Source organism: Lithobates pipiens, unplaced genomic scaffold, assembly GCF_037356315.1.
Source record: "Lithobates pipiens isolate NorthernLeopardFrog02 unplaced genomic scaffold, aLitPip1_a1.2 Scaffold_18, whole genome shotgun sequence".
NCBI classification, from domain to species: Eukaryota; Metazoa; Chordata; class Amphibia; order Anura; family Ranidae; genus Lithobates; species Lithobates pipiens.
The window spans coordinates 375,678,756-375,750,844 of record NW_027507758.1 but is presented as its reverse complement, the minus strand read 5'-3'; the positions used below and the strand labels follow the sequence as shown (position 1 = coordinate 375,750,844).

At 42.5% G+C, this 72,089-nt stretch overlaps 1 protein-coding gene across 1 annotated transcript; it reads left to right on the top strand.

Moving 5' to 3' along the window:
* The first annotated feature begins 17,410 nt into the window (after positions 1-17,410).
* LOC143988288 (uncharacterized) lies at positions 17,411-61,892 on the top strand. Its single transcript, XM_077487741.1, has 4 exons — positions 17,411-17,789; positions 42,084-42,208; positions 55,169-55,255; positions 61,202-61,892. Exons 1-4 carry the CDS (start codon positions 17,777-17,779, stop codon positions 61,520-61,522), a joined length of 546 nt encoding a protein of 181 aa, XP_077343867.1. The 5' UTR covers positions 17,411-17,776; the 3' UTR covers positions 61,523-61,892.
* The last annotated feature ends 10,197 nt before the right edge of the window (positions 61,893-72,089 follow it).

The following is a 72,089-nucleotide window of genomic DNA, read 5'->3' as shown; positions in this document are numbered from 1 at the left end:
ACCGCTATCATCAAATTACTTGCGGTGGATGGATCTTTTGAACTCACTGATCAACACCAGCAAACAATCAGTCTCAGTGTGTATTTTATTACGACCTTTGAGGTAGTAGAGTATTGTACCATGTTAGCCATCTATTAAAGAAGAAAAGGTTTTACTTTTTCTTCACAAACTTGTATAAAGCATGAAGAAGAGGCCCTGAAAGCTTGCATCTCTAATAACTTAGGTTAGCTAATAAAGGGTATCACTTAAACTCCTAACTTTCTGCACTAGGATCTTTGACATATAAATGTACAATGTACATCACTACTACTTGATGCCATCATGTGGTCATTTGGTATATAGCAGGACATAGCCAGTACATTTCTTGGCTTTCTGAATCCCTTTTGTGTGTATGTGTTAAAGAGGAGCTGCACCTAAAAAAAAAATATTAAAAGCCAGCAGCTACTAATATTGCAGCTGCTGACTTTTAATAATATCACACTTACCTGTCCCAGGATCCAGCGATGTCGGCGGCAGATGACGAGCGATCGCTCGTCTCGCTGCAGCCACCGCCACCATCCTCTGTCAGGGAATCGGGAAGTGAAGCATGAGGGCTTCACTGCCCGGTTCCCTACTGCGCATGCGCGAGTCGCGCTGCGCTGGTTCCCCGCTGTGTCTCTGGGAACTGTGTGTTTCCCAGAACACAACGGGGGGGGGGCGGAGCGATGCAGGGGTCTGCGGCGGTCTGGCCGGAAGTGGGTGCAGTTACCTGGATTATCCAGGTAACTGCACCCCCCTCCCCCCCGAAAGGTGCCGATTGTGGCACCGGAGGGGGGGAGGGATAATACTAGCGGAACTTCCCCTTTAGGGTGAAGAACCGCTTTAAGGTTGATTTACTAAAGGAGTCAAGAATAGTCTTTTTTATTAACCAATCCTGTGCACATGAAATAAGTACACACACAGGAAGTTGTTTTTCACATGTTTGGATAACTAAAGTGAATATTGACATAGTTTATTCAGTGCACATTTTCAACTTTTTTAGTTAAAGTGGAACTTCACTCTCTCAATCAACATTGACTATTTTTAATCTTACAAATGCAATTGTTTGGGAAAAAAACACAAAATAAGAAAACAGTAAAGAAAGCACATTTTTGTTTTTATATTGTGAAAGATAATGTTACCCCGAGTAATTTGCAGAGGCGTATCTAGTGAAAAGGGTGCCTATGGCAAGCACTGAAACTGCGCAACTGCGCCCCTGTCAAAACATTTGGAACCCATCTTTCAGATAACCTTAAAGTGGTTGTATACCCTTGTAGGTGGTTTTTACCTACAGGTAATCTGATAATAAGGCTTACAACCGCTTTAACAAAAAAAAAATCAACTAACAAAAGTACAAGTCAAGCTCTTTAATCTTTCAGTTAACAAATTATGGGTTGGCACTACATAAAAATTACAACTGCACATTCCTTGCTATCACTGATGCAAACATTATTTCTTAACTCACCTCAGCCTAGTTTGTGCACTGAATATTACTGTTACACAAATATTTTGTCTAAAGGCCAGTTCACACCAGAATTCCTTGCACATTTCCTGCACCCAGGCCTGTACTGGCCATCGGGACTACCGGGAGATTCCCGGTGGGCCGTTTGGCTCAGTGGGCCACTGGGCCGGTTGTCAGACAGTGTGCCTGACTCACTACACTTCTGTCTGCCGCGGCTGGACTCTCCATTTCTGTAGTAGTTTGTGTTTGTGTATAACGCCGGCCGTGGCTGCGGCTCTGCTCCAGCACCTGGGCCGCCACACAAGTACCACCCCCTCGTGACGCTGCCACTCACTCCCCCTAACATTACTGGCAGCCTCCTTGTCCCAGCGCCGTGACGTCACTCACGGCCGGAGGGCGGAGGCGGCCCGGGGACATGGGAGGAGTCGGAGCGTAGCAGCTGCTGCCCAGGCTTAGCTGCCTGGCCTTGGAGTGCGTTCAAGAGGAGAAAGTGCCGCCGAGGAGGGACCAGAACATTGCTTGGAGCAAGTCCAGGACTCCAGACAGCAGCACAGACAGTGTCAGGGACAAAGAAAAGTCCATCACCTCACTAGTGTCATTCGGGTAACAAGTAAGCACTAAATAAGCTAATCGAATGCAATACTGGATGCAGGCTGCTATTGTCAGTGTCTGTGATATATGTAATATGCAGCATGGCGGGGGGAGGGGGTAGGGGTAAATGTACTGCCCCTGTCCACAGTAATTGATTCATAATTTAATATCACTGGCCACAGTAATTGATTAATAATTTAATGTCACTGGTCACTGTAATTGATCAATAATTTAATGTCACTGCCCACGGTAATTGATTAATAATTTAATGTCACTGGCCACGGTAATTGATTGATAATTTATTTCACTGGTCACGGTAATTGATTAATAATTTAATGTCACTGTCCACTATAATGAATTAATAATTTATTGTCACGGTAATTGATTAATAATTTATTGTCACTGGTCACGGTAATTGATTAATAATTTAATGTCACTGTCCACGGTAATTAATTCATAATTTAATGTCACTGTCCACGGTAATTAATTCATAATTTATTGTCACTGTCCACGGTAATTGATTAATAATTTATTGTCACTGGTCACGGTAATTGATTAATAATTTAATCTCACTGGTCACGGTAATTGATTAATAATTTAATGTCACTGTCCACAGTAATTAATTCATAATTTATTGTCACTGTCCACGGTAGTTGATTAATAATTTATTGTCACTGGTCACGGTAATTGATTAATAATTTATTGTCACTGGTCATGGTAATTGATTAATAATTTAATGTCACTGTCCACGGTAATTAATTCATAATTTATTGTCACTGTCCACGGTAATTGATTAATAATTTATTGTCACTGGTCACGGTAATTGATTAATAATTTATTGTCACTGGTCATGGTAATTGATTAATAATTTAATGTCACTGTCCACGGTAATTAATTCATAATTTATTGTCACTGTCCACGGTAATTGATTAATAATTTATTGTCACTGGTCACGGTAATTGATGAATAATTTAATGCCACTGGTCACGGTAATTGATAAATAATTTTAATGCCACTGGTCACGGTAATTGATGAATAATTTTAATGCCACTGGTCACGGTAATTGATGAATAATTTAATGCCACTGCCACGGTAACTGATTAATAATTTAATGCCACTGGTCACATTAATTGATTATTTAATGCCACTGGTCATGGTAACTGATGAATAATTTAATGCCACTGGTCACGGTAATTGATGAATAATTTACTGCCACTGGTTATGGTCACTGATGAATGAATTTGTGGCCACTGGTCACGGTCACTGATGAATGAATGTACTTCCACTTGTAGTCATGGTCACTGATGAATTAATGTACTATCACTGCTGATCATGATCACTGATGATGAATGAATGTACTGCCACTGGTCACTGATGCATTAATGGCTGACCGCTGGTTACCACTTGACCATTTTTTTTTTTTTGCGCAATAGCGTATAGTTCATATACTGTTTTTGTGTGTGTTTGCAAAATTAAAGTGGGCCGGCCTGGATGAAGTCCAGGGCCAAATTTTTGTCCCAGTCCAGCCCTGCCTGCACCGGATTTAAAATGCACTGCACTTGCAGTCTACATTGGGTGTGAGTAATTACTTAACAACACCCAAATGCAGGTCACAATGCAGGTCCCAAATGCAGTGCATTTGCCTCCACAGGATTGCATGGTATGGTAGTACTATGCGTTCAGGTTGCTGTGCATTTTGTAAAGTACTGCATGCACTATTTTTGATATGGTCCAGCATGATTTCAGCCCAAAAATTCAATTCAATTCAAATTAATAGGCTGAAATTACACTGCACCCAGATCGCATGTGAATTGCCCAGGAATGCACAGAGCGTTCCTGTGTAATTCATGATGTGAACCGGTCCTAAAAGTCCCAGAAAAGTAGGCTATTCACATTCCATGCAAAGGGAAATGCAGTTTTACTTTCCCTCCCTAATCTCCTTATAGTATAAAGTGGGATTTCAGATACCAGCAGTTCCTTGTACAATCTCAAAACTAAAGGTTGCCACCATTTTTGAAAAATTGCCTCACCTGGTTTATAAAGTCACCATTTAATATGCTGCCTCCGCAAACCTCTGATGCTCATTTGTATTTTCAATTCTGCCATTTAACTGAAAAATACATCCATATCAGTTAATGGCGGAAACTGCACTGCGGAAAAAGAATACGTGACTCACTATACAACTTTCTAAGGGCAGATATTCAAAGTCTGAGTCCATCCCTAAACACTAGCCCTAGTGCCTGTCTAGAAATTGTACTTGAATGTGGCGTGTGCCACTTTTAGAATGCATGTGAGACACTTTTGTAAAATCTGTCTGCAACAGGGTCTCTCTGTACGCCAAAAGGGAGTTAGACCCAATTAGCTCTGCTTTCATAAGAACTGAACTTTCAGTATTTTTCTTTATTTCATTTGGTGCAGGCAGTGCACCACAACACAAAAGTGTTGTGTTTACCTGAATTTGCTGCACGAGTTTCTGTCAGAACCAAAAGCGTTGCAGGTTCTTCATATTTACATGAGGGATTAACTCCAGAAAAGTGGTGCAGCAGCTTTCCTAAATTCCCTCCATTTTTTATTTACCGTGACAAAGACGAATCCATCGCTCGCAATAACAAAGAGTGCTGTCACCTGGCCACTACAAATGGTGCTCACTACCAATGCTCTGAATAGGAAAGTGATGGTAAGGCTGCTACTTTCTTGGTAATAACTCTAGAAACAAAACAACAAAATTACACACATAGCACTGGGCCCAAAAATGTTCCAAAATTCATGAAAATGTCCCTGAAAGTAGCAGCTGGCCAATAAAGGTGGGTGGGGGGTGCCATGCACTGATCATATCACCATCCCCAGAATGGCAGAGTGACCACCTCTAGGTGTATTAGTGAATTAGGCGGCTGGCCTGATATCAGCACAATGTTTTCCTCCATGTACAGGGATGAGGGGGAATGGAGGTGAAGGCCAAAAATATTGCAACATACAAGGAGGCTTCCGGCATAACACTAACCCCCTGACTAATGCCTATGAAGCCAGGGGGTAAGAAGGATGGACATTGGGTGCACACACCCCCCCCCCCCCGCCCCCGGCTCTGACATGTGCCTGCTCCCCGGGACTGTGCTCTTAGGACTATGGAGGGGACACCAGAAGACAGCTCTGCCATGCGGCCTGGGACACCCCCTTGTCCCTGCACCTGATCTGAACACATTACCTGCAGAAGTCTCCTTTGCTCTTTTTCCCCATGGTGCCTAAAGCCATGCCTCTCATTAGATGACACAGGGAAAAGCCGACCCCCCCATCTGTACAAACAGTGGCTCACACTCTCATAATTCCTGCCGGGCAAGTTCGCACATGTACAGCACTGTTCGAAGTGTGGAGTTGTCGGAGATCCAGGACGGGTTGGATGATCCAGGAAGAGGAGGAGGAGGGATCAGGGGGTGTTAGGCGCAAGATAGTCTCCGATGTGTGCGCCACATAGGCTCCCCATACTCAGATGTTATGTAAAGGTGGAGAGCAATGAGTGATCCTCTGTATCAGTCCTTTGCTGTCCTCTGCACGCCGTCACACAGCGCTGGTGACAACCTCCACTATCTGTCACATGTTACAAGGCAGAGATGCTAGGACAAGCCTGGGGTGGGGGGCGCCCCATCTTCCCAGGGCCGGTCAGTCACCGGGACTCGGGAGGGAAGAAGAAACCCTGGTAAGTGCCTTGCTGCCTTGCCACTCACAAACGCCCCCTTCATATGACGCCCATGGCACTTGCCATATGTGCCATACCCTGGATACGCCACTGGCTGCTAGCATTAGAAAATAGATATGAAATTATATCATATTTACTTGTTTTAGTTCAATCTTATTTTATTGACAAGTAGGTATAACAAAATTACATAATTGCTTTTTTTTTTTTTTTTCGCTCTTTTCAAATATTTTATTGAATATAATGCAATAAAAAGAGTCATACAATAGATTTATAGTTAAAATAGAATGTATAAAAGTGTGAAATGAGGCTTCTCAGTATATTAACAGGAGGTGAATACTATAATAGCAGTCATGTAATTTGGGATATATTAGTTTAACACATTTTAGCTAAAGATAAACATGTATAACGTTTAATAACTGGATTAGATACATAGTAAAAATTGTAGTTTCAAAGTTTAGGTTTGGAGGAGATTTGGTATAATATAGGGTAAAAGAAAGGTTGTTACCAGGAAGGTATGGAGAGGTAAGTAGATAATTCAGGGCCAAGATCCAACCATGTGGCTTGGTTATTCCCTGAATAAAAGATACTTGATTAAACCATCCCTAAAATCTCCTATATAGTAATAACATTAGGAAATATATGATATACTGATTAATTCTGCTTGTACATCTATATATAGTAAAAGGAGAGGGTGTGGAGAAAGCAAGGGTGGGGGAAGCATATATAAGGGTTGTGGAGGGAGGAACATAATTGCTTTTTAACCACTTGCTTACTGGGCACTTAAACCCCCCTCAGTTCCAGACCAATTTTCAGCTTTCAGCGCTGATGCACTTTGAGTGACAATTACGCGGTCATACAACACTGTACCCAAATGAAATTTTTATCATTTTTTTCCCACAAATAGAGCTTTCTTTTGGTGGTATTTAGTTACAGCTCGGAGTTTTATTTTTTGCTAAACAAACAAAAAAAGATGCAAAAAAAAAAAAAAAAAAAAATCATGTTTTAATAGTTTGTTATAAAATTTTGCAAACGGGTCATTTTTCTCCTTCATTGAAGTGCGCTGATTAGGCGGCACTGATAGGCTGCATTGGTGGGCACTGATGGGCTGCATTGGTGGGCACTGATGGGCTGCATTGGTGGGCACTGATAGGCTGCACTGGTGGGCACTGATAGGCATAGTTAAGGCGGCACTAATAGGCACAGATAAGGCGGCACCGATGGGCACAGATAAGGCGGCACTGATGGGCAAAGATGGGCACAGATAAGATGGCACGGATGGGTGGCACGGATAAGTGGCACGGATGGGTGGCACGGATGGGCACTGATAGGTACCACAGATAGATGGGACTGATGGGCACTGATAGGTGGCATTGATAGGTGGCTCTGATAGGTGGCACTGCTGGGCACTGATGGGCGGCACTGCTGGGCACTGATGGGCGGCACTGCTGGGCACTGATGGGCGGCACTGGGGTGCAGCACCTTTGAGGCAGATTTTGGGTGGCACTGTGGGTGGCACTGCTGGGTGGCACTGTGGGTGGCACTGTGGGCACTGCTGGGTGGCACTGTGGGCACTGCTGGGTGGCACTGTGGGCACTGCTGGGTGGCACTGACAGGGGGGCACTTACTTTATTTCAGGATGGCACTGCGGGTGGCAGGTGGGCACTGGCAGGGGGCAGGTGTCCGTTTAAATTGCTGGCCGTGATCGGGACTGATGTCCCGAACACGGCCGCCGGCGATCGGCTTTTTTTTTTTCTCCTCGCGCTGTCAGCGCGAGGAGGAATACTAGCCGATTACCGGCTCCGTTTTATCACATGATCAGCTGTCATTGGCTGACAGCTGATCACGTGATAAGGGGTCGGGATCGACCCCTTACACGGATCGGTGATCAGGCGAGTCTCACGGACTCGCCGATCACAGAGCGCGCCGCGCAGGCCGCTCGTAACCGGGACCACGTCAATAGACGTAGTCCCGGAAATGTGGGTCCGCGCTGTTGCCGTCATTTTGCAATAGCGCGGATCCCAAGTGGTTAAATAAGTATTATAATAAACATATACGTTACAAAAGAAGAAAATTATTGCAGAAAGGTTGTGGTATTCCCAGGAGTTTGGATCTTAAATATAACTATTTAACTGAACAATAAGGTAACGTAGGACTGATACAAGAATATACAGCACCAACAACAACATCAAGGGTCGTGTATGAGCAAAAGGAAGATCGGTAAGGAATCATATACTGTGTTTATAAATTATTTTTTTCCCAGGAAAGGTGTGCAGTATGGATCACATACTATCATATTGGAGTGAAGAATCGCTACGTATTGATTGCTCGAAAAAGCAAATATAGATGCCTAAATGAGCAAGAAGGAAGGAAGGGAGAGCAGTAAGTACAGGGGACACTCCACCCAGGCTATGAGGTAGTGGTGGCCGAGTCACCTTCCGTCCACTAGAGAAACTCTGTGGAGTAACAGAGCATGGACCGCAAAGTCCAAGTGATAGAAAACTGCTCATCTTTTCCAGTTTCCTGGGCCAACAGACGTTCCAGATCTCCAATATGGTCCACTTCAGCAGCCCATTCCCCCAGGGAAGCCATGGTCGTCAACTTCCAGTGTCTGGGAATCACTGTCCTGGGAGCAGCTAAAACGTGTTGCAGTACATCTTTTTTTAACAATTTGAGAGGTCCTGGGAGCATAGACAAGAGAGTTACTTCAGCTGAGAGTAGGATAGATGTCGCCATCAGCCTGCAATACAGGTCAAAGATTGTTTGCCCAAATTTCCTCACTGGTGGGTCCCAAATGTGGAACACGATTCCTCTGGAAGACAGACATCGCCATCATGTGTCTGGCAATGACGGATCAATATGTTATATAGTCAAAGGGCATCTATACCATCTAGTCACCACCTTGAATCCTTTTTCTTGAGTATTAGAATGGCTAAAGATAGCTTATGTGTCAGAATGAAGCATTTTTGCCAATCTGTAAGTGAGATTGAGTGACGCAACTCTGATTCCCAGGTCTGCATGTACGAAAGAAGGTTGTAATTAAAGGCACTAAGCAGCAAGGAATATAGTTGGAAGACCACATGGGTAGGTTTGTAAGAGCATTTCCTAAAATTCCAATAAGCCGGAAAGAATATCTGACAGAGATGGAAAGGTGCAGACATAAGATATTACTTGCTGTCTCTGAAGCCACTGCGTTGGTTATCGGGATGGTATCTGTGGTTAAAGACAGGTCTGCACAAAGGACTTGAGCAAGTCGCCTATGAAAGTTTACTTGTTTTAAACTTTGTTTTACATTTGCATAAAATATGTGTGTGTGAACTAGAGGAGGAATAAAGCGCACCAATAAATATTATTAAAACAAACAAATCCAACAGAAATTGGGATTTTTTTTGGGTGCCAGTAACATACATACATACAAATCTATCTATTGAATCTATCTATTTTATCATATTCAATATACAGTGCAGATGTATTGTTTTAGCACCTAAAAAAATCCCAATTTCTGTTGGATTCTTTTGCGTTTTTTTTTTTTGGTTACATTTCTTCCATTAGTACCTAAAGATGTCACACATCCCAGAGGTCTTCATGGGTGGAGGGGGGGGGGGGGTTGCTGAGCTAAGCACACCCTCCTACCTACATGCCTGAGCTAAGGACAGATGGATTCCAGGAAGTAAATGCTACATGAATCATCTGCCCTTACTCAAGATGGCCAAGGTCAGAAATGCTATGGCGGGTTTTTCAAAGTGATTTTTCTACTAAATAAAGCCAAGATATTGATGGATAGGTGAGTTTGCTTTGAATATTAAACAAGTGAGTTAAATTGTGTTTTTGGTTTGTGGTGTTCAGATGCAGTATAGTTCCGCTTTAATCAGCCCAGTTATATCACCATGGTTATTTATCTGGGATCTCATCAGGATCAAGTAATGACCACAATGTATGCAGAACACAATTTCTATATGCATCCACGGCACTGCACTGAATTCAAAATCCCCTAACAAATACAGAATATACATAAAAGACAACATGTAGGGGTGATGGAACTGGGAATCAGTAATAAAAAAAAGAATATTCCATTTATTTTTTAGCCTATGGAAGAAAACGTAGCTCACCCAGAACACACTATTCTTTTGCAGATTCTAGATAACAAACTTTTTATTATTGCCTTTCAATCCTATATTATACTGTATGAAGTCAGAAAATATATGAAGTTATCTTTTTCCTTATCAAAAAGGTTTATTTGATTAACAAAAGCATTAACAGATATAATAATTAGATGAGTTATGACAAGAGGAATGAAGCGAAGTTATCTTTTTCATCCAGAAGAGGGCACCCACACCATATTCAAATTGCAATCCACTTTCTATCATTTAAAGCAGGGGCAGGCAACCTTTGAGAGGTGGAGAGATCTACCTGAAAAACATGAAAAAGATCAAAGATCACTGGGTTTGGCTCCCTCTTTTGTTTTTAAAGAAATGAACTAGAAAGGTCTAATTAAATAGTAAGGAAAACTTTGCCTACCTTCAATGTGGACAGTGTCAGTCAGTAGAGCAGTGGACAGTCAGTAGGGCAGAGGATGGGGTGTGGACAGTGTCATTAAAGCAGTGTATGGGGTCAGTAGGGCATAGTTTGATGTCAGTAGAGCAGAGGATGGTGTCAGCAGAGCAGTGGACAGTGTCAGTAGGGCAGTGGACTGTGTCAGTAGGGCAGAAGATGGTGTGTGGGCAGTGCACGGGGTGTGGACAGTGTCATTAGGGTAGTAGATGGTGTCAGTAGGGCAGAGTTTGATGTCAGTAGGGCACAGGATGGTGTCAGTAGTCCAGTGGACAGTGTCAGTAGGGTAGTGGACTGTGTCAGTAGGGTAGTGGACTGTGTCAGTAGGGAAGAAGTTTAGTATGTGGACAATGTCAGTAGGGCAGTGCATGGGGTTTGGACAGTGTCATTAGGGTAGCAGATGGTGTCAGTAGGGCAGAGTTTGATGTTAGTAGGGCAGAGAATGGTGTCAGCAGAGCAGTAGATGGTGTCAATAGGTCAAAGTTTGGTGTGAGTAGGGCAGGAGACAATGTCAGTAGAGCAATGGATGGTGTCAGTAGGTCAAATTTTGGTGTGAATAGGGCAGTAGACAATGTCAGTAGAGCATTGGATGGCGTCAGTAGGCCAAAGTTTGGTGTCAGTCGTTTTTAATTTGTATTATTTATTTATTTAATTGTATTTAATTTTTTTATTATTTTTTACAAATATATTTAATATTTTTAACAAATTTATTTACCAGCCCTATTGGGGAGCTTAGGTGAAATATGAGGGGTCTAAATCGATCCCTGATGTCTCACTTTTGAGACAGAGAAAGTGATTGAGGACACAGTCCTCAATCTTCATTTCTGAAGCCTCAGCTTCCCACAATGAACGAACAGGAAGAGCTCTGCACAATCTCCCTGTTCATTCACAAACTAAAGCTTAGTAAACACAGTTTACTATGCTTCAGTTATGAATGAACACATTGAGTGATTGGTATTGATCACTCACTGTGTTTATTCAGAAAAGGAACATATTGTCAGGGCTGGGCTTGGCCCTTCCTTCTCAGAGCCGGCTGCTCAGCTGTTGGTTTATTTCCAGCTCTAATCTTTACACAGTGACTCACCTGGTGATGATATCCTGCTCGTTATTCCTGCTGGTTCAGATCTTCTCTGCCTTCGCCTTGGTCCACATATCAAGAGACTCTCTCCTGTGTACCTTTTCTTGGTTGATGTCCCTTCTGGTTGCTGATCCTGCTTGCTGTTCCACTACGCTGATTCTCTGGTTTCTTGATTTCCTTGGCTGTTCTTAAGTATGCTAATCACTGGCTCCCTGATGTCCTAGCTTGTCTGACTATCCGTTCTGATTACCGAACTTTGGCTATATTTTGACTATGTTTGCTCTGTGTACCTTTTACTATTATTTTTATTATTATTATTATTATTATTAAACAAGTGTGATTTTTACTGCACTTCTGTCTCGGTCTGATTCATGGTTTCTGTCAGTAGGCGAAGGCCATGAATTCAGAAGACCCAGTTAATCCCCATGCTGGTAATATTTTTTCTAGATTGGATGAGCGGGATCACCGCATGAATCATTTTGCCATAGCATTACAGATGCTCCTGAGTCACACGGCTGACCTGGAAACTCTCACTGTGGCTACTCCAGTACAATCTATGTTGCAAGCCGCCCCTGCTGCTGCTCCAGTCTCTGTGCAGGTGCCCGCATCGAGTATTACCTCTATAAGAGGTATGTCTGTTTCCGCACCGCTTCCCCAGCGATCTGGGGGGCGATCCAGTTCAATGCAGAGGGTTTCTCAACCAGGTTAAGATATAGTTTGAGACGCTGCCCCAGGTATTTCCCACGGACAGAAGCAAAGTAGGTTTCATGATATCTTTGCTTTCTAAGAGAGCCTTAGCCTGGGCAAACCCTCTATGGGAGATGCAAAAACACATTGTCCTCAGTTACCCAGAGTTTGTGGCTTCCTTTAAAAGGGTACCACAAAGGACGGTAACCCACAGAGTTGGTCTCCGGACTCCATTAGGGCCTTTGAGAGTCTCAAGGCTGCCTTTGTTTCTGCTCCTGTGTTGGCACACTGTGATCCTACGTTACCCTTTATCCTTTAGGTTGATGCTTCTGAGACTGGAGTTGGCGCCCTTCTGTCTCAGCATCCTACCTCTGAGGGTGCTATGCATCCTTGTGGCTACTTTTCCAAGAAATTGTCACCTGCAGAGTGCAATTATGAGATTGAGGACAGAGAGTTGTTAGCAATCATTATAGCCCTTAAAGAATGGAGGCATCTCTTCAAAGGTACCACTATGCCAGTTCTCATTCTTACTGACCATAAGAATCTCACGTTCTTGTCTGAAGCTAAATGCCTCTCTCCCAGTAGGGTGCAATGTGCTCTTTTCTTGTCAAGTTTCAATTACAGTCTCATTTTTACCCGGTACTAAGAATGTAAGGGCTGATGCTTTGTTGCAACAGTTTTCCCCCACTTCCAAAATGGAATTGGTTCCTGTTCCAGTGGTTCCTCCTGATCATATTCTGGCTACGGTTCGCACCAGTCTCACTTCTCCTTTGGGTGAAAAAATTCTTGCTGCTCAGATCCATGCTCCTCCTGAGAAACCTTGTGACCGCTGTTTTGTCCCAGAGAGTCTCCACCATACTGCCATGCTCCAGACTTAATATTCTCCCAAGGCTGCTGGTTACCCAGGGAAGAATCAACCCCTTTGGGCCATTTCTCAACAATTCTGTTGGCCTAGTCTACATGCTGATGTAGCCAGCTTCATAGCTGCTTGTTCCGTGTGTTCTCAGAGTAAGACATCACAACACCTTCCAGTGGGCCTCCTACAACCCATACCCAATGGAGAGAGGTCTTGGACCCACCTGTCCATGGATTTCATTGTGGAATTGCCCAACTCTCCGGGCAACACTGTTATCCTTATGGTGGTTGATCGGTACTCAAAAATGTCTCATTGTATTTCACTTTAGAAGTTGCCCACTTCTAAGGAACTGGCTTCCATTTTTGCTTGGGAGATATTTCGCTTACATGGGCTACCCATGGTGATCATCTCGGACAAGTGTAGTCAGTTTGTGTCACGGTTCTGGCAAGCCTTTTGTGCACAGTTTGGAATTCAGCTTTCTTTCTCCTCTGTGTATCACCCACAGTCTATGGCACCGCAGAACAAGCTAACCAGTCCTTGGAGCAGATTCTACGTTGCTATATTTCTGACCATCATAACAACTGGTCAGACCTCTTACCTTGGGAGGAGTTTGCTCACAATGGTGTCTTGAATTCTGCTTCCTGATTGCCCCCGTTTATGGCAAACTATGGTTTCCAACCATCCATGTTGCCTGACTAATTTGTTCCGCAGAGCATTCCTGCGTTAGAGGAGCATCTCCATGGCCTTTATTCCACTTGGGTACAAGTCCAGGAGGCCTATGCCAATGATAGGTACAGACTCCATGCTGACTGCAGGTGCCTTCCTGTGCCTTCCTACCAGGTTGAGGATCTGGCTGTCACCTCGCAACCGCGTTCCCTCACTGAAGTTGGCACCTCTGTTTATTGGGCCTTTCCATATTCTCTGCAGAATTAACCTAGTGGCTTACGCTTTAGATCTTCCTTCTAATATGCATATCTCAAATGTATTCCATGTCTCCTTATTAAAAAGCAGTCTGCAACTGCTTTACCAACTCAGTTCCAGGTCCTCACCCAGTACAGGTTGAGAGCCATGAGGAGTATGAATTATAGTCCATTGTTGACTCTCGTAGGTTCCGTGGGCGCATAGAGTACTTGGTGCATTGGAAAGGGTATTGTCAGGAGGAACGCTCTTGGGTCTCATCCTCAGATGTACATGCCCCTGTCCTCCTCTGTGCTTTCCATAGACTTTTCCCCTCAAAACTGGTGGTCCTCCGAGGGGGAAGGGTCGTTGAGGAGGGGGTACTGTCAGGGCAGGGCTAAGTAGGTCAAAGTTTGGTGTGAGTAGGGCAGTGGACAATGTCAATAGAGCAATGGATGGTGTCAGTAGGTCGAAATTTGGTGTCAGTAGTTTTTAATTTGTATTATTTATTTATTTTACACATTGACTCACTTGGTGATGATATCCTGCTCATCAGTCCTGCTGGTTACTTAAGCCGTTCAGTTCAGGTTGATGTCCCTTCTGGTTCCTGATCCTGCCTGCTACGCTGATTCTTCAATTTCCTGATTATCTAGCCTGTTCTGAAGTTAGCAGTGCTGCGAGGGGGGAAAGAAGTTAAGGGAAGCACACAGGGGGCCTGGGCAGCAGAAGGAAGGGGAACCTGGACAGGAGGGGCAGCGGGGATGCCATTTACTGAAACCGATCCCCTGTATTTTTCTCCTGCAACAGTAGAATGCTGGCTGGAGGAAGAGTAGGAGAAGCCAGCATTCTGCTTCTGCAGGAGAAAAATACAGGGGACCAGCGATGCTTCCAGTAAATTCCACCCATCATTTGCCCATGATCTATGGGTAGATTGCCATCAATGGGTTACCGATCCCTGATTTGAAGCCTTTCCTTTGCATTAAATTATATCACAACAAATGTATAAATGAGATGTAGTTTGTTTTATTGAGCATATGCATTTTTGCACGATAATAATAAAGTATAAGATGTGCATAGCTTTAGGAATATTGAGCTTACTATTAATATGTTTAGAGAAGCTTGTTGAAGGTGCATGCAACATGTGGTATTCAAACTAGAATGCCATGATTGTCAAAATTCCTGAAAATTCTATGAAATAAGGCAATATCCTCTTATATAGGCCAATGACCCCCCTCATGAGAAATCCAGAATTCTCATCTGGCCTCACCAACATCAGCTTCCTATGTTGTCCTTAATGTGACTGGCCTGAAATCTGTCAGGCCTGTTCAATGGTCAGCAATCCTCAAGCGGAATGCTAGCTCTATTATTTTCAATCACAAGAATTCTTTGATTGCCTTTAACATCAGGGACCTCGCTCCTATTGAATCTATGTATTTGCAACATACAGGCAATTCACAAGATGTCTATAGAATTTATCACAGATTTTTAACCCACACACTTCCTCATCAACCATTCTTTACTGAAGCCAGGGAGCGGAAATTGGGTTACCCCCTTGTAGAGTAGGACTGGAAAAATTGTTCACTCTTATACCAATCTCCGCCCAGGAACAAAATTTAAAATTGCTCTCATGTTGGTACTGATCCCCAGTAATGCGTCAAAAACGTTTTTCTCAGAACTTCTGATGTGCGTTGGAGATGACTCTGCAGGAATATTATTACATATATGGTGGTCCTAATGTCCTATTCACTCCTAATTGGACTAGAATTTTTAAAATTAGCTGTCTTTAATTCATAATTTGTTAAGGGATCTTTCCTTTTCCATTCCTAACAGGCAGAGATGCTACTTTCACTGTTTAATCCTCTGTCACTTACACCCAGGGTTGTCATTAAAATTTATGGCTAGCCCATAAAAACTGTAATGTAATTAAAGCGGTCTATATAAAAATTAATAAATCATGGGGGCTGTAATGGTATAAAAATCCAGCGCAAGTAAAGTTCATTTTGAAATTCCCTGGTCAAACAGTGGTTATATTTCTGTTACACAACACTTTCCTGTTGTCAATAACAATAAATTAGATTTGGTCCATGTGAAAACACCAGCTAAGGTGAACTCACACTTCTTCGACTGCTGTATCACACAATATTTCTTGAACCATTTTCCAAGAGTCCTTTTTTACCGTATTTAAAGCTCTGAAAGCCCTGATGAAGGGGAACTTTAGCAACTCCTAAATCCCATTGGCTGTAACATTGTAGGGTTGATTTACTAAAAATGGAGAGTACAAAATCAGGCACAGCTCTGCATAGAAACCAATCAGATTTTATTGTCATAGCTTAATTGAACAAGCTGAAGTTAGCAGCTGATTGGCTACCATGCACAGCTGCGCTAGATTTTGCACTCTCCAATTTTGGTATATCAACCCCTTTGTGTCATCCTAGGCCAGGAGTAGGCCCATACAGCACGGTGCTGTGACTGAAGGCTAAGTGAGCCTGAAGAACCCATTGTCAGGGAGTCTAGTGCTAACAGCAGCAGTATCGCTGAAGTGTAGCCAGGTGGGCTAGCATTTTTTCATTATGTATGGTTGTTGCAGAAAAACCCCAGCATGGGCAAACAGTCTGAAGTGAACTTTATGTTTTAATAAAGGTTTGTCAATAAGCTCTTAATTATAGTTCCTATCTGACATAGACTGACTTAAAAATGCTCACCATCTCTGAGTCTAATCCCCCCATATCACTATATATACACTTTACAGTATTTTTTACTCCTGGGACTAGTGGAGTAACTATAGACACAGCAGGCTATGCAGCTGCTATAGGGCTCAGGGATGCAAGGGGGAGGCTGTTGAGACAAACTAAACCTAGAAAATCTGTGTCCATGTGACGGTTACACAAATCCAGTATCAGATCTTTAAAGCTGAACTCCAAACTAACCACTAAATTCACAGAGGGGGTACATCTATGGGATAATTTTTACCTGGCAAAAAATTTTTTATGTCCATCTAGTCCAGCTAGTTGCACAGCTCTGCCACACAGCACAGCCATGTCTGGTCTACATATGTCATTGTCAGATTAGTGACACTTATTATTAACAGAACACACTACCAGGCACTACAGAGAGAGGTCCTTGGGGTCCCTTTAAAAAAATTGCACTTGCTCACCAAAATCTGTGAATTTGCCCTGGTCTGCGTATTATAATGAAACTTGTCAGATAAAATTAAGAAGTAATTATAAAAGTGAATTTGGTGAAACCAGCCTATTAATTATGACCATTTATTTTTAAAAAAACACATGCAGTGTTCCTGTACATATGTATTTTTTTTAAATAAATCATTGTGACTCTTGATTTGTTGGCACTTCTGGTGTTGACCAATATATGTGATTGCATTGATGCTAATTAATAGCTGCAGCCAAAGGTGCACCTGTAAGTTGCATTTTGCAACAATAGGAAAGTTCAGTAAATTTATTGCCAAGTTTTCTTTCCTCCTTCCGTTCCTCCCCCATGTCTTGACAACAGGAATGTCTCTGAGATAAGTGCTCTGTCACACATAGGACCATTTTCTCATTTTGCCCAGTGCCCTGACATCTCTCAGAACAACAGGATGTGGATGTTTCTGGTCCCTGGCAAGGAGTGGAGATCATGTTTGCTCTTTTTCTTTTTCCTACATTAGACACAGATTCTGAGACACCAGTCTATTTCTAATCATCTTTTGTAACCTTGTAGTTGTCAAAATTAACATTTGGTTTTCTTCAGTCTTATATATTTGGACCATTTTTGACCACTGTAGTCTAATCAAGCCTCTTCAATGTCTCAATCCTGCCCATAATTCCCATCTTCCACATTCACTGTCTTTGTCTATATCAATTCTTTGCTTGCTGTATAAATGGACCTGGATCATGGATATATGTTCTTCCAACAACACCACAATGGAAACCATATAGGAGCTGGCTGGGGATGGATATAAATAGTAAGTACTCTAGATATAGAGCTAATATTATTTTTATTATGTCATCTAATTTAATATATTCAGTTGCATAAATAAGATAAAGGTGCTTGTTTGACTACAATCTATTTTCAATGTCTGGAATGCAAACATGTCTAAATTAAGTACTTTTCATGTGTTCCCGCTGCAAGACAAGAAGCGTGGTATAGATATGTGCTCTGCACCACATTGGCATAAATATAGACTGCAGCATACTGTACATCTGTACCAAAATCCCAATCCAGTTTAAGTGTACTGCTTTCCACAAACCTTAAAGATATTTTTGCCCAGATCCTGGGTTTACGTAATGTTAAAATGATCACTGGCAAGTCAAACAATTTAAATAGCTGAACAAGTGCTAATAATAAAACCATTTCATGAAACATATTTATAGTACTCCTGATTATAAGTGTCTCAGTTTACAAACTGTGCACTACAAAAGGAAATATGCATGCACAAAGAGGCTATACATATAAAACAGGACTAAAATCTGTTATTATCTGAAACCTCTTATACTAAACATTCTGAAGACCAAACAAACATAGCTGCAGTGACTATGAGATACCCACAGAACAGAAGAATAACTGCTCTCCTGCAGCCCCATACAAAAATTACTAATAATAAACTGTGGTCTTTATTCCTTAAAGCATGCTGAATATAAACTATCTGTAAAGCCTCTTAGCAACCAATAAAGACTGGCCAAATTTCATCAGTATACAGCAGTTCAAGGACTTAACATTATCCATAGTAGACCTGTGCTCAATAGAAAAGAGATATTAGTTGGCCACATGTTTTCCCCATCATAATTAGTTACAGGCACTTGATACACACACTGTAAATCTTTTAGAGCAGGTTAGGAACATTCAAACAATAACATGTTTGTGTTAAAGAGATGATCCCAGGATAGTGATATTGCTTTGGAGGCCAAAAATTGTGTGAAGGGCCTTGCTGTCCACGAGGCAGACTTAGAAGGCTCCTTCAGGCAGTGCTCATGGAAGCATGGTTGGGAGGTGGCACTGAGGCAGGAGTGTCCATACCAGACACTTTCTTCTGAGTGTAGCTAAGTAATGTTGAGCTTGGTAAAACCACAGCATATGTCCCTGACATGCCCAGGTTGTGGGTCTACAGGCTCCACAAATGGAAATTCAGCCCTAAGTATGTCACATACAATTATTCTGCATATGTGGTCCCTGGTCACAGCTTGACCAGACTAAAAACATCTGCATATACAGCAAAGCTGTTGGGCTTCTAGATGTCAGTTCAACCATGGCACATTGACATGATCAACTTATATTTTCTGCATGGTGGTGTGCTAAACAATTTTGTGTGGATAGGAATTGCAGAGTGACAAACCAGCAGAGGGCTTGGAGTTATTTTTTTTATCATTCTATGTATTGTCCTCTTATATAAACATGGCTGCTGTAAGGACATTTTTACTCCCATGCCTCCCTATTATAAAGTGCAACTAAGGGCTCCTACATGACATTCTAAATAAGTACCAAATCCAGTTGCTATGCTATGTACAAGTCTCATAAAGTAATAAAAAAAAACTTCTCCTGCCTTTTTTGACTAAACCATATCCTTTTTTCTGTGTCTCATATGCCTTCCTTCCCAGACACTGCAGCTTTCAGTGGGAGGATTTGAACAGCAGAGGCAGTGCTGTGTAACTAAAAACCAGTGGACAGGACTATGTTTGGCCAGGTGCCCCCTGCAATTAATCCCACTGTAGTGCAAGCACGTAAAGTCTACATGAGAGCGGCAACTCTGCTCTAAAATCAGGAGCAGTGTAGCATTGTTGCCACCCCAATCACAAGAAGCTGCAATAGCTGGACTTCACTGGCAGGCTCTACTTGTTTTTGTGGTACTTTGAAAGGGGACTAAGAGAAAAATCTTATTATTAAGGGCTGCAGCATGTATTTTTTTACTGGGAGGCCATAATTCTATGTTTAAAGAGGCATTAAGACACATGTGCAAAACCTGGCTACATAAAGTGAGGTAGAATTGGGATTATATTTTTCATTTCTTGAAATATGGAAAAATCAAATCCATATGTTAGCCAAAATGTTAAAGTCTCCCTTGGTGCAAAATATTTAGACCTACAAATCTAGAAATGATAACACCCTAAATCCTCTCAACCTTTTTTCAGCCAAGGCATCCTTTAAATTCTAAACAAGCTTGGGGTACCCCATTCTTAAATGTAGAAAACAAAACTACCGTAATTTTTACATATTACAGCAACATCCACACACATAGGATACCAAACATTAGAGGTAATTTATTCTTTTCAAACAGAACCTTTGCACATTGGTATTGTCTAGTATTCAATGTTCATCTTCTCCCTCAGTCCGCTAATGTGACACCAATACTGACAGAGAGGGGCAGGGGAGGGGCAAACAAGGATGCTGAGCAAGCCTGTTGTCCTTCTTATCAACGGATGGCATTATTGGTTGTAAGGACGCCGGCAGTTAGAAGGTTTTATTGGTGCACAATGAAAACCTGAGGCTTTTATGCATCTAAAAGGCATGCTTCTTCCACATGCTGGCTTGTATATAATTTTTGGGCAATTTTATGCATTTAGCCTAGGCACCCTGGTTAAAAAGGCTTCCCTAAATAGATATTTGAACATAAAATGAATAAAATGTAAACCAATATGTGTTAATCACACAATTCAGGAAATATACTAATCTGTGGCTTCTGAATATGAAAATTGTCCATTCTAGCATATATAGAAAATTTCACTTATAAATCACCATTCATTTTTCAAATGAAATCAACTAGTTTTGGCACTAACTGTAAAAAAAATCCATTGTCTGACTATTGCCTGCTTGGGCTCAAAGGCCAGATAATAAGTACCAAAAGGCCACATGTCACCCTCAGGCCACAAGATGGGCACCATAGATGAAAGTGAACAACCTGGGAATAACTACATATACCAGCAAACTTTAAACTGAATTTGCATTACATTAAAGTGGTTGTAAACCCTTTACAACTACTTTAAATGACAAGCAAGCCTATAATTAGGCTTACCTGTAGCTGCACTGGATATCTCCTAAACCTGCATGGTTAAGGAGATATCCCTGTATTTGTATGTGCCTACATCATGTGGCACATGCGCACTTAAGCCAACTGAAGCAATGGCACATACATGCCGCTGCTTCAGTTGTACTGTGCCGTTCCCGGCAGCTCCCGAGCATGCTCGGGAGTGACATCATCGCGGCTCCGGTGAATCACAGCGCCGGAGCCGTGATACCCAGAAGTAACATCCAGGATAGATGTCGCCGGCCGGAGGGGGAGACGAGGACGTCTGCGGGGGCTTCGTTCTCAGGTAAGTAATTCATAATTAGCTAGTATGCTATGCATACTAATTCATTATGCCTTTATCTTGCAGGATTTTTTTTTAAGAGGGTTTACAACCAATTTAAAAATCAAAGTGGGCTTAGACAGATTAATTAAAGTGGTTGTAAAGGCCCAAGGTTTTTTACCTTCATGCATTCAATGCATGAAGGTAAAAACCTTTTGTGTGCAGCTGCTGCTTGCTATGGGGGCACTCAGTAGGAGGGAAGGAGGGGCCAGGAGTCCCAACGGGGGACCCAAGAAGAGGAGGATTGGGGCTGCTCTGTGGAAAACCCCTGCACAGAGCAGGTAAGTAAATAATCTGCAATTACTATCACTTTAAGGGCTCGTTCACACCATATGCATTGGAATGCACAGCTCAATGCATTCCTAGTGTATAGACAGTAAAAAAACAATGCTTTCAAATTAGTGTTGCCCACCGTTAGCACAACTGTAAATAACAGAGTTGCACTTTATAAATGTGGATTGCTGTTCTAATTGCTGCTTTATACGCTATATGTTTAAAATAAATAACAGTTCTTCGTTTATTCAAAAAATGGTACCTTAAATTAGCAACAGATATTAACCATACATATAATAAACCCCCCTAAGTTAATAAAGATGTGTTACTCGGGGGAAAATTTCTTCTGTTCCAAGTCCTTAGCATAGTAGCCAGTTGAGGTAAAGGGAGAGATAAACAGCTTTGTTTTTTTGTAAAATTGCATTGCATTCGTCCAAAAATCCAAATGAATTACGGTCGAATATGTCATTAAAGGCTTATGGTGTCTGTCAGAATGTTTAAAGAAGATTCGACGGCAGCGAAACTCACTTATGATGCTGCAATTCCCAGTCGAATATTTCGACTGCAAGCTATAGTAGGATTCTAATGTTGTACGTTTTCTATGTTTTTTTTTTAAGGCTATTTGCATTGCACACAGGTCATGTTAGCATTAGCATTAAGAAAAAAAATAATTAAGAAAAAAAAATGTGTGGGGGTCCCCCGAAATTCCATACCAGGCCCTTCGGGTCTGGTATGGATATTAAGGGGAACCCGTGCCAAAAAGAAATGGCTTCGGGGCCCCCTCAAAATCCATACCAGGCCCTTCAGGTCAGGCATGGATTTTAAGGGGAACCCTGTGACAAAAAAATGGCGTGGGGTCCCCCTCAAAAATCCGCGCTCCACGCAATGGGTGGCTCCCGCTGTGTGACGCTTCTCTTCTTCTGACAGTTCTTTTATAATGGAGGGCGGGGCCACCCGGTGACTCCGCCCCCTCTGATGCATGGAACCGTGTAGTTGTTGTAAGTGTTATGCCGTCTACACACGACCGGACTTTCCATCAGAATAAACTCTGATGGTCTTTCCGACAGACTTGCCTACACACAATCACACCAAAGTCTGTTCTATTCGAACACGATGATGTACGATGATGTACGACGGGACTAGAAAAAGAAGTTCAATAGCCAGTAGCCAATAGCTGCCCTTGCGTCGTATTTGGTCTGTTGGAATAGTATACAGACAAACGGTTTTCCCAATAGAAATTGATTCCGTCGGAAAGATTTAAAACATGTTCTATTTCTAGGTCCGTCAGAATTTTTGAAGGAAAAAAATCAGATGAAGCCTACACATGATCGGAATATCCGATAAAATGATTCCGTCTGACCTTTTCTGACAGAAAGTCCATTTGTGTGTACACGTCATTAGATTCCCCATGCTAAGATGACATGACAGTTTCTTTTTGAGTAAAATTCACATGATGATCTTAAGTTAGATGTCCTGTGAAGGATCTTGTGCCCATAACTCCTCATGAGCTTAGGGGGTGAACATAAACTGAGCAAGAATAGGTGAGAGTACAGGTTTCCAGAGTATCAAGCTATGCATGTGTCTAATCTTTAACCTCCACTCAACTTTTCTCCACTATTAGCCATATTTTTGCTGCGTTTTCTGTAGTATTAAATAAATGAACCCTAGGAAAAAAGGCAAAGAGAGAGCCCGTGTAATAGTTTTGGCTGGTGGAAAAAGCTGATAACTTGGGTGGCATTTTCTAAATGCTGTGTATTTAGTTATGTATACACAACTATAACTACCATTGAGAGCATAGAATCAAGACGGTCAATAGAAAAACTCACCCTGCTAAGATGGTTGAGATATGAAAAGACATTTCATCATTTAGACTGAGAGTCCAATCAAATACAGGTGAGGTATATTATAATTCATCAGGCTTAATCAAAGCCCGAAATCCCTAAGGATTAATAACAAGTGGAAGATTAGGTGTAAAACAAAAAGATGTTGCATTGCAGCGAATTAGAAATTACCCAGAGTTCCACATAAGTCTTACATTGATCCAACTTCAAGTGAATTACACCGCCACTGTCAGCACCATCATGCAGCCAAACAATAGGAGAGAGCTCCCATTATATAGGCCTGGCTCCTATCGGAGTGTTGTTGCTGGCGCTGGCCAACTCTGTGGGTTACCGTTTATTCTAGTCATATCAGTCAAGGGTTTGGCCAAGGGTCAGGGATTTGGCCAGGGACGAGAAGTTACGAATAAACTTCCGATAATAATTGGCAAAGCCAAGAAAAGTTGTAGTGGATGTATACCTACAAGGAGGGGCCACTGTAGGACTGCTGAAAGTTTCACTAGGTACATCGAAATACCAGCAGTGGAAATTACATAACCCAGGAATTTAACCTGTTCACGATGGAACTCGCACTTCTCCAACTTACAATAGAGATTATTTTCTCTCAGCTTTCGAAGCACACAACAGACATCTGTGTGGTGGCTCTCTAGGGACTTGGAAAATATGAGGATATCATCAAGATAAACCACCACACATAGCTGCAACAAGTTTCGGACGACATCGCGGATAAACTCCTGAAAAAACTGACAGAGCGTTATAAAGGCCAAATGGCATTACGAGGTACTCATAATGGCCTGTTCTGGTATTAAACGCAGTTTTCCATTCGTCACCCTCCTTAATCCTCACAAAATTGTATGCCCCTCTCAAATCAAGCTTTGTGAAAACCGTTGCTTAATCAATGGAATTGAATAAGCATTTTTAATTGTGAGATGATTGAGACCCCTATAAATCAATAGAAGGTCTCAGTTCACCACTCTTCTTCACAAAGAAGAAACCAGCACCAGCATGAGATGAGGATTTGCGGATGAAACCTCGAGAAAGTGCATCTGCAACATACTCCTCCATGGCCCTATCCTCCAAGACCGACAAAGGGTAAACCCAGCCACAGAGGTGAGGGGGTATGGCACCAGGTTGAAGGTCAATTGCGCAATCATACGACCGGTGTGGAGGCAAACTACCGGCTTGATCTTTGTCAAAGACATTTCTGAAATCACAGTAGAAGATTGAAGAGATGCACAGGACCTTAGCCACCTTCTGAAAGCATGTCTTACTGCATTGTGGCGATGAGGAGAGAACCTCAGCATGAAGCCAATCGAAAGAAGGGTTGTGCCCCTGTAACCAAAGATAACCAGTAACCAGCAAAAATTTAGGTGAGGAAATAATTTAGAATTGCATTATCTTATGGTGTAGAGCCCCTACAGCCATGGACAATGGAGTTGTCTCATGAGTCACATGGGCAGGCTGTAGAGGTCTCCCATCAAGAACCCCAATGGCAAGTGGAGTGGCACACAGCTGCAGCGGAATCAAGAGCTTTGATACCAAGGCAGCATCAATGAACAGGCCTGCAGCCCCAGAGTTGATTACAGCCTGTATCTTGACGGACGATTCAGCCCAAGAAAGGGTAAGCAGAACCAGGGGCTGATCCTTCTGGATAACTGGGGACGAAACAACTCCACCTAAGCCTGTTTGTGACAGGACCTCAAGGTTCGGACGTTCCCTGGATGGGTAGGACAAGACTTCAAAAAGTGACCTGCCTGGCCACAATAGAGGCACAATCTCTCACTCCTCCTAAGGGCTCTCTCAGCTGCAGAGAGATGCGTGAAGCCCAAGTGCATGGGTTTACCTTCACTGACCAACTCAGTACCAGGAGGCATGGAAGGTGAGGGAGGCAAGGGTGGGACTGCAAAGCTTGGAGACAAATGTACAGGAGGCTTCTGCAAGCGCTCCTTAAAAGAGAGTCTTTCTCTGAGTCTGGAGTCAATGAGGATGGCAAATGTGATCAACTTCTCCAGCTCAGTGGATATATCTCGGGCTGCTATCTCATCTTTGATGGTATCCAAGAGACCATGAGAAAAAGCAGTCACGGTGGCCTTATTGTTGTAAGCAAACTCTGCTGCCAAAGTATGGAATTCAATGGTGTAATCGGCAACAGTTCCTGTACTCTGTTTGATGGACATGAGGCACTTGGTAGCAGAATCGGAGCGTGTGGGAACGTCAAATACCCTTTTAAAAGAAGCCACAAACTCTGGGTACCTCAGAACAATGGGGTTTTGTGTCTCCCATAGAGGGTTTTCCCAGGCCAAGGCTCTCTCAGAAAACAAAGATATCACAAAGCCTACTTTGCTTCTGTCCGTGGGAAACGCTTGGTGCAGCATCTCAAAGTATATCTCAACCTGGTTGAGAAACCCTCCGCATTGGATTTGATCACCCCAAATCGCTTCTTATAGAGGTAATACTCAAGGAGGGTGCCTGCACAGAGACTGGAGCAGCAGTAGGGATGGCCCGCAACACAGGTTGTACCAGAGCAGCCACAGTGGGAGATTCCAGGTGAGCAGCGCGATTCAGGAAAATCTGTAATGCCATGGCAAACTGATCCATGTGGTGATCCTACTCATCCAATATGGAAAAAATACTACTAAGTGGATTGACTGCATCTTCTGAATTCATGGCCTTTCCCTACTGTCAGAAACCATGAATCAGAACGAGTGTCAATAAAGACGTTCCAGCAATCAGAATGGCAGAAGAATACCTGTGCACAGGGTTCCCATTAAAAGAGCCGTCCGGAGCACGCGCATTCGCAATAGCATGAATGACGGCGCGCGCGTGCACTTTGTGACAGCACTTGCCGCTATTTAAAGGAGACTGTCACCTTGCTGTCCGGTCTACAGCGTTTCCTGTGACCCTTGCTGCTTGTTTATATTACTTATCTGATTCCTGTTTCCCAGCTTGTTCTTGACCATCCCTGCTTGCTGACAGTCTCTGATCCCAGCTTGTCCTGACGTTTCTTCTGCCTCTCCCTTGGTCCATTTGCTGTCCACCTGTTACCGTCCTGGCCAGCACCACAACTTTTCTTTGGCTTCTGCTCCTGTACCTGATCTGTCCGGCAGTGTATGACCCAGGCTGCCTGCACCTGCTTGTGTCCTGAACTACAGAACACCTCCCTGCTGTCTGTTCTATTCAGCTACCAGCCGGAACTACAGGACACCTCCCTGCTGTCTGTTGTCTTCAGCTACCAGCTTGAACTACAGAACACCTCCCTGCTGCCGGCTGTCTCCAACTTCCAGTCTGATCCTGCTTCCTGCTCGGCAACTGTTCTAGCCTGCGACCAGTCTCCTCACAATGCTTCGGAGGTCCGGACTAGCCCCGGCATCAGCTAACCTGTCAGGCACTTGTGCCCCTTTGCACTTCGGAGCCCCTGTCCGCTCTATCAGGGGTTCTTGAGCCAGATGAATATAAGGAGCCGCTCCCTGCATACTGGGCTCAACCACCAGGTACAAGCCAGAAAGTCAGGAAGCCAGAAATAGTGGAACGGCAAGCAGGATCTGGAGCCAGAAGGAACGTCAGCCAAGCAAGTCTTTAACAGGCAAGCAGGAGAGAATCTCTGTGATGTTGACCAGGCAAAGGCAGAGATCATCTGGGCTGGATGGCTTAAGTAAGCAGGATTGACGTGCAGGATATCATAAACAGGTGAGTCACTGAGAGATAGGAGCTGGCAATTAACCAACAGCTGAGCGGCCAGCTCAGAGAAGGAAGGGCTGAGCACAAAATTCCAGGGTTTATCATATCTTTCAATTTTGAGACAGTACTCCTAAGAGAACTAGGGAGGTCTTCCATGGTTTTGATGTAATCAAACCAGAGACCTGCAGATGGGGGGAAAGAGGCAGGCGCTTCCACAGTGTCATGTGCTGCATTACCAAGTATTAGTATTGATCTTTTATACATTTACAGAGGGAGAGTGTTATTGCCCAGCAGAAAAAAAAGTTGGGTCTTTGGGGATTGAGTGGTTGTAAATTTTTGCAAAGAAGCTTCCCAGTGTAGGACAGGGCCAACATTGGTCAGTTGAGTATCTGTAATGCCTCATACACACGGTCGGACATTCCGACCACAAAATCCGTGGGATTTTTTCCAACAGATTTTCGCCGAAACTTGTCTTTCATACACACGGTCGCACAAAGTTGTCAGAAAATCTGATCATTTGGAATGAGGTGACGTTATACACGTACGACGGGACTACGTAGAGGTCAGCAGCCAATAGCTTTCGTCTCCAAATTTTTTCTGAGCATGCATGGCACTTTGTGCGTCGGAATTCTCTACACACGATCGGATTTTGTTGTCGGAAAATTTTAGATCCAGCTCTTAAACTTTTTCCGTCGGAAATTCCGACAGAAAAAGTCAGATAGAGCCCACACACGATCGGATTTTCGGACAACATAATCCGATCTGACTTTTTCCGTCTGAATTTCCAACCGTGTGTATGGGTCATTAGGGTATATGAAATGCAAGATAAGGTGGGTCCTGTACCATCATTTTAAAATGTTGTAGCCTGATTCTTGGTATTTGTTGTTTGAGAGATAGTAAGAAGTTTTTTTTTCTCTTTTTAGGTGTAAGTACACAGGCCAGGAAGAATTAATACATAGAAAATAATTGGTTAAACCCAGAAGTATTTTTCAATATTACTTTTACTTTATACCGGCTTTTCATAATAGCAGATGAAATAATTTAGATGTTAAATGACTGGTTAAAGTAGTATAATACTTTCAGCAGTATAATTCAGATTTTGTGAGGCAAAAAATGGACAGTCCAGCCTCTTAGCCCATATCTTTCTCTTCCTCTCCTCCTGATTTCTTTTTCTCTTCTTTTTTCAGTCCTCTCTCCTACTCCTTTATCCCTGTTTATTATCGCTACTCCTCGACTCTTTGACAGGCCCCTGGTGGACCCAATGGTTCAGGTTTACCAATTTTGTCTTTAATTTAATGTATAATACTGGCCCTAGGGCTTAATTATGTCTTATACAAATTTGTAAACATATGTGCTTTGAATGCTTATTTTTGTTGAATTAGCATCGCTGTATTTCTACATTAATATGGAGCTGTTAATTGCCACTCCTTTCCTTTTATTGTATTTTTTTCTAATACATATTCAACCTAAAAAAGAAAACAACTGAGAAGTAACAATGAATAGAAGGATTGAATTCCCAAAGAGGAACTTGCCCTCCAAAGAGACAGTTGGGAGCTATGCTTAAACCTGAAACCCAAAAAATATTTAAAACGATTAAAGAATCAACTACTGTACACAACTTTCTAATAGTTTATAATAATCGTTATAAACTTAAGGACAATTAACGCATAATATTCGCTAAGACAGGGGTTAAGAACAAGCTGTCTTCACCCTGCCTTCTCTGGAAGCTCAGGGAACAGACTGCATACAATATACTGACAAATAAGGCAAACTCTGGTGGCCTTTAGGGCACAGCAAGACATGACTTGTGGCTTTAAAACAGGAAGTGCCTCTTCCTGACAGAAAAACAGTAATCTATGGCATTGACTCAGAAAAAGTGTTGAGGGTTATGCACATTTAGTTTGAACCATTACTACAAGCTCTTGTATTAAGCTTTGTTTACATAACTAACACGAGGTTCGCTTATTTTATGTCCTATGCATAAAAGGGCCATGACTCCCAATCACTGCAAAGTGGAAAGTTTGAGAGGAAACAATCTGCTCTTAGTCATTGTTTCCTGGAAGAGATATGGACAGGAAGTAAATGAGGTTAGGGAAGAGCAGGCTTCCAGTAAAGTTTGTCACTATGCCTGGTGTGTCACATTCTTCACCTCAGCCATCAGGCAGAGATTTGATAGCAGTATAGACAACGTGCATTTCCACTAGCCGCTACTGTGTAGGATTTTCGCAGCTGTCTCAAGCGGAAACGAGTCTTGGCATTCATTTCACTTTCCCCATTCTGCAGAACTAATTACAATGATATCAGAAAAATGCACTGATGATGTTTAACATGCTGTTTAAATATTTATTTGCAGGTAGCTTATGTTCTAGATATGAAAAAGTAAATAAACATGCATGATAGCCCTTTATTTTTAGATATGATTATAATAGGAAGGCATATACAGGATTGCAATCTACTATGCTGCATGTGTGATGCATGTTATTTTTTTGTATTATTTATTACTGATACTTAGTTATATAGTGCCTTCAATTTATGCAGCTCTTTTACATATTTATTATACATTCACATCAATCCCTGTCCTCAAGGAGCTTACAATCTAAGATCCCTAACTCACATTCATACAGACACATACTAGAGCAAAGTTAGACAAGAACCAATTAACCTACCAGCATGTCTTTGGAGTATGGGAGGAAACTCCACACAAGCACAGGAATAACATGCAATCTCCATGTAGGTAGTGTCATGCTTGGGATTCAAACTGAGGACCCTAGTGTTGCCAGGTGGAAAAAGTTAACCACTTAGTTACTGTGCTGCACTGATATGAAATGTATAATGAAGCTTCCATCCAATAACACTGTCTGCCACTACCCAACTCTCAGACATGAGGATGTTTCCATGGTGGAAGACTCTTGTGCAATACCACACATAGTGACATGCCTGCCTTAAGGTTGCTTTCAGAAGTTGGCCAATAGCTACCTCCTGTGCTGAGTGGGAAACTTGGCTTAGAGAAAACAGTTGTGCTCTTTAAAGGAAATATATTAAAGTGGTTGTAAAGGTACACTGATTTGTATTCTATGCATAAAGGTATAAAACCTTCTGTGTGCAGCAACCCCCCCCAGCTCCCTCCTAAGACTTAGCTGATTAGCCCCTCCTCTTGATTCAGAGAGCCTTGGCTCTCTGGGGACTCACACTCCTGATTGGCCTTTGGCAGCAATTCTGCAGTGAACAACAGTGCCTACCAGGGCTGGACTGGGACAAAGATTTGGCCCTGGACTTCATCCAGACCGGCCCACAGTATATAAACTATATGCAATTGCGCAAAAAAAAACATAGGTAAAAACATTCCAGTCACTGTACTATGGGTGAGCAGGGACTTGGGTATCTATGGTTTCACTGAAAGAACAAAAAAGTCCCATGAAGATGACATGGGGATGAAGATGACATGGGGATGAAGATGACAAAGGGGATGAAGATGACATGGGGGGATGAAGATGACTGGGGGATGAAGATGACATGGGGGATGAAGATGACATGGGGGGATGAAGATGACATGGGGATGAAGATGACTGGGGGATGAAGATGACTGGGGGATGAAGATGACTGGGGGATGAAGATGACATGGGGATGAAGATAACATGGGGGGATGAAGATGACATGGGGGATGAAGATGACATGGTGGGATGAAGAGGACATGGGGGGATGAAGATGAATCGGGGGGATGAAGATGACTGGGGGATAAAGATGACATGGGGATGAAGATGACAGAGGGGATGAAGATGACATGGGGGGATGAAGATGACATGGGGGGATGAAGATGACATGGGGGGATGAAGATGACATGGGAGATGAAGATGATGGGGGGATGGAGTGGTAGGAGGCTGACATGGGGATGAAGATGACATGGGGGGATGAAGATGACATGGGGGATGAAGATGACTGGGGGATGAAGAGGACATGGGGTGAAGATGAAGACAAAATCTGTGTAGAATAGCTATTAGCCTGTTGAGGTTGAAATATGGGATCACCCACCCTATAATTTGGGCAGAACAGTAAAGGATGTGCCCTCACTTCTCCAGAGCCCTGTGCTTTGCCTCTTTCGGGCTCTTCAGCAATCGCACACCGCGTGGGGCAGTCCAAACAGCCAGGGACTGCGGGGGCTCCTCTGATCTGTCGTGGGTGGGACTGGACTGAGCCTGGAGGAGGGGATGACGTCACGTTGAGGCGAGCGGAGCGCCGTGCCTGTGCTTCAGCACCTCATTGGCTGACATGGCACACAGTGCCAGCGAGGTTGCAGTGATTGGCGGGCGGCGGCAACTCACCACCAATCTGAATAGTGCATAAAGACAGCGCTGCCCGGACAGGCCGTGGAGCCCGCACACCGAACATTGAGGCTGAGCACATTATGCTTAGGCTCACGGCACGGCGCACACAGTGAGTGACATTCCAGGCCGTCAGAGTCACTCCGCACTATTTCAGCAGAGCTGCGCCGGCCCCGCAGCCTGGCAAACTGATCCGGGCTGGCCTGCACCCTCCCAGCTAGGCAGCAGTGCTCCCTAGGTGACAGGCTGTCACTGGAGCCGGCCCACTGAGCCATCGGCCCACCGGGAAACTCCCGGTAGTCCCGATGGCCAGTCCATGCCTGGTGCCTACCAGTTCCATGTGGCAAGATCACGTGAATAACGAGAATGTTCGACTTTTTGGCAGCTAAAATAGTTCATATACAGTGGGAAAATAAGTATTGAACACTATTTTTCTAGGTAGATATATTTCTAAAGGTGCTATTGACATGAAATTTTTACTACGTCAGTAACAACTCATGCAATCCATATGTAGCAAAGTCCTGGGGCCCCAAAGGCATAATGGTGACTTCACGGGTTAGAGATCTGACATCCTTCCCTGTAGCGTGGGTTACCAGGCATGGTGGGTGTGATGCAAGAAGAATAATGGGCGCCAGTCACTTTTTGAATGCAAACAAGAGATTTATTGTCTCTTAACAGAACTGGGGGAGAGAGGGTTAGGGCCAGGACACTCTTGAGTAGATGCAATGGTAATTGGAAGACTCCCAGACTTCTATAGGTAAACAGCTATCCAGTGGAAGGCTTCCAGCTGGATAACACTTAACATCTTGCAAGAGTCACTAACGGTAGTGGTACATAACTCTTGGTAACACTGAACAGTCCTTTTACTTATCTCACAGTATCCCACTGTAGATCTTCACTCACTGAGCTCCCAGTCTCTCACTAGACTTCCAGATCCCAGTCATCACCAGATCTCCTGAGCTTTTCCACATTTATCTCACTGTATACTCCTCAAGTGCCACGCCTCCGGTAACCTTCACAATTCGGTTTCAGTCCCAACCCCACGCTGCTTCTACTGCTCCTGGATTGGCCTAATGCCGCGTACATGCGGCCGGAATTTCCAATGGAAACAGTCCGATGGGAGCTTTTCATCTGATTTTTCGACCGTGTGTATGCTCATCGGTCTTTTTCTGTCTGCATTTCCGACGGGCTTTAGATTGAGAGCCTGTTCTTAATTTTTCAGACGGAAAACCTTTCTATCGGATTGTCCGATCACGTGTATGCAATTCCGACACGCAAAATTCCGACGCATGCTCGGAAACAATTCGACACATGCTCAGAAGCATTAAACTTCCCTTTTATAGTGCCATTGAATGTGCTGTATGTTGCTGTGTTATTGACCGTCGGAATTTGGTATGACCGTGTGTAGGCAAGACAGTTTGAGCGAAATTCCATCGGAATTCCGATGGGAAAACCATCAGAGCTTTTTCCAATGAGAATTCCGATCATGTGTACGTGGCATTAGGCAGTCTAGCAGCCAGGTATCCCCGGGATAGGCCTTAGGCTTCTGACCTAACAGCCTTGGGCGACATAACACATGTCCACCCAGTCCAGGTGATACAGAACCCCCATCACCTGACTAAATAGGCTCTCCCAGCAGGCCAAGGGAATTAAAGAAACCCTCGCCTATTGGCTGAGACACCCCATCCATTCATAATCTGTCCTTGCTATGCCCTTGTCTATCTAATGCCACCTATTGACAGAAGAGAGAAGTGCAGCAATTCCAGAATTAGGGGTAAATCTGTGAATCTCCTAACAATTAGTGAGGACAATTACTACCTGGCAGACTAAATTTGTTAGAAACCCTGTCTAAACACCTGGGTACTACATATACATACAAATAAACCAAAACAAATAAGTTCAGAAATTAAGTTATGTGTAATAAAAGGCAATGGCACAGGGGAAAATTATTGAACACCTGAAGTAAGGGAGGTTCAAAAAGGCATGGAAAGCTAAAACTCCAGGTGAAATTGATCAGTAAATAGAAAGCTATCCTGCCCTTTTCAGTTCAAATTAATATCAGCTGGTTCAGTCTCAACTGATGGCCTATAAAAAGATGTCCCAACATCTCATGATGGGTAAAAGCAAAGAGCTCTCTTAAGACCATCTCCTCCTTATTGTTGCAAGACCTACTGATGGCATTGGTTACAGAAGGATTTCTAAACTTTGGGGCCATAATATGGAAGTAAAAATAATATAGTTTCACAATAAAGCGCTCATGACCAGGTGCTCCTCCCAAGATTTCTGACAAAGGAGTGAAAAAAATCGAAAGAGTTATACAAGAGCCAAGGACCACTTGTCAAGAGCTTCAGAAAGACATGGAATTAGCAGGTACAATTGTTTCAAAGAAAACAATAAGTAATGCACTCAACCGCCATGGCCTGTATGCACGCTCACCACACAAGACTCTATTGCTGAAGAAAATGCATGTTAAAGCTCGTTTAAAGTTTGCTGCACAACATTTAGACAAACCTGTGAAATACTGGGAGAATATACTCTGGTCAGATGAGACCAAAATTTAGAGGTGGGAAAATCATGGCATGGGGCTCTTTTTCAGCATACGGTACTGACAAACTTAATTTCATTGAAGGAAGGGTGAATGGAAAAATGTACCAAGACATTCTTGATTAAAATCTGCTGCCACCTACCAGGATGCTGAAGATGAAAGGGTGGACATTTCAGCAAGACAATGATCCCAAACACAAAGCCAAGGAAATTCTCAAATGGTTTCAAAGAAAGAAAATAAAGCTGCTAGAATGGCCCAGCCAATCACCTGACTTGAATCCAATAGAAAATCTATGGAAAGAACTAAAGATCAGAGTTCATAGAAGAGGCCCACAGAACCTTTGTCAGGATGCACCCACCAGCGGACAGTCTCGTCCCCCCAGAAGACTCCTGAGGCGCAGAAGAACGCTCATTCCTGTTGCGCATAGAAACCAAGCTATGGCTCATAGATGTGCGCATGCACAAATGGGAGCGAATGTGCGCATGCACGAATGGGAGCGCACCCGCGCGCGCCAGGGCTTGCTCTCATCCGCGTGCGCCGGCGCTGGTGGCAAGCTAATCTATTTAAGTCCAGCCAGTACTTTGCCCAGTGCTGTTTTGTCATCAGCTCCTGAGTATCCTGTCTCCTGTGAACCTGTGTCCTGATTCCTGCTTCCCTTGACCACCCCTTGAACTCTGCCTGTACTGACCTCGGCTTGTCCTGTGACCAATCTCCTGTCTTCTCCCTGGCACCTGCACCGCTGATCCCACTTGACATGGCTTGTTCCTTACTATGATCCTGCCTGAACCCAGTACCCGATTCCATCTGCCGTTTATGACCCTACCTGCTTGACCTTGCTACTTGCTGCTGTCATCTGCACCTGCTGCCACCTGTTGGTCTTCTGCTGAAGCTTTCCTGTGTCTTCACCAGCACTATCGGTTCTAGCCATCCTGCTGCCAGCAAAGACTTCTCGGCGCTCGTGCATCTCTGCACTCCAGCGCCTTCTGATTGAACAACAATTTTCAAGTCTTCCCACAGATTCTCAATTGGATTTAGGTCTGGACTTTGACTGGGCCATTTTAACACATGAATATACTATGAGCAAAATCATTTCATTGTAGCTCTGGCTGTATGTTTAGGGTCGTTGTCCTGCTGGAAGGTGAACCTCTGCCCCAGTCTCAAGCCTTTTTCAGACTCTAAGCCCTTGTACACACGGTCGGACATTCTGACAACCAAATGGATTTTGTCCGACGGATTTTGCCTGAAACTGTTGCATACACATGGTCGGACAAAGTTGTCGGAAAATCCGATTGTACATAACGTGATGACGTTATTTCGTTACGACGGGACTACGTTCAGGCTAGTAGCCAATAGCTTTGGTCTAGGAATTTGATCTGAGCATCCGTGGCACTTTGTCCGTCGAGTAGGCTACACATAATCGGAGTATGTCCGATCGGAGCATTTTGTCAGAAAATTTTACGGACAAGTTGGAAAACTTGGTCCGTTCGATACTCCAACGGAAACAGTTTGATGGAGACCACACACAGTCGGATTTTCCGAAAAAACGGTCCGATAGGACACATTCTGTCGGAATCTCCGACCGTGTGTACAAGGGCTTACAGGTTTTCTTCTAAGATTTCCCTGTATTTGGCTCCAGCCATCTTCCCATCATCTCTGACCAGCTTCCCTGTTCCTGCTGAAGAAAAGCATCCCCATAACATGATGCTGCCACCTGGATAGGCAGTGTTGGTTTTCGGCCATACATAGCGCTTTGCTTTTAGGCCAAAATGTTACATTTTGGGCTCATTTCACCAGAGCACCTTCTTCCACATGTTTGCTGTGTCCCCCACATGGCTTCTCGCAAACTGTAAATGGGACTTCTTGTGGCTTTCTTTCAAAAATGTATTTTTCTTGCCCCTCTTCCATAAAGGCCAGGTTTGTAGATTTGTGGGCCTCTTGGCTGCTTCTCTGATTAATGCTCTCCTTGATCGGCATGTCAGTTTAGGTGGACGGCCATATTTTGGTAGGTTTGCAGTTGTGCAATATTCTTTCCATTTTCAGGTGATGGATTGAACTGTGGCCTGTGATATGTTCAAAGCTTGGGATATTTTTTATAACCTAACCCTGCTTTAAACATCTCCACGACTTTATTTCTAACCTGTCTGTTGTGTTTGTTGGTCTTTATGATGCTGTTTGTTCACTAAGGTTCTCTAACAAACCTCTGAGGGCTTCACATAACAGCTGTAGTTATACTGAGATTAAATTATACACAGGTGGACTCCATTTACTAATTAAATTGACTTCTGAAGGCAATTGGTTCCACTAGATTTTAGTTAGTGGTATCAGAGTAAAGGGGGCTAATACAAAAAAAAAAAAACATGCCACACTTTTCACATATATATTTGTAAAAAAAAAATTAAAACCATTTATCATTTTCCTTTCACTTCACAATTATGTGCCCCTTTGTGTTGGTCTATCACAATCCCAATAAAATACATTTAGGTTTTTTGTTGTAACATGACAAAATGTGGAAAATTTTAAGGGGTATGAATACTTTTTCAGGGCACTGTAGAATACATTTTACTGTACAGAGATTTTATTTTAGGCACAATCATTTTGTAAAGAGTCATAGAGAGGAAGCAAAATATGTTTTAAAATTATTTTTCTACTTTTTTTTCTGCAAATATACAGAATACAAATACAGAGTCATAGACTTTTATTTACCAGAATATGGTCACATTTGTCAGAAAAAAGCAAAAAAACCAAACACCACAAATGATACAAATGATATAAGTACAAAATATAATTGATACAGTATTTGCACACCAACAATGGGTCACCATTCCTTCCACTGACACCAATGATGAGGCACTATTCCTTCCCCTAATATCAATGATTGGCACTATTCCTCCTCCTAATACAAAGGATTTCTCACACTGACACCAACAATGGGACATCATTCCTCCCACTGACACCAATGATGGGGCACTATTCCTTCCACTGATACCAACAATTGGCACTATTCCTTCCACTAATACCAATGCATTGTCCACTAATTTTTTAGTCACACTCGCCACATTCCAGCCCCCAGAGAGTCTGAAGTAAACTGGCCCTTTGTTTAGAAGGTTTGGAGACCCCTGCTGAAAAGCATAAACAGCTCCGATTCTGAGGGGGAGAAATGTGTATGCAAGTCTCCCTGTTTGGAGGCTAATTAAAACTTTGTTGACAATTAGGCATATTGGGTGTCACACATTATGCTAAAAACTAGTCTACAAATGGTCCTTGGGTAATTTTGGAGAATACAAAATAGGTGCAAGTTAGAAGGATTTTTGGGTGTTTTATGATTAATGGTAATAGATTTTCTTAAAGTGGTTCCAAAATCCAGCGCCTCTCCCAGGCCTCGCTCCTCATTGACTCACACAACAGCAGGTGCCATTTCTGCTGTCAATCAGAGCCAGTGAGCCACTGGGGGGAGGGGGTCAAGCTGCAATCTGTGTGTGAAAGGACAATGTCCATTCACAGGAGCGTGGCTCAGGAGTGAACCTGCCTGAGTGCCATCATAGCAAGAGCCTTGTTATTGGGGGCACTTGGCAGGGGTGAGGAGCCAGGACCAACACGTTTTGTCTACCATGACATCATCTGGGGTATGACTTGGTAGTTGATGTCTTGGTAGACAAAATGTACCATGCTGACTCCACAACACAGCGTTCTTCTCCTTGTGATCACATTATACAAAGGCCTGTTTTTATTTACATTGATGTAAGTGCAATACTTTATTTAATACATATTTAGCCAAAGATTTCATACTATGTGGCGATCCTTTTTTTCCTGTATGACTCCTTCCTGTTGATTGGTGGAGCCAATGAGTCTCTATAGGCTGAGCTTGGAACGTTAGTCTTTCTTGATGCTGGTCCCAGAAAGTTTGATTGCTGAATCTGCACTGCTATACAACCCACATGCTGGTCCCTATGACCCTAAAGACCTCATCAGTTTTGCTTATTCGACTCTCTGCTGCTGGCCCACACCATTTGGTAAAAGTACCCTATTACCTTCACCTGTGGCTGTAGCACATTTGATGGTGAATTGGTTTCTCTACTGAATCAAGCACTTACCTCTGTTGGTTGTCTTTGGCTGGAAGTCTGAATATTTACTTATCTTGCTCCGTTTGAAAAATTCATTTTTTTCATTATGGACTCATCCAAGTGTCTTTTGACGTAATTTAATGGACATTATGGTTCTCATTATGTTTATATATATATACAGTGGTGTGAAAAAGTGTTTGCCCCCATTCTCATTTCCTGTTCCTTTGCATGTTTGTCACACTTAAGTGTTTCGGAACATCAAACCAATATAAACAATAGTCAAGGACAACACAAGTAAACACAAAATGCAATTTGTAAATGAAGGTGTTTATTATTAAAGGTGAAAAAAAATCCAAACCATCATGGCCCTGTGTGAAAAAGTGATTGCCCCCTTGTTAAAACATACTATAACTGTGGTTGTCCACACCTGAGTTCAATTTCTCTAGCCACACCCAGGCCTGATTATTGCCACACCTGTTCACAATCAAGGCATCACTTAACTAGGAGCTGCTTGACACAGTAAGGTCCACCAGAAGATCCTTAAAAGCTACACATCATGCCGAGACCCAAAGAAATTCAGGAACAATTGAGAAAGAAAGTAATTGAGATCTATCAGTCTGGAAAGGGTTATAAAGCCATTTCCAAAGCTTTGGGAATCCAGCGAACCACAGTGAGAGCCATTATCCACAAATGGCGAAGACATGGAACAGTGATGAACCTTCCCAGGAGTGGCCGGCCACCCAAAATTGCCCCAAGAGTGCAGCGACGACTCATCCAAGAGGTCACAAAAGACCCCACAACAACGTCCAAGGAACTGCAGGCCTCACTTGCCTCAGTTAAGGTCAGCGTTCATGCCTCCACCATCAGGAAAAGACTGGGCAAAAATGGCCTGCATGGCAGAGTTCCAAGGAGAAAACCACTGCTGAGCAAAAAGAACATCAAAGCTCCTCTCAATTTCTCCACAACACATCTTGATGATCCCCAAGACTTTTGGGACAACATTCTGTGGACCGATGAGACAAAAGTGGAACTCTTTGGAAGGTGTGTGTCCAAGTATATCTGGCGTAGAAGGAACACTGCATTTCATAAAAAGAACATTATACCAACAGTAAAATATGGTGGTGGTAGTGTGATGGTCTGGGGCTGTTTTGCTGCTTCAGGACCTGGAAGACTTGCCGTGATAAAAGGAACTATGAATTCTGCTGTCTACCAAGAGATCCTGAAGGAGAATGTCCGACCATCTGTTCGTGTACTCAAGCTGAAACGAACTTGGGTTCTGCAGCAGGACAATGATCCTAAACACACCAGCAAGTCCACCACCGAATGGCTGAAGAAAAACAAAATGAAGACTTTGGAGTGGCCTAGCCAAAGTCCTGACCTGAATCCTATTGAGATGTTGTGGTATGACCTTAAAAAGGCCGTTCATGCTCGAAAACCCTCTAATGTAACTGAATTAGGACAATTCTGCAAAGATGAGTGGGCCAAAATTCCTCCAGGACGCTGTAAAAGCCTCATTGCACGTTATCGCAAACGCTTGGTTGCAGTTGTTGCTGCTAAGGGTGGCCCAACCAGTTATTAGGTTTAGGGGGCAATCACTTTTTCACACAGGGCCATGATGGTTTGGATTTTTTTTCACCTTTAATAATAAACACCTTCATTTACAAATTGCATTTTGTGTTTACTTGTGTTGTCTTTGACTATTGTTTAAATTGGTTTGATGTTCCGAAACACTTAAGTGTGACAAACATGCAAAGGAACAGGAAATGAGGAAGGGGGCAAACACTTTTTCACACCACTGTATATATATATATATGTCGTCTCACTATTTTGCATACTAGTCTTGCTTTACAGGCAATTCCATTTATGGATGTTTAATTGTGCACTGTCACCTATATGTTTGTATTATTACATGTCACTAGTTATTTAGCGCTGCACTTAAATTCGTACCACTCGCTTTACACAATTTGTCTTATTGCAATGTCAGCAGTTCATTTATTGAGTGTGGTGGCGCAGTATTTTCCTTCATTATTTTGATTCATTTACAAGCCCTGTCTCAACGGGAGATATCCACTCTGTGTCATCCGGCTGGCAGATCCTCCTGATTCCTTCCTGATGCATTGTTGGGCACTAATGAGGCTGCACATTTGGGCAATGATAGGCTGCATTGATGAATACTGATATGCTGCAATGATGGCTAATAATATGCTGCACTGATGGGAAATCATATGCTACACTGATGGGCAATCATCTGCTGCACTGATGGACAATGATACGTTGCACTGACGGGCAATGATACATTGCACTGATGGGCAATGATATGCTGCACTGATGGGCAATAATATGCTGCACTGATGGGCAATGATACGCTGCACTGATGGGCAATGATACGCTGCACTGATGGCCAATGATATCCTGCACTGATGGGCAATGATATGCTGCACTGATGGGCAATGATACGCTGCACTGATGGGCAATGATACGCTGCACTGATGGGCAATGATACGCTGCACTGATGGGCAATGATGCACTGCACTGGTGGGAACTGATAGGCTGGACTGATGGCCAATGATGCGCTGCACTTGTGGGCACTGATAGGCTACATTGGTGGGTACTAATAGGCTGCACTGATGGGAAATTATATGCTGCACTGATGGGCAATGATAGGCTGCACTGAGGGCAATGATAGGCTGCACTGAGGGGCACTGATGGGCAATTATAGGCTGCAATGATGGGCAATGGGATACTGCACTGATGGTCACTGATAGGCTGCACTGATGGGCAATAATAGGCTGCACTGATGGCCACTGATAAAGTGGCCCTGATGGCCACTGATGAGACAGAACTGATTAGCTGCACTGATGGGGCTGCACTGATGGGTGCTATGAAGCTGCACCAATGGGACTATACTGATGGGCACTGACTGGCTGCACTGATGGGCACTGATGAGGCTGCACTGATGGGCACTGATATGCTTTATGTTAATATTGTTAAACTTGTTGTTAATATTTATTTTTGGAACTTAATTCTGCATAAAACATTTAACAGTATCATTTCATGAGATATATTATGAGGGCATGTTTAGGGGCAGATTTAGAGGTGTGGCAGGGTAGGGATTAAAAACAGATTAGAAATTGCTGATCAGACAATGACAGTTTGGTCCTTCTATTAAGCTTTTGCGTCAGGTTTCTCAAACCTTTGCAATCCTGTGCTTTATATGATGACTAAGCTCCTCCCCTTCATGACATTCTCAAAAGGGGCAGAGCATGAGTGACCTTAAAACGATGCCCCCCCCCCCCCCCCCGAAAAAAGTTCTGCGGACACCCAGGGCTAAACGTAGCTTAAGGCAAGCCATACATGATTCATGAGCAGGTTGAATGTGAAAAAATGAATCGATCCCCCATCCACACACATAGCTTCCAACTGTCCCCGATTTGGAGCAATGTCCCTCTGTCCCTCATTCCACCTCATTTGCTGGCAGAATACAATGATCAGTGTTGTTGGCTATAGCCGGCAGCGCTGATCATTTGGGAAAACCGAACAGGCTAGTTGTAAACAAATCGATCCTGGAGTAAATTATTTACTGATCAATACAGAGCATGTGCCAAGAAGGGGTTTTCATGAGGAAAAGGAAAAACATTAACTAGCATCATGGAGAAAATTGCAATTACCTGGATTCTTCTTCAAGCATTTCAGTGGATTATTAGCCTTTTCTGCCTTTTATATACATACATGTGCATATGCAGGGTACCGCCTGAATTTTGTAAGCAGCCTCATACACTGAAATACATGAAAAATCCACATATAGTGACTTTTTCCATGTAGGACCTTTCATTTTTATAGGAGATGCAGTAAGGAAACTGTGGAAAACTGCAGTAACACATGAACATTAGGAAGAATGGTACAATTCAAAACAAACACATGGAACTCTCTATATGTAGTTTAGCCTGTAAACTGCACCACATCAAAAAAAGTGTGAATATAAACATGTCTGTAAATGCTGCCAAATCCTAACAAGCATTTCCACAAACCACTTGGAACCTTCTAATTGTTTTCTAGGAAAAGCATTAATAGAAGCCCTGGCACAAATAGCTCCTATTGCAACTCCTTTCCCACACTGATTTATGATCATTAAAGAAACACTGTACTACAGTAACATAAATGGCAGAACTATTAAATTAAGTATGTATATATTTTTTCCCTTTAGGAATTTATCTTCTGATTATTCTCATTCTGAGCCCTGACATGAGCAGGACGACGTCAAGAATAGTGTGTGACCATCGGATCATACTTGTCTATGTGAACCGCACCAAGACTATGGAAAGCATGGTGGTGAGGATTTTTCCCAATGAACAGTAGTGCATATTGGTGTGGAGCTCTTATTTTTCTTAGAGCGGTATTAAACCCAAAACCAAAAAATTTGATATTATTATACAGAATTTATATAGCGCCAACAGTTTGTGCAGTGCTTTACAACGACAGTACAGTTACAATACAACTTAATACAGTAGGAATCAGAGGGCCCTGCTCAATTATGGCTTACCAATGCTGACTGCATTTGTTTTGGTTTTTTAAGATTTTTTTCCTTCTGTTTTCACCTGGTGAGCTGGCTAGTAACACATGTCTTGTATTATAGTGCGTACACTCTGGATGAATGAGCACAGGGGTGCCTCCGGACAGCAAAATTGTCAGTCTGAGAGGAGGGTAGTGTTAGATGCAGGGCTTTTTTTCTCAGAGAATATGTGCAGGAATTCCTCCCTTCCGAGTCACCCCTTGACTCTACCCTCTACCCACCTCCGAGCAATGTTCCTTGGTTCCACCCCTAACCCACCTCCCAGTTCCACCTCTTTTAGAGAATACAGTATCATTTTCTAGTGCTAAGTAATTTGTATGGAGTTTGTTACTGATAAGAAGAAAGGCAGTAAAGGGTGCAGGCTTTTCAATTGAGTGCTGATAAAAAGCCAGAACCTCCCTCTCCTCTTAAGTATGGAGAAGGAAATGATCTCCTATCAGTTTTTAATTTATTAATTGACAACCCCCCCCCCCCCCCAACTCATTTTTCAATAAAGAACAACTTATGGGGTAAGAACAAGCCAGGGAGCATAAGCACAACCAATTATTATTTATGCCTATGCAGGGCTCAAGTCCTGCGGGAACGCATGGGAACTGAGTTCCTGTACTTTTTACACAACAGGAACTCAGTTCCCGTTAGCAGCCATGTCCTGCAAGACTTTGAAGTATGTGAGCTGTGTGGAAGGTGCTACACCAGCAGCCGCCGACACAGCTCGCAATAGTAAGTGCCGCACACCTGACCATTCAGGCATTGCCAGTAGGAGGCCCCATGAAAGCTTGCGCTTCGATCTACCTGTCAATCACAGCTAGCTGACGGGTAGATCCGGCCTAGGTGTAGCTGACGGGTAGATCAGGCCTAGGTGTAGCTGACGGGTAGATCAGGCCTAGGTGTAGCTGACGGGTAGATCAGGCCTAGGTGTAGCTGACGGGTAGATCAGGTCTAGGTGTAGCTGACGGGTAGATCAGGCCTAGGTGTAGCTGATGGGTAGATCAGGCCTAGGTGTAGCTGACAGGTAGATCAGGTCTAGGTGTAGCTGACGGGTAGATCAGGTCTAGGTGTAGCTGACGGGTAGATCAGGTCTAGGTGTAGCTGACGGGTAGATCAGGCCTAAGTGTAGCTGACGGGTAGATCAGGTCTAGGTGTAGCTGACGGGTAGATCAGGTCTAGGTGTAGCTGACGGGTAGATCAGCTATTCTGCTCACAGGACATGCAGGGAGAGAGGTGAGCTGAAGGGTCAGCTTACCACCCAAAACATCAGTTTTGGGTGGTAAGCTGAGCACAATACCTGACAAAGTTGAATGCCAGGAGGGAAGTTTATGTGGAAATATGTGAAGAGTTGGAATAGCAGTGAGTGTGTGTTGGAGCCCCTGCAGAGTTTGCAGCCCCCCCCCCCCCCCAAGCTAACATACATCTCCTAAGCAGGAACACATCACTATCTCCCCAAGCATTCTGTCCAAATAATGTGCAGTTCATTTATGACCTTTTCTTTTAACCCTGTGTTATGCAAACTCTGTTCAATGAAAAGTGTAAACTCACCACATAAACACTCTATATACAAAATAACATCCCCCAATAAAGATCAGAACATGATGTTCACATTTGCATGGAAGCACAATTGAGTGAATGCTGATTATTCAGAGAATTACCGGATTTATGTTTATTGAGGATTGATTTTTTTTATGTACTAACAGTTAAGCTTCATACACATAATGCAAAAATTGGATGAAAAATACCACTTTTGAAGCGTTCGTGCATATGAGCGTATCAATTTTTTTTTTTTTTTTGGTGGGGGAGTGTATCTTGGGTGGGAGTTCCCACACTTTTTTCTCCAGGACTTGACCCCTGTGCCTATGTATTATTTCTGTACAAGTAGCATGGAAATGTAAGATGTCATGCACACAGCAAGGGGGCCATACAGCATGCAAAAGCATACAGAACCTGGGAGCCCCAGTTGCTGAGTACACCCATGAAAAGCAATTACAGTATGCAGCTGTATGCGGGTATACTCTGGTACTTGCATAAACGTAAATGGGCACAGATATACAACCCTTGACACAGTCATTCTGCATCCAGGGTTGTCTGTCTTTATGCAAATACTGGCATGTACCCTCAAACAACTATTTCTGTAACTGCTTTCTATGGGTGGCCGTACACAGTAGATATGGCTCCCAAGGACGATTTAAGGCAGGTTCTGTACACTCTTGCATGCCGCAGCCAGGTGCATGAGCCCTACCAATCCAGTTCAACTAAGGCAGAAACAAGTAAGCATCTACAAACAACAGTGATCCACTCCAAACAGACTGCAAGGGAAACTTTATTTCTCCACCCAGGTCTTTTATTCCCAATATGTTCCCTACTCTCTCTATCCTGTAATATGCAATCTCTACCTTGCTTTTTTCACTCTCAGTTCCTGTACCCTTTTTCAACCCCACAACATATAAATATAATTCGTCCTTATTCCTACCCCACTTTTACTGCGCTCATTTCCCCTGATAATTTTCAATCCACATAATGATTTAACCTCCAGGTCACTGGGTTGTGTGTACTCATATAAACCTCACTCCCATCTTACCTCCCTTGTCTGTCTGCATCCCCTAACTTCTAGGGAGATATTCCCCAATCTTGGCCCTCCTCCGCTATCTTTTGCTCCCACACCTAGCACCCTCCTTTCACTGTCAGCTGATGCAAACCACACTCTCTAATTTCTGTTCCCCTGCTTTCAAGAACAAGTTTCCCCTTCTTATATGCCCCCTAAATTGCCTGCATTGTCTGCAACAAGCTCATCTGTGTCCATAACCTTTTGTTTTCCAACTCCCTTAACCTCCTTGCTGTTACTGAAACCTGGCTTCAGGGATCTGAGTTTGCCTTTCCAGCTGTCCTCTCCCATAGTAAGCTCCACTGGACTCACTCACCCACCCAGATCCAGTGGACAAAAGTGGATAAATCCTTCAGCATAGTGCATTTCCTTATGGGAAGGTATTCCTTCACCTGCCTATTTAGCCCTCAGCTATTTCGAAAATATATATTTTTTTGTATTGTTGTGATTTATCGTCCTCAAGGACTAGTGTTAAGCTTCTTTGATGGCTTTTTCTGCTACCCTACTTTCTCTCTTCTGAAATGGCCACTATTATTTTTGGTGACTTTGACATCCATGGTAATGCCAACACCCTGGCTACCTCTTAACTTCTCCACCTAATCTCATCTTTTGCACACAATGGACACACATTCCTACTTACTCTAATGGCAACACCCTTGACCTTAAATACTCCCACCTCTGAACCTCTCCAACACCCCTTTTCCTCTTTCTGATCACAACCTTTTCAGTTTCATGCTCTCCTGTCTTCAACCAGCAAACAGTTACTGGTAGAAACCTTCACCAATTTAACACTTCTTTTCTCTACTGTACGACCTTCATAACAAAATCTCACCTCTGCCCTGCCTTGACCTGGTCACTTCTGTCTACAACAATGCACCCTCACCCTGCTTGGACACATTTCGCTTCCCTCATTCACTACACAATTAGGCCTTGACCAATGCAACCCTGGCAAAAAGGCATAAATCTCAAAAGCCATGCGAGTGTGGTGTAAAACTGAATCCATACAAGACTTCACCTTGTATATGGACCACCACCACCAACTATTAATTTACTATTGTCATGGTAAATACAATTAGATAAGAGTAGCTACAACGTACCATCATCCCTCTTAAAATTTTACTCCAAGGACAAATTTGTATTCTACATATACCATGGGACTATTAATGTGCCCAAAAAACATCCAAAAATATAAAAATAAATACCATTACATAATCTAAAAACACAGTCCTCTTATGCCCCGTACACACAATCGGACATTGATTGGACATTCCGACAACAAAATCCATGGATTTTTTCCGACAGGTGTTGGCTGAAACTTGTCTTGCATACACACGGTCACACAAAGTTGGTCGGAAATTTCGAACGTCAAGAATGCGATGACATACAACACATACAACGAGCCGAGAAAAATGAAGTTCAATAGCCAGTGCAGCTCTTCTGCTTGATTCTGAGCATGCATGGAACTTTGTGCATCGGAATTGTGTACACACAAACAGAATTTCCAACAACGGATTTTGTTGTCGTAAAATTTGCGATCCAGATCTCAAATTTTGCGTGACAGAAATTCCGATGGAAAATGTCCGATGGAGCCCACACACGGTTGGAATTTCGGACAAAATCTTCCATCGAACATTTTCCGTCTGAAATTTTTTATTTTTTTTTTAAACGTAAAACATATCAGGTCTTTGCACAGTGAACAACATAGAATCAGTTACTTATATCTCACCACCCCATTAATATAGGTTGCTTCCTGTCTTGTATGCAGTTTACACAAAGAAATGACTCTGGATAAAGTGGCTCTCAGTGTCCCTCATGACGATGTGGAGTGGTGTGCCCCCTGGCTGCAAGTAGCTGGTACTTCTCTAGTGATATCCCAGTAATTTTGCTTTTGAAAGGCAGGAATTGCATGTAGAACACCTTGCTGTAGGACAAAAAATAAAATAAAAATAGGCTTGCTACCTATGTCCCCTTCCTTATGAAAGACACAGATTTGAGAAGAAATCCTTTTGAAGAGATAAGAAGGCAAACAGCTCATATGTACTAACAGGACTGGTCAGTTGTTCTGTCTTATGCCTCTGAGACTCCCCTGCCCAGGATTTACATCGGAGAATGTTGTAAGCCTCTTGTTCCAGATTGCCACATTGGAAAATGTTTTTATAATTAAGCTATGTGGACCAAGCACGGTATAATGCAAATAAATCTCTTCTATATCATCCTTTCAGAAGTGATTGGGTGTCATGAAATGTGTAGGTGAATTCTGGCCTCCACACCAAGGATTTTTGTATTATTATATATAGGATTGAAAGCAACCCATGTTAATGGGGCAGTTAGATCAAAGTAACTGACTGATGCTTTGTTGTTCACTGTGCAAAGGTTTGACATTGTTTACTTTTTAACAGGATTGTGTTCCTTGTTACTTTCAAATTTATAGAAAACATAGTCTACAACTGCCTGAACTGCTGCCTCCCTGATAACAACTTTCTCGACCCATAATAGTCTGGCTACCGCACACAACAATCCACTGAAACTTTCCTTCCAAAAGTGATGAATGACTTACTAATTGCTAAAACAAATGTCCACTACTTTTTACTCATACTATTAATCTTGTACACACGGTTGGAGATTCTGTCGGAATGTGTCCGATCGGAGCGTTTTGTCGGATATTCTATTCGAAATATTTTCCGACAAAATACTCCGATCAGACATACTCCGATCATGTGTAGAGTATTCCGATCGGACAAAGTGCCACGCGTGCTCAGATCAAATTCCTACACCAAAGCTATTGGCTACTAGCGTGAACATAGTCCCGTCGTAATGAAATAACGCCATCACGTCGGATTTTCCGACAACTTTGTCCGACCGTGTGTATGCAACAGTTTCGGACAAAATCCGTCGGACAAAATCCATCGGACAAAATCCGACGGACAAAATCCGGCGGATTTAGACTTTTCTTCTGACTTTGATACAATTAATCACGTATTCCTCCTCAAAAACTTCACCCCCTTAGCCTTGAAGACTCTGTTTTATCTCAATTTTCCTCCTACCTATCTATACTGTCCTTTAATGTCACCTGCAACGTCATCGTCACCTCTCCTCTTATTCTTTCTGTAAATGAGTCCTTGGACTCCTTCTATGCTCTATCTATACCTTTTTTTCTTGGTAAGTTGATAGCCATCCATACCTTTCAATGCTATTTCTATGCTGGTGACAAATCTATCTCTCTACTTCTTAGCTTACCTCTTCAGTCTCCTTGCACATCACTAAGTTATAGTGTTGCACCCATACCTGGTATCGGTGCTGATACTCATGTAAATGCTCTGATATGAAACCGATACCTTCAAGTCCGCAGACTGTAAGACCGGGTTCACATATGTGCGGGAAAGGTTTCATTGCGATTTATAAAAAGAGCACAGTACAAATTTTTAAAAAGTATAACACTGGAAATCGCACCTGAACCGGACTGAAAATTGTACCTGACTCTTTTTAAAATGAAGTGGCTCCATAGAATGTCGGTTTGGTTCATATGTCATGTGAATCAGATGTAGTTCAAAAGGCATCCGATTCACATTTATGTGAACTGAGGCTAACTGCCGCCTTAAGTAATAATTTTTTATTTGTCTAAAAAACTGTCACATGACACTAAAAATAGGTATCGGTAATTGGTATCTGTAAGTACTTGTGTCACAATCAGGAATCAGGCTCAAAGACCAGGTGCTATAGAAGCAGGGGGACCACCACCGACTAGCAGGATAGGTATACAGGCAGTCACACACAGAAATGACACAAGCTCATCTGAGGTGTGGAGTCTAAGTACTAACCAGTGTTCACCAGAGCTCCTGATGATGGAGATAGATTTTGCTGCATGTTAGTACGAGGTCATAGTCCTCAGAATTGCCCCACTAGGAGGTGAGCAGGCCGGGATCCAGTAGCTGATAAGCAGGTAAGGATCAAAAGGAGGTGTAGCCAGTAAACAAGCCTAAGGTCAGTAATGAGTAGTTTCAGTTTGGGATCAGGCAGAAGTGTAGTTGAGAAACAAGCCAAGGGTCGATAACGAATAGTAGAAAAATATGGGTGGGAAAAAAAGAGTGAAATACTGGCTGAAGAGAGCTCATTAATCTGACAAACAATAAAGGAAGTGCAGAGACATGGCTTCAATCAGGAAGTTCATGGGGGGAGCAAAGAGTTGAAGGTTCAGCAGAACTCAAGGTACAGGGCAGGGTTGTCCAATTTATTAGACTGGGTGCTGTTGAGCATTTATTGCCAGACACAGCAGAGGTCCCAAGTTCAAGTCTAGGCCCTGATAACGTAAGAAAAAGTATCGGTACTTGTTCTTAAGAAACTGGAATCAGAGCATCCCTACTAATTTACTAACATATTAGCAGAATATCACTCCACTTCCTAAAACCCAGTCTTTATAAAACTGAGCTCATTTATCCCCCGCCCCGACTATTACATTGAGAGCCATAGCACTGCTATGCCCCCCCAATCCCAGGCTGCAAGGTGTAATGCTGGTTTCTGACCTCTCTTTCCAGCCATACATATATTCTCTATCCAAATCTTGCTGCTTTTGCCTATGTTGAAATACACAATATTACCAAAAGTATTGGGATGTCTGCCTTTACATGCACATGAGCTTTAAGGATGGGTTCGCACTATAGAAACCCACATCCAATTCGCATGTCAGGACCCGTGACTGGCTCTTAATGGAGCCGATTCACACAGCTCTGGGACGGCTGTGGAACGAATTGAACAGGAGTCCTGTGCGCCTTCTGGTCTGTTTCAGGTCCGAATTCGGACAAAAATTTGAACTGAAATCGGACTTGAAATGATGAACAGGGACACACCGGACCCCTGCTGGGAGCCACTCCGCACAGAGATGTAAACCCAGCCTAATGGTATCCCAGTCTTTGTCCGTAGGGTTCGATATTGAGTTGGCCCAACCTCTGCAGCTATAACAGCTTCAACTCTTCTGGGAAGGCTGTCCACAAGGTTAGGAGTGTGTCTATGGGAATGTTTGAATATTCTTCCAGAGGCGCATTTGTGAGGCCTGGCTCACAGTCTCCACTCTAGTTCATCCCAAAGGTGTTCTATTGGGTGGAGGTCAGGACTCTGTGCGGGCCAGTCAAGTTCCTCCACCTCAAAGTCGCTCAGCCATGTCTTTATGGACCTTGATTTGTGCACTGGTGCGCAGTCATGTTGGAACAGGAAGGGGCCAACCCCAAACTGTTCCAACAAAGTCGAGAGAATGAAATTGTGCAAAATGTTTTAATATGCTGACACCTTAAGAGTTCCCTTCACTCAAACTAGGGGGCCAAGCTCAACCCCTGAAAAACAACCCCACACCATAATCCCCCCTCCACCAAATGATTTGGACCAGTGCACAAAGCAAGGTTTATAAAGACATGGATGAGTGAGTTTGGGGTAGAAGAACTTGACTGGCTTGCACAGTCCTGACCTCAACACCTTTGGGATGAATTAGAGCAGAGACTACGAGCCAGACCTTCTTGTCCACATCAGTGCCTGACCTCACAAATGTGCTTCTGGAAGAATGGTCAAACATTCCCATAGACACACTCCTAATCCTTGTGGACAGCCTTCCTAGAAGAGTTGAAGCTGTTATAGCTGCAAAGGGTGGGCCAACTCAATATTGAACCCTACGGACTAAGACTGGGATGCCATTAAAGTTCATGTGCGTGTAAAGGCAGGCGTCCCAATATATTTGGTAATATAGTGCATGCCCCTTTTTAACCAATGACACCACCAAGCTACTCATTAACTCACTTGCTATTCCTTGCCTCGGCTACTGCAAATCCCTTTTTGTTGGCCTATCTCTACACAGACTATCCTGAATTCTATCATGAATCCTGCTTCCAGACACATCCACCTTACTACCCTTTCCGTGTTCCCTGAAATCTCTACACTCACCCAATGTATACAATTCAAAATACTAACAACATACAAAGCAATCCACAACTCTGCCCTGAACAAAATCACCCAAATCGTCCTCTACATTTCTCCTAAGACTTCCTGCTGTATTGCTTCTTTTTCACCTCCTTCCATGCTCTCCCCCAGTACTTCTCCAGAGCCTCTCCCACCCTCTGGAACTCCCTGCCACAATCTCTCTGGCTATTTCCTACTCTCTTTGCCTTTAGGGGATCCCTGAAAACATATATTTTCAAAGAATCCTTTTCCGCCTCTACCTAAAATTTTAACTTTTACTTTCTCCATCAATTCATCCTCTCACATCTATTACTTTTTGTATTGCTTGTCTATTCCCTTTCAATTGTAAGCTCCCAGAAACACAGCCCTCATTTTTGTTTAGTAACTGTACTGTCTACCTTTTTATTGTAAAGTTCTGCACAATTTGTTGACCCTATTTAAATTCTGTATAATGCACCTTAACGTTTATCTTACAGAATATTTTAAATGTACCCTTTCACTGACCTAGCTAAAATATCCATTATTCAGTCTGGAAAATTAAATACTGCAAACTTTTTCCCAAGATTAGAATAAACACTATGATGTTGATCTTGTTACATAATTCATCACATAATTAGATCATTAAATTAATCACTTGTCAAATTAAATGATAAAATATTATGTTGCAGAGGTGTATAAACATGTGTAAACAACTGAATACATGAAATAAATATGTAATCATAAGCATTTGTTAGTATATTCTGCAGACATAATAGGTATGAGACTTTATACTGGATTTATTATTAAAGCCATAACTTGCTAGTTTAGAGGTCTATTTATAAAACATTTATTGTACAAATGTCAGAAGCATTTGTGCAAGGTGAACATAATTTCTCAATTTTTTTTCGGTGAGATTAATACCTGTATAGTGAGATCCATCTATTGGCCAAAATGCAGTATAGTTTTCTGAAATACCTCCATTAGAAAACTATACCCCATTTTGGCCACTAGATGGCGATAATTATACAGGAATTAACTACTTCAGCCACGGAAGGATTTACCAGGCCATTTTTTGCGATAAGGCACTGCGTCGATTTAACTGACAATTGCGCGGTCGTGCAACGTTGTACCCAAACAAAATTGACATGCTTTTTTCCCCACAAATAGAGCTTTCTTTCGGTGGTATTTGATCACCTCTGCAGTTTTTATTTTTTGCGCTATAAACAAAAAAACTACAATTTTGAAAATAAAAACAATATTTTTTACGTTTTGCTATAATATATATCCCCAAAAATAATTTTTTTTTTTTTCATCAGTTTAGGCCAATATGTATTCTGCTACAGTGCACTTTTTTGGTAAAAAAAAATTGCAATAAGCATATACACTGAAAAGTTATAGCGTCTACAAAATAGGGGATATATTTTGGGACTTTTATTTATTTTTTATTGTGTTTACTGCTAATGGTGGCGATCTGCGTTTTTTAGTGGGACTGCGCCATTGCGGCAGACAAATCTGACCCCAAGTGACACTTTTTGGGGACCAGTGACATTACACCATTGATCAGTGCTATAAAAATGCACTGATCAATGTTTAAATGACCCTGGCAGGGAAAGGATTAACACTAGGGGCAATCATAGGGTTAACTGTGTTCCCTCAGCGTGTTCTAACTGTATGGGGGCTGGGCTGCCTGTGACAACAAAGAGATCGCTGTTCCTGATCACTAAGAACAGCAGATCTTAGAGTTGCCCCCTGTCAGAATGGGGATCGGCCTTGATTACATAGGCAGATCTCCGTTCTGACTCTCCTCACTGTGATCACGGGCGGCCGGCTGACATCATGTCAGTGCGCCCTTGCGGTATGCAGTGGGCGCACGTGCGCCCACAGTTTCACATGCACAGATCGCTTTATGAGTACAATGGTTACCGGAGGAGAGCCGACCTACCGCCATATATATATAGTGGCTGGTCAGCAAGTGGTTAAAGCGGGGTTCCACCCAAAAGTGGAACTTCTGTTTTACTGTAAGTACTCCTGACCCCCTGACATGCCATATTTGGCATGTCATTTTTTGTGGGGAGGGGGAGTGGGTACCTAGTTTTCACAGGCACCCAGCTCCCACTTCTATTCGGGCAGCCTAGGCAACTCTTCCTCTCCCCCTCACTCCCTGCAATCTTCTGGGACACGTCACAGGTCCCAGAAGATTGCACGGCCATTCAGGACGCGCAACATGAAGTTGTAAACTGTCACAGCCGGATGCTGGGTAGTAATGCCGGCGCCGTGGACAGGCAGGGGAGTGGAGCGAGGCTTCGAGGGCCCACATTGCTGGATCGTGGGACAGGTAAGTGTGTGTTTATTAAAAGTCAGCAGCTACACTTTTTGTAGCTGGTGACCTTTTATAAACACAGAATACAGTGGAACTTTTCCTTAATATCTTGGAGAAAGTACTGTGATATGTCTTTCAGCTTGCATGAAAGCTTCTAACATTTGTGCACCAAATATTTTTTTATATTGCTGTTACTGATTAAAAATGTTGTGTTCGATTAATCAATTTTTTTTTTAATTGATTAATCGACTAATTTCGATTAATTATAACGCACATACTGATCCAACTACTTTTAGCTGATCTCCTTGCATTGCAACTCTGCATAAGTAAGTGGTAAATGTGGTATACACTATTTACAATCACCCGACACTAGTTAGTTTCCACAATCCATGACTTAACTTCACAGTTCACACAAACGTTTTAAATCCAAACTGTAGCACTGACGTAAGTAATTTTTCTTTTCCACAGTAGTGTGACAATCCCTCCACCTCCGGTCTAACTAATCACTCTCATCTTATGGCATAGACCCCTGTGCAAACAGGTGGTCATGCATGCGGGTATCAAAAGGGTTAACACGGACCATAAACTTCTCTCACAATCTCAGGTCATGGGTAGAAAGAAAAGATCAAAGTGTTCACGCTTAAGTATAAGATTGAATTTTTGTCTTCAAACACAAACTACTCACATAAAGATGATAAAAACACAGCATGTAAAGCCGACAATCATGTTAGTTCCGTAGGGCAGCAGTGGGTGACGTCACGCGTAGCTCCTCCCCCGTACACGTTACGTTCAATCAGAACTTCAATGTCACCGGACTCCTCCCCCCTTCCCTTCGTTAGCAGACGGAGGCACTTGGGGAAGGGGGAAGGAGTCCGGTGACGTCACGAATCTCCGGCAGAACTCCCTGAAGACCCAAGAAGTCGGGGGAGAGGTGAGTACCAGTCAAAAGAATTTTGATCGATTAAAAAAATTTTGATCAATCAAAAAATTTTACAATTAATCGAGGAATTAATCTTTAATTTTCACAGCCCTAATTTTTTAAATAGACTACTGAGTGTTGCATAGAGTAGTGAGAGGTTACTCTACCCCTATCAGATTTAATTGCTGTCCCCGCTGTAGAAGTTCACTCGGTCCTGGTGACCATTGGTTACAAAAAGTAATAGGAAATCCAACATTTGTGGGTTGTCATATCATATGGGACAGAAGGTAAGGGGAAATCTTCTAATGCTGAAACCTGTTCTTCTAAAAACTAAAATAATTTTTTTCCTCTCTTTGAAGTGATTTCTGGCTACTTTTTAAAGTGTCTTTGGGACAGGAAGTAGAGGGAAATCTCCTTAATAGGGCACAGACAGTCAAAAACAAAAAACTGACAGGGGTTCTAATTCTTCCTTACCCTGTCCAAAACAAAAAAAATGAAAATAGTTTAGGCTTTACATAAACCCTATGCCAATACATGTTTAAACTGATGATATAAAGGTTCTTTAGAAAATCCAAAGCTAAATGTTTATTTGTTAATTATTAATTTATTGCCTACTATACTGCAGGAATGCCCAACAAAAAGACATATAGGAAATGCAATTAATGTCAAAATATAGTGCCTTGAAAAAGTATTCCCCTTAAAATTTTCCACATTTTGTCATGTTACAACCAAAAACGTAAATGTATTTTATTAGGATTTTATGTGATAGGAAGATCCCAGGTGAGTGCCATAAAGAGGACAGTGATCACAGAGAAACGTTGAGAAGGAGATAGGAAAAGTCTAGATGAATGTCATAAAAGGAAAAACATACAGTATATGCTGTTCAATAATATTACATTTCCAAGATCCATGTTTGAATAAAATCTGTGTTGATATACTGAACAAAAATCTGCATTTCTCCCCAGGCACAGTGCACAGAACAAACCACGTTACTAGTTCCAATTACTCTTCAAAGTGTCGAAGTCAGAATCACTGAATGGCAGAATATGACGGTGAGTAACATCAATGATGGAGACAAGTTTACAAAATGATTTTGACACTTTTTTCTTTTACTAAATGTATTCACACGGTGCCTTCCATTACCAATGTCATTTCTGACACAGAGATTGTAATCTGTAAATACCACTAGCATTTACTGTGAGAGAGATCGTAACAGAGTTAACATCCTTATAAAATAGAACAACTTCTGCTAGCACAAGCCATTTGATACATGGATATAAATTTGAAGTGGTAAATACAGTAAAACCTTGGATTGCGAGAATAATTCATTCCAGACACATGCTTGTAATCCAAAGTACTTGTATATCAAAGCGAATTTCCCCATAAGAAATAATAGAAGCGCAAATGATTCGTTCCACAACCATTTATTCATAAGTCCTTCCGTTTATAGCCCATATAAAAAGATTACAGCAATGTGATAAGTTGTGTAACCATAAAATGTCCATCCACAAATGGAAGCATCTATAAGGGGATCAGAACTAAAATCCAGCAGGGGCTACAGAGTATAAAAGAGAAAAGAGGTGCCTCTAAGTGTAGCAATATGGTAACATTTAATGAAGGTACAACATTTAGTAACACACATGGCATTTAGGCACATCTAAGTATGCAAGCATCTGGGGTAAAGCTGTCCACATAGACCGTTCTCCTCACCACCGGATCTCACTGCTGTCAATCGTGACTGGGAAGACTACCCTGCAGTAGAGCATTCTGAAAGCGAGGCTTGAACTGCTTGAGGGGACGACGTCAGTGGCGGTGCGGAGGACGGTCTATGTGGACAGCTTGACTCCAGATGCCTGCATACTTAGATGTGCCTGATTTAATCTTCAACCATGTGAGTTTCTAAATGTTGTACCATCATTAAATGTAACCATAGGGCTACACTTAAAGGCGTCTCTCGTCTCTTTTATACTCTGTAGCTCCTGCTGAATTCTGACTTATGCATTCCCCAACGACACATTTTTGAACCATATTGCTACACTTAGAGGCGCCATTCTTCTCTTTTATACTTAGTTGTGACATGGCGCTACTTGTATGTCAAGACATTGTTTGTATATAAAGTCAAAATATATTAAAAAATGTTGCTTGTCTTGTAAAACGCTCTCAAACCAAAATACTCTTAAACCAAGGTTTTACTGTACATACAAAGCACTTGTCCATAAGATCACATTCAGTTTTCAAGATTCTATTCCACATCTGCCAAAAATGCTTCAAAAACGTATGAAATCCACACACAAATGACATGAGTTAAAATGTAAACATACGGCACTTTTAAATATTTTGCATCCTATACTATATGTTGTTTAAAGGGACTGACAGCTCTTGGTTTTACTGGAGGGTTCCTCCATGTTTTCTGAGAGTGCTCAGTGCTTAGAAAAGAGCTAAAATTGAACTGATCGCTTACAATACATAAATATTCTCTGCTCTGTCCAGCTACTTATAGCCATAGGTGTGCGCAGGCTATTGCATTAAGGTGTGCACCCTAAAGCTCAAACAAGCATGTGTGTATGTGTGTGTGTGTGTGTGTGTGTGTACAAATAAATAACCCCAGCACATTGATCTCCCTGCCGGCACAGTGAAAGAGAAGAGTGTAAATACTTCTCTTATGGCAGAGCCGGTAAGAGGGAGATCTTTCTGCCAGCACAGAGAAATAATGCTAATGCGCATGGGGTGATAAGGGTGTGCCCAGTCACATCCAGCACATGCTGTGCGCACTCCTATGCTTATAGCATATTCGCTTCTCATCCCTAACCACATACTCACAGGTCATATGAGATTCAGGACAGGTTCACACGGCTGCGATGTCAGACATTGCATGTGATTCGCACCACACAGCTGTGCAAATCACATGCAATGTCTGTGGGATGTGAATTGTATGGCTGAATTTGCATCACATTTGGACCAAAGTCCACACCAGAATCGGATCGCATGGGTGTTCGCACTCATGCGATCCAATTCCTGTCTGAATTGACCGTTCGCACTGCGACCTGCAAACTGATTTATGGGTGTCATTACCTTTGTATTGACACCCACAGCAGTTTGCATAGGGCAGTGTGAACTGCCTGTAAGTTGCACTGGATTCGCATGGGTTCTTGCATCGTATCTGTGTGAACCAAGCCTATGTCTTTGTCTCTTTGTGGTATAAAGAAAGATTGTAACGTCACTTTCCCTGCTGCAGGATTCTGTACCAAGAATATAGTCAAAAAGCATATTTGCCTCCTCTGAGATTTGAGCCCCATGGAATTTTGCACTGCAGCTTTGACAAACAAACATATAGGGGTTGATTTACTAAAGGCAAGTAAAATGTGCACTTTGCAAAGCGCAGTTGCACTCTACACGTGCAACTGCTCCAGAACTTAGTAAATGAGGTAAAGCTTCACTTTGCAAAGGACAAGCAATCACATGCAAGAAAAATAAAAAAAGCAGCATTTTTGCTTGCACATGATTGGATGATGGAGGTCAGCAAAGCTTCTGCTCATTTCCTAAGCTCTGGAGCAACTACTCTTGCAGAGTGCAACTGCAATTTACACAGTGCACGGTCTATTTGTCTTTAGTAAACCAACCCCATTGTTCACTCAGTAGAGCCTACACAGTGCATTTCTTTACACATAAATCACAAAATTTTTAGATGGGAATGAGGGACACCTATTAGCAAAAGTATGTAGGCATAGGAAACACCCCATGCCATCCCCTCTAAAGGAGAAATGTACAAAATAAAAAACATATTAGACAAACACATATGTGCTTTTCTACCACTATTATTCTTATATACAGTACTGGCTTTTGAAATTTATAAATGCAGCCATTTAGAAATTGGATGAAAGGTTTAGCACTGAAACACTTTTTGAAAGATAAATAGTGCATTTTATATACAACTATATAGATCAGACTAAAATGAGGGACAAATAAGGAGGAAAGAGGGATAGAGGGACTTTGTTCCAAATCAGGGACAGTTCCTCAAAATCAGGGACAGTTGGGAGCTATGTTTACCCCGTGTCTGTTTCTAACACAACCAAATATGGATTTACAATTGCATAGTAGGCTTGTGCTTATAGGCATCATGGGAAAGAAGTAGTTGTTCCCACCATAGTTACTGGTCATCCATTTTTCCCCATCAACATTCATTGCATATAAGCTTTTGTACTTGCTGTCACAATATTTTAAGCCAGGTTACAGCCAGTTAAACAAGAAAATGTTCTGTGTAAACGAGATTCTAGCAGAGGGTTGTTACTTTGGTAGATAGACTATATTATGAAAAGTATTGGGACACCTGTCTTTACACATTAACTTTAATGGCTTCCCAGTCTTAATCCGTAGGGTTCAATATTGAGTTGGCCCACCCTTTGCAGCTATAACAGCTTCAATTCTTCTGGGAAGACTGTCCACAAGGTATAGGAGTGTGTGTTCATGGGAATGTTTGACCATTCTTCCAGAAGCGCATTTGTGAGGTCAGGCACTGATGTTGGTTGAGAAGGCCTGGCTTAAAGTCTCCGCTCTAATTCATCCCAAAGGTGTTCTATCGGGTTCAGGTCAGGAGTTCAGGCCAGTCAAGTTCCTCTACCCCAAACTCGCTCCTCCATGTCTTTATGAACCTTACTTTGTGTTTTGTTCATTCACTGTCCAGTTCATCCACTGCTCCTGGTTGCAGCTCTCCCTACAATGCTTCTCTAACAATTCTTTCCCAAGTTGGCCATCTTTTCCAAGGGGGCAGGGCATTAAAAATGGCTGCCTTGGGTAGTATCTGCCCCCAGTGCTGTTCTGATGACAACCTTCTCTTTCAGTGCTTGGGAAGAACATAGTACATTCTATTACTAAGAGCTCAATTAAAAGCCCCTGCAATGCAGAAGAGGTTTTCAGCCTACTGGCCTGTACACACGATCCGAAAATCGGGCGACAGATCGTTTTTTTCTTCTTTTTGCATGCTTGGCGCATATCAAAAATGGAGAGTTTACTAGAGTAACAAAACTTCTTGTACAACCGAATAAAAAATCGGAAGTGATGTCATGTGTTGTAGTGTATTTGTATTGTGTTTTTGGATGACAACTGTACTGATTAAATGAAAATCGTACAATCTGGTATCATACAAGAACATTTTTTGTGCTTGTCCCATCAGATAATATCAGATTAACCTGCCGTGACCGGCTCTCAAAAGCTCTGTACTAATAATCCAATTATCATACGATTCTGTTGAAAGCGGTATTTTTCATCCGATTTTCGGATCGCGTGTACGGGCCAAAAGGCTGGATTCACACCTAGGCATTTTTAGTGCTTTTTATATTTTGCAAACTTGCTCTACAGAACGTGTTCCATAGAAAAGGACAGGGACCCCTTCTTCCCTGGGGACAGGGACCCCTCTCACCTAGGGCCAGGGACCCCATCTCACCTGGGGACAGTGACCCTTTTTTACTTGGGGACAGGGACCCCATCACCCCTGGGGACAGGACCCCATCACCATCTCCTCTAAGGACAGCCCTCCACGCATTCATATACATTGAATCCGGCCCTTAAGGGGAAAAAGGTTGCTGACCCCTGCTCTATTCCTTGGGAACAAATGCAATGTCTATGGAACAGAATTTACATTCAACAGATTGATTGAAATTGCTGCCTGTGGTTGCTTTTTATGGATGTTTTTGGTTGTATGATTATATAGCTACACTTTTAGAAGTAGAATTGAAGGGTTATAAAAAAGAGATACAGTACTGATTAAAGTGCATTTTTAAAATACAACTCATCAAGCTATTTCCAATCAAAATATACAAGTATACAAGTATAGGCAGTGCTAAAAAATCTAATGGTTTAATTAAAATACCAGAAAGAAATAATAATAATCATGCAGCGAAATCAAGACATAAATGCCCATGATATATGGCAGATAAAAGTCCATGAGATTATCCGGGGTAAGTTTAATTCCTGCTTGCAAGATGGCTGACTGTCACCAACACCACCACATGTGAAGAAGTAGGGGATTACTCACATTCCCCTCTGAATTAAAAATCTGATAAGGTAATAAGCAGATAAAACACACTGTTTAAAAATCCTCATATCCAATTTCCCAGGACCGACTGCATCAGAGGGTATGGATCACACAGTGATAAACTCGTTTTAGATCATAAAAGGAGGAAAGAAACAGATTCCATAGTGTAATCCTATTAAAACAGTTTGTTTATATCCTCAAAAAACACCCCCTTTAGAACTTGCACTTACATTGATCACGAAATCAAATAGCATAGCATCATACAAGGTTATATCAGCCAACCCGATCGGGGATAACAAGGTATCTCCTACTGAAATACAATGCTTTTACAGTGGTAGTGAGCGCTGCATCTCCAAGCGGCGTGCTGAGGTTACTGATGGCAGTCGTGATTCCCCCAACTGACGCGTTTCGTCATCAACGACATAATTTCCAATATTTTTGTTTTGTTTTGCCTGGTACAATTGCTATAATACAAAAAATATAAACTATGTGTAAATGCTATGTACTGTAGTACTTGTTCATCTGCTAATGACAAGGAGATCTCAGTAATCTAATTACCAAGCATTGCAACCTACAGAAAGCAATCAATTTTGTTGTGCAGCACATGGGCATTGCATATTTTTTCTTTTCAACATTCAACATGCTAAAAACAATGGGGTTGATTTACTAAAACTGCATAGCAACCAATCAGCCTCTAGTTTTTTTTTTTTTGTCAAAGCTTAATTGAACAAGCTGAACCTGTAAGCTGATTGGCTACAATGCACAGCTGTGCCAGATTTTGCACTTTCCAGTCTTAGTAAATCAATCGCCAATGTCATTAACTGCATGTGCTATGGATGGTTCCTGTGAATTATACAGCAGTGCTTTGTATCCAAATATTGATATTTAAACAATTACTTATCATTAGTGATGATTTTCATGCTCCACTACATATTGCCATTTTTATCATTGTTCTTTCATTTTATAGGCAGCTCAACAGGGGACTGAGGTCTTCTCACACCTGAAACATATTCTGAATGTCACACAAAATATGAATACTACAGAGTGTTTTTCCAAACAGCTAAAGAAACTTAGGCATAGTGTAAGAGAAACTCAAGGTCTTGTACATAAAGCATGGAGGTATGCAAACAACAACAACCATCTTAACCCAGAAGCAAATAATGGTTCACACCATTTGGCAACCAGCAACTCTTCTGACATCACGGACATCTTTCAAAGATTTTCCAAACTTCTTCAGGGTAAAGTGACTTTTCTTATGCAGACCCTAAGAAAAGGCAACTGCAGTTGATTCCTAGCAACCCATTTATAACACTGGCACCTGGATATACCTATGAAGTCTGCAGACTGGAACTAACATAAGGACACAATTGCATCTGCTCATAACTATTCTTCCATCATCAACTGTCTGCAACTGTTGACTGAATCCAGCCGTGCAGTTCAACCTCAAGCTAGTAATATTGTCTTCAAGGAACCTAAATGAAATAAAAAAAAAAATATAAACTGCTGCTTCTTTAGTAAAGTTGGTCTTGTATCACATACCAAGAAATGGCATATCTACTGTCTAAAATCAAATTCACTGAAGAAAAACATCCTGTATTACCTGTATGGTATAAATTCATATTAACAGACAATGTCATATAAACAATTTTTACAGAAAACAGTTACTAGCGCTGTGGTTATTTGAGCTTTCCAGAAGTTCCATGTTTAACCATCTGGAATTTTACAGAGGCCTAATTCTAACATTACAGAGAAACCTTGTATGAATGCAAGGCATTAGTAGCGATCCTCCCATCAACAGGTTTAATGCTGACACACTCAAAGACTATGATGTTGTGCTATCAGTTGTATTCAATAAGACTATGTTGCAATGCATCAAGCATTTAACATTTAAATGTATTTAATGAGAAGACTTAAGTTATTATTACATGATGAAAATTTGTTTTTAATATGATTTAACATTGTAGTGTAAAAAGTTCACATCAATAAGAATTGCATTTCATTCAACCCTTTGAATGTTAAGCAAATGGAACAGTTTAAATAAAAACATACATTACCGTAAATGAAAGAAGTGTCCAAATCCACATGCAATAACTCCAATGCATGGTTTGACTGGCATCCGCTTTGTGGTTGTGGTAAACTAGAGGAAGTGCTGATAGTAGAGAAAAGGGGTTGCACTGGTGTGAGAAGAACAGGATACAAAATAGAAATGGCAAAGAAAGGGCAAAAAGAGGACTGGGGGAGTGAGGCGCAAAAGAATAGAGAGTTATGCAGAACAAAACACACGGTCGGACATTCCGACAACAAAATCCGTCAGATTTTTTCAGATGGATTTTGGCCAAAACTTGTCTTGCATACACACGGTCCCACAAAGTTGTCGAAAAATCCGATCGTTCAGAACGTGGTGACGTCAAACACGTACGATGGGACTATAAAGAGGCCAGTAGCCAATAGCTTTTGTCTCGTCATTTATTTTGAGCATGCATGGCACTTTGTGTGTCAGAATTGTCTACACATGATCGGAATTTTAATCGGATTTTGTTGTCGGAAAATTTTAGATCCAGATCTCAAACTTTGTGTGTCGGAAATTCCAATGGAAAAAGTCCGATGGAGCCCACACACTATCGGAATTTCTGACAACACAGTCCGATCGCACATTTTCCGTCAGAAAGTCCGACTGTGTGTACAGGGCATTAGAATCGAGTAAAGAGGAAATATGAACCTTTAAAGTGCCTCTCCTATCACTCCAGTGTGAAAGCCTGAGTGCTTTCACACTGAGGCACTTTACAGGCATTTTAGCGCTAAAAATAGCACCTGCAAAGCGCCTCTCCCATCGCTCCAGTGTGAAAACTCCAGTGCTTTCACACTGGAGAAGTGCATTTGCAGTACGCAAGAAAAAGTCCTGCAAGCAGCATCTTTGGGGTGGTGCGGGAGCGGTGTTTACACCACTCTAAACCGCCCTGCCCATTGAAATTTTGGTGGAAAAGCGCTGCCAAAACAACAATAAAGCACTGCTAAAACTAGCAGCGCTTTACCGCCAACGCTCTCACTGCTACAGTGTGAAAGTAGCCTAAAGGCAAAAGGACTGTGCTCTTTGCAGTTGCTCCAAAGCTTAGGAAAACAGTTAAAGCTTCACTTTGCAAAAAGTACCCAATCACGTGCAAGGAAAAAAAAATATATATATATATATGTTTGCTTGCACATGGTTGGATGATGGAAGTCAGCAGAGCTTTTCCTAATTTACTAATCTCTGGAACAACTGCTCTTGCAGAGTGCCACTGCACTTTGCAAAGTGCGCAGTGTATTTGCCTTTAGTAAATTCTCCCCAGAGACTCCGATACATATAATGAACATTGATGATAGATGTATAGGGAACATCCATTGGCGTAGTATAAGGGGTTGCAGGGGTCACAATCGCAACCCTGTCCCTAGCTCCGGGGGCCCCTGTAGCCTCCCTGTCATATTATCGTATCCTCCACAAAGTCCTTCCCCTAACACCTGCCACACTGACAGAGAAACCTTCAGAAATTGCTAAAACAAATGGGCTGCAGGCTCAAGATTTAATGTCACATGGCTTTGCCCCTCAGATCTAAGTTTCACCCCCCCCCCCTCAAAGCCCCCCGACCACTCCCTCCGCCCTGGATGCTATGCCCGCTGCTGAGCTTCTTTCCCAGTTCAGCACCCTATACTGCTCCTCCTCCGCGGGGCTGCAGTCACATTCCTATACAACACAGCCAGTCAGCCATGATCTGCATAGGGTGTATTTGCCTACTGCAACTACACTGCTGCTCAGACCAGGGGATTTCACAGGTCAGAACAGCAACATAAAAGCCAGATACAACCTGTGGAGGCGGATAGGTTGTGTGTAAAGGAATGGGATTTCAGCCCTGTGTATTGTGGAGGGAGGGGGGGGGGGGGCTGTTTACAGTGCTGGAATGGGAAAGGAGCTCTGCCAAATGACCTGCCAGGGGTCCCTGTCCTCTGATTCTCCAGGGGTGATCCCTGTCCTCTAATGTAAGGAGGAACTCTGGGAACTCTAAACTCTTAAGCCACTTTGAGTATCTTGGTGTGCGGTGGGTGTATCTGCACACACAGTGGAAGTGGTGGGTGGTAGTGGGGGGTCCCAGGTTAACTTTTGCATCAGGGCCCACAAGCTTCAAGCTAAGCCTCTGGGAACATCATAAGGAACATGGTAAGAATTATGAACGCAAAGGTGGGGTAAGATAGAAACATACACTGGTGATCAGAAAGAATGCTGCAGTGGGTTGAATCAGGTAATATTGTGTTATATTCTTTCTGCAATTTTTGCATATGTTGTGATCTGGGTTCATTCACATAAATTCACTTTGGCCAACAAAGTATATGCTTTGCAGGGATACTGTTTGTAGGAGGAATCACAGATGTACTTCACCAAGCATGTAAAAAAGATGGCGGCTGGGCTCCACCACGTTTCTCCTTCACATGCACCTCTCAGGCTGGGTTCACACTATTCACACTATGTACATTGATGTGGGTTTCCCAGCATCCAATTCGCATGTTAGGAGATTGTGACCAGTTCTTTATGGAGCCGTTTCACACATCTACGGAGCGGCACCGGGGCGAATTGCACAGGAGTCCTGTGCGTCTTTCTGGTCCATTTCAGCTCTGAATTCAGCCAAAAATTCAGGCTGAAATTGGACCTTAAACGGTGAACACACTGGACCCCTGCTATGAAACGCTGCATACTGGGGTGTGAACCCAGCCTCAAAGTGGAGTCTGGGCTTATCAGGGTACAACCGTTTTCTGCTTTTTAGAAAGAGGGATGATGGAAGTTTTGCAGAGGAAACAATTCCATGATTTCATATCGGCTTTTGCACTTTGGCCACTAGATGGCGCTCAAGATAAAGTTTAAGCACACTGACACCAGACATATTTAACCACTTGCTTACTGGGCACTTAAACCCCCCTCCTGTCCAGACCAATTTTCAGCTTTCAGCGCTGATGCATTTTGAATCACAATTGCGCAGTTATACAACACTGTACCCAAATTAAAATTGTATTATTTTTTCCCCACAAATAGAGCTTTCTTTTGGTGGTATTTTATCACCTCTGCAGTTTTTATTTTTTGTTAAAAAAAATTGAAAAAGACAGAATTTTATATATTTTATTTTTTTGTCATAAAATTTTGCAAACAGGTAATTTTTAACCTTCATTGATGTACACTGATGAGACGGCAGTGATGGGCACCGATAGGTGGCAGTGATGGGCACTGATGGTTGGCAGTGATGGACACTGATGGGTGGTAATAATGGGCACTGATTGCTAACACTGATAGGTGGAACTGATTGGACCCACCGGTGAGCATTGATAGGTGGCACTTGTGGGCACTGATAGGTGGCACTTGTGGGCATTGATAGGTATCACTGGTGGGCATTGATAGGTGGCACTGGTAGGCACTGTAGACACTGGCAGGTGGCAATAACAGGTGGCACTGGCAGAGGGTACTGGTTGGCACAGATGAGGTGCCTGTGTTCCTTTCTCTTTGGGACCAATGTACCTTTAACATAAGCCGGTGACCGGCTTTTTTTTCTCCTCACGCTGTGAGCGTGAGGAGGAAAAAAAACCTGATTACCGAGCTTTTGTTTACATCATGTGATCAGCTGTCATTGGCTGACAGCTGATCACATGGTAATGGGCCGGAACCGGCCCCTTACTCGGATCAGTGATCCCCTGAGTCTCAGTGACTCGGTGATCACAGCGTGCACCCTGCTCGCCCTGCAGCACACATGCAGGAAGCGTGCACAGGGGAAGACGACTGATGACGGCCTCCCGGAAATTGAGGTCCGTGCTATAGCTGTCATTTGGCTATGGCCCAGACCTCAAGTGGTTAAAACCTATGCTGGAGGCATGCCAGCCTTGTTTACCACATGCTCTAATATTTATAAGCACCTAACTGTCATAAGGAAACCCTCATCTAAATCTACCTTGAAACGTCATCAGAAAATTTCTGCTTCTTTACCATCTGATACAAAAAAGGGGACCACTGCCCCCACCTATAGCTGGCCATTACAGTAAGCAGCATTGGAGGGCATATAAGATACAAACAAGGCCAAGGATAAATCCAAGGAAAAAAACAAGCTTACTTACTGACCAGCCCACAGACAACCGAATCAACCTGTATGACAGCATGCATTAAAAACAGGGGTTAAGTCTGCACGCATTTGCAAATGCATGGGTAAGCTACATAGCCTCGCCAAGGCACCCCGGGATCTGAAGTACCTATCATTAATGAGTGACCCCACAGTGGAGGCACATGCATTCTGATGGATAGGTACAGATACCAGGGTAGCTTGGCAAGGCTCTGTAGCTTACTCATGCATTTGCAAATGCATGAAGACTAAACCCCTGTTTTTAATGGATGTCTGTGGGCTGGTCGGTAAGTAAGCTTGTTTTTTTTCCCTTGGATTTATCCTTGGCTTTGGTTGTAGGTTGTTTACCATCTGAGCTATTTGAATGTATCCTGCTATACCTTGAACTCATGTGCCTTTTATGATATGTTGTACAGTATATGGATAATAACATGCAGCCATTTGGGCATTGTGTAAAACTAACATTATACTTATTTCTGTTTATTCTTTCTGTACAAAACCCAATAAAAACTATTAAAATAAAAAGAAACACCGCCAGCAAGACAGCTTGGCCTTGAGAGAGCAGACAGTCTTGTAACATTAAATCCTGATGTGAGTGCATCGGCCTGGTGTTTATGTGGCTGCAACACATTTTTTTTCTTTATTCTACTCATTACTGGCATATGTGCCTTATACAGTATATAGTATGATAATTGACGTGTTCGGTTGTTTTTTCTACCCGATTTACTGGATGACATTAACCACTGTTGCGTGTGGCAAATGTACATGCCTTCTTTGTTCTCACTCTTGGAGACAGAAGAGTGCCATAAATGTACCAATTATATCCCCGCTCATTGCATCTTACTGCTAGTTAAACTCCCCATACTAACTGCACCATTTGACTTAGCGATAATGTTAAGTCACTTGGCGGCTATCCCTACTGCACCTTGGATTCAGTAAGGGTTTCCCTCTTTGAACTCTCACACAGATATAACTTGAACACGTCAATGCCTATGGCACCTTATTCGCTTGCTATGGCTCTTACTGGACTTGTACTCTTTCATGACAGCTCTCCTTTTCTAACTGTACTGTTTACCTGAATTCAGTCTCAGGCAGACAACCATAGTTTACAATTGAAGTGATTCCCAACATTTTACAGGCATACCCCACTTTTAAATACACAATGGGGTTTATTTACTAAAGCTAGAAAGTGCAAAATCAGGCTCACTTCTGCATAGAAACCAATGAGGATCTAACCCCCAACTTGTTCAATTAAGCTTTGGTAATAAAACCTGGAAGCTCATTGGTTTCTATGCAGAAGTGAGCCTGATTTTGCACTTTCCAGCTTAAGTAAATAAACCACATTGTGTACTTAAAAGTGGGGTATGCCTGTATATGTGCATGCTGTTTTTGCCTCCCTTTCACCTATACCCCCCCCCCCTTTTTTTTACCTATTAACTTGAATACTTTGTAACAACCTGCTGCTTCGTGATATTGAAGGGTGCTGTTATCTTCACCCCTATGTTGTTCCCTTGCCCCTGTTAGGTGTGACCTCAACAAGTCACCTATTTGTCAGGTTATGTTACCGTTTCCCAATTGTTAGTTAGAGTTCTTATCTAAGCAAAGAGACACGGAGGTATTCAGTATTTCTGCTCAGAAGACCGTGTTTAACTCTGACTCTCTCTCTCTGACTGACTCTGAGCTCTTTATTACTTCTCTTTTATAGACAGAAAAGAGCAAACATCAGCAGTGTAAAAAAACAACATTTTTGCAAAGAAAAAGCAATTCTCCGGGTGTTATCAGCTGATAAGACAATCTTCTGGGCGTAGACTGCTTTTTAGGGCTGATGCGGCCTCTCCTTATGCGTACGTGACTAAAGATGACGAGTCCTTATTTTACAGAGAAGGATAAAGAGACAAGTATTTAGTAAGACATATTGTCAACCATTTTGTTTTGACACCCCTTAATCCTTACATTTCCCCCTTTGACATCACCCCTCCCTCTTGCCCTGGGTCCACCTGAACAAGTTCTAGTCGGCCTATATCCAGAGTACTCTCCCTGACCGCGAGTTGTCAGAGGGGTATACACCCATCCCCCTGGACAGTACCAACATCTAAAATTCAGGAAGAGTGGCTTTTCTGCAAGATGGGTGATGTCAAGGATCTAAATCTACCTATCTTCACAAAAGTTCCATCTTTTCCTCATCATTTACCTTGGCTTTCTTGCAAAAGCACATAAACAACTTAAAGCATGCATAAAAGAAAAATACGAATAAGAGCACCACTATAATCGTCATTGCTGCCTTCTTAACCCAAGAGAATAACCCTGAGAAACTAAAAGTTCCACCAAACGGATCCCAGTCGCGACCAATATTTCGGGCCTTCTCTTGTAAATTCTTTACTTCCGTACGGTGTTGTGCAATGATGTCATAATAATCAGGTACCTCAATGCTGGTGTTATGTATCCAAGTACAGCACTCATAGTCCTCAGTAGTTTCACAGAGTCCTGTCAGTGCTGCACTCATACTTTCAATTGCTAATTCATGTAATTCTAATTGTTGTCTGATGGCTCTGGTCTCCAGATTTAACTTAGTAATGTCATCAGAGTTTTTCTCCAAAACATCATTAATAATTCCTGTATAGTTATTTAGTCTTTTCATTAAGTCTATACCCCATCCTGTCCAGGACGGGAACCAAGCCCATGCCATGTCCTTCTTCAGGAATATTTCTCTTTTACTACGATACCTGAGGGGATATCTAGGATGCATGCTAGCTTCTAATAGGTGATCACCTCGTTCATCACCTACTACTCCCATTACTGGTACTAAACTTGCGAGGTAGCACCATCCCTGAGCTCTTCTAGGTATCCAAGTATAATATTTATCCTCACAACAGATGTATATATTGTTTCCTAGAGCTACTGATCTTGAACTGATATCATTTCTATAACGAGAGGTGTATCCATAGAGGGATAAGTTGGATACTAACCACCTAACATTATTATCCACAATGTTAGTGAGGAAGTCAGATAATGTCTGGTGTGTGCTGGAATTACTGGGATAGAAGCTTCCATTTAATACGACAATGGACAAATTAAACTTGCTGTCTTGGCATTCTCCATTTCCTCCCGTTGTGTTCCCTAAGTTGAAACACCAGGCAGGGGAAAAGGCGAGACCATTTGACTTAAACATTACTGTCTCGCTGGTATTTGTTCTAATTATGTTAATGCTACTGTTAGCAAGATCAGTATAGTTTATAGGAACTGCCATCAGTGGTATACTTGCTGTGCTGGGGTGTAATTTGCTACAAATCCAACATTTCTCATATCCTGACTTCTGGGCATAAGCATATTTAAACTTCAGTAATAACATTTTTTTTAGAAAATCCTTCATCCTTGTATATTTTATTCTGTGAGGTAACCAAACTATTAGCCAGAATTACTGAAACAATAAAAAGATACATGTTGTCATTTGCCAACTGGCTCCTTTTTACAGTGAGAAGCGTGGATCCAGGTAGGTTTCCCTTCCAATTTCACTGAGGTTGCTGTAATCAATAGCACCTGGAAAGGACCTTCAAACCTTGGTTCCAGTGTCTTTCTGGTATGTTTCTTTACATACACATAGTCTCCTGGTTGTAGATCGTGTGTACCTGTGACAGAATTAGGGTCTGGAAGAGAAGAATACACACTCTTGTGGATTTTAGTCAGACGCTGTTGCAACTGTATTACATACGTAGTTAAACTATCACATTGTAATTGCATACTTTGAGGAAAATATAAACCTAATCTAGGTGCACTTCCAAACAGTATTTCATATGGGGATAACCCAGTTTTTCCTGTTGGGGTGTACCTAATAGAGAACAAAGCTAAGGGTAGGCACTCAGGCCATGGTTTGTTCAACTCCTGCATTGCCTTTTGTATTTTCAGCTTGATTGTACCATTTACTCTTTCTACTGATCCTGAACTCTGTGGATGGTAAGGAGTATGAAAACTTTGTTGAACCCCTAACATTGCCATCACATTTTGCATTATTTCTCCCGTGAAATGTGTCCCCCTATCTGATTCTATTGTTTCTGGGAGACCAAACCTAGGTATCAGCTCAGTAATCAGTTTCTTGGCGGTGGCTTTTGCCGTAGCTGATTTCACAAGATAACTTTCGGGCCAGCCTGAAAATAGGCAGATGCACACGAGAACAAATTCAAAGGGGCCGCTCTTAGGCATTTGTATGTAGTCAATCTGCAGTCTCTGAAAGGGATATTGGGCCCGGACCTGATGTTTACGTGGGGTTTTCACTCTCTGTCCTGGGTTATTAATCAGACAGATTTGGCATGCAGCACAGTAGTTCCTTGCAGTACTACTGAATCCAGGGGCTAGCCATCCTTGGCTTACAATCCTATACATAGAATTGGAGCTGACATGAGTGGGTAAGTGGACAGCCGCTGCCATTGCGGGGTATAGAGAAGCGGGTAGACATATTTTGTCTCCTCCTCTCCATACATTGTCAAGGCCTGGTGCAGCTCCCTCCTTAACCCAACGGTCCTTCTCAATAGCCCCTGCTTGTTCCTGTAGTTCGATTAGCTGCTGCCATGTGGTTTCGGGCATACTCACCTGTACCGTGGTTAAGGTCTCAGGGCTTACTTCCCCTAGAGCTGCCTTCTTTGCAGTTAAATCTGCAATTGCGTTTCCTTTTGCCTCAGTTGTTTTTGCGCTCGTGTGTGCCGCTATCTTCATGATGGCTACTCTTATAACCTTTTGAAGATTGTTCAGGACTCTTTTGATTCCTTCACCATGTTTAACAGGTGTGCCTGCTGCTGTAAGGTAACCTCTAGCTTTCCATATGTGGCCATAATCATGTGCCACACCGTAGGCGTATGTGGAATCAGTGTAAATGTTCCCTTCTTGTCCCTCCAAGTGTTCTAGGGCTTTCTCTAGAGCGGTTAGTTCCGCTTCTTGTGCCGACATGTGTGCTGGTAGTGACTTTGCCTCAATTACCTGTGTGTCCGTTACCACAGCATAACCTGTGTGATATTTACCTTTGTCATCGGCAAATCTACTACCATCTATGTACAGTGTGTGTTCTGCATTTGTAATGGGTATGTCTGTGACATGTGGGAACCCCGTGGTTTCTTGTTCCATAAGTTGGAAACAATCGTGTTCATCAGATGTTATGTCCTGAAACGAAAGTGTGTCAGAATCCTGAGTATCTTGTGCTGTGTCTACACCATTATCATCATTACTCCCCCCTGTCAAATCTGTCTGTAATGGTAAAAGCTGTGCTAAGTTAAAAGAAGTGCATCGCTGAAAGGTAACATTGGGGGGTAGGAGCAAGGTGCATTGTAGACGCAGCTGCCTTGCCATTGATATGTGTTTTGGCTGGACCTGTGACAAGATGGCGTGTATGTCATGTGTGGTATGTACCACTACAGGATTGTCTAAGACAATTTCTGAGGATTTGTCAATGATAATTGACACTGCTGCAACTGCTCGTACACAGGACGGTGATCCTCTAGAGACAGGATCGAGAGCCGCCGAGAAGTATGCTACCGGCCTTTGTTTGATGTGTTGTTGTGTCAACACCCCTGTTGCGTGTCCCGTGATTTCAGCAATGTACAAATGAAATGTTTTGGTATAATCAGGGATCCCGATCGCAGGTGCCGAAATTAGTAACCTTTTTAAGGTGCTAAAAGATTCATGACCTGCTTCTGTGAGTACATAGGGTACTATTTTCAAGCAATCATATAATGGCTGCATCAG

What these genes read in the sequence shown, in the direction of transcription:
- LOC143988288 (XM_077487741.1), top strand. An exon ending in AGACTATGGAAAGCATGGTG is followed by an intron (nt 42,209 to 55,168) that starts GTGAGGATTTTT and finishes ATTTCTCCCCAG; the next exon opens with GCACAGTGCACAGAACAAAC. An exon ending in CTGAATGGCAGAATATGACG is followed by an intron (nt 55,256 to 61,201) that starts GTGAGTAACATC and finishes TTCATTTTATAG; the next exon opens with GCAGCTCAACAGGGGACTGA.